Consider the following 72,089-nt stretch of genomic DNA (forward strand, 5'->3'; position numbering starts at 1 on the left):
CTGAGTTATGTTTCTTCAAAACTTTGCAGGGGCCAAATTTCTTCATTTTCAGCTTGTTGTAAGTACCAACTGGAAATCTTTCTTTTCGTAAGTGCACCATGACTAGATCCCCTACTTGGAATTCCTTATGTCTTCTCCTTTGATCAGCCCTAGCTTTATACTCTTGATTCATCTTGATAATGTGTGCTTGAACCTCCTCATGTAGATGCTTGATGTTTTCAGCAAATTCCTCAGCTTCAACACTTGTCCTCTCCCCTTGTTCTATCTTCCTCAATTCTGGTGCAGTCCTTAGGCTATTCCCATATATAATTTGAAATGGTGATTTTCTAGTACTCCTATTTATAGAGTTATTATAAGCAAACTCTGCCTGTGGTAGAATCAAATCCCATCCCTTGGGCTTATCTCCAACTAAACATCTCAAAAAATTGCCCAGACTTCTATTTACCACTTCTGTTTGGCCATCAGTCTGTGGGTGATGCGTGGAACTGAATTTCAAGTCTGTTCTCAACTTCTTCCACAATGTCCTCTAGAAATACCCCACAAATTTAGTATCTCTATCAGAAACTATACTCCTTGGAAGACCATGTAGTCTTACCACCTCTTTGAAAAACAAGTTTCCAATATGGACAGCATCATGAGTTTTGTGGCATGGAATGAAATGTGCCATTTTGGAGAACCTATCAACCACCACGAATACTGAGTCATTACCCCTTGATGTCCTTGGCAATCCAAGAACAAAATCCATACTTATGTCCTCCCATGGCCTTGATGGAACAGGCAATGGCTGATATAGGCCAGTATTTTGACTAAACCCCTTGGCAACTTGACAAACCTGGCAACTCTGTACAAACTTCTTCACATCCTATGTAATTTGAGGCCAAAAATAATGTTCTCTAAGAATGGCAATGGTCTTATCCTGACCAAAATGTCCTTCCATCCCTCCACTATGTTTCTCCTTAATCAGATTTTCCCTCATGGAACTCCTTGGAATGCACAATTGACTACCTTTGAACAACATGCCATCCTGAATCAAATAGTCTAACCACTTGGTTCTATCTACAACAACAGGTTCTTTACAAGCTTTCCATGCTTCAGCAAAATTAGGATCCTCGGGGTACAAATTCTTGAGTTCATCAAACCTAACTACTTCAACCTACATTGTTGTAAGCAACAACTGTCTCCTACTTAGTGCATCTGCAACCCTGTTAGATTTTCCACTTCTATGCTTCAACACAAATGTATAACTCTGCAAGAATTCTACCCACTTAATATGCCTCTGATTCAATTTACCTTGGCTATTTAGGTACTGTAATGCCTGATGATCAGTATACAAAACAAATTTCTTTGGCAATAAATAATGCCTCCATTTCTTTAAGATCTGAACTATTGCATAGAACTCTTGATCATAAACAGAATACTTCTTCTTTGCATCATTCAATTTTTCACTAAAATATGCAATAGGCTTACCTTCTTGGCTTAATACAGCCCCAATAGCGCTACCACTAGCATCACAATCCACCTGGAATACTTTTCTAAAATCTGGAAGTGCCAACACAGGTTGTTCAGTCACCTTCTTCTTCAGCAATTCAAAACTTCTCACAGCTGCTGCAGTCCATTTGAACTCTTTTCTATCCCCTCTTATTGTATTAGTTAGGGGTGCACATATGCCACTAAAATTCTTAATAAACTTCCTGTAAAAACTAACCAGACCATGAAATGATCTTACCTCAGTAGCAGACCTTGGAGTAGGCCATTCCAAGATGGCTTTTACCTTCTCTGGATCCATTTTGAGACCTTCAGGTGATATAACAAATCCCAAATAGACTAACTCCCTTTTTGAAAAGACACACTTCTTTAGATTAATTAACAGTTTCTCTTCCCTTAGCCTTTCAAGGACACTACGAATATGCAGTAAATGTTCTTCCAAAGTCTTGCTAAAAATTAAAATATCATCCAAATAGACAATAACAAATTTTCCCAAGAACTTCTTAAGTACCTCATTCATGAGCTGCATGAAGGTGCTTGGGGCATTCGTCAATCCAAAGGGCATGACTAACCACTCATAAAGACCCTCCTTGGTCTTGAAGGTTGTTTTCCACTCATCTCCTTCTCGAATCCGTATCTGATGATAGCCACTCTTCAGATCTATCTTTGTGAAGTACTGAGCTCCACTCAAGCAGTCCATAAGATCATCCATCCTTGGTAAAGGAAATCGGTACTTGATGGATATCCTATTTATAGCTCAAGAATCTGTACACATCCTCCACTCTCCATCCTTCTTTGGTGCAAGTACTGCAGGTACTGCACATGGACTCAGGCTCTCTCAAATCAAGCCCTTCCTCAATAGCTCCTGAACCTGTCTATTTAGCTCCTCTGTTTCAGTAGGAGTCATCCTGTGAGCAGCCTTGTTAGGCAAACTAGCTCCTGGAATCAGATCTATCTGATGATTGATTTGCCTTACTGGTGGCAATCCATGTGGAACATTATCAGAGATAATATATCCAAATTCTCCTAGTAAATCTGAAACTTCAAATGGTATTTCACTACTACCTTCTTTATCTCTCCTAGGAATCAAAGCATAGCACATATGCTGATGTTTCATGCCATCTAAAAACTTCCTTCCATCAACAAGACAAATCCTAGCACTGCTACATACCTTTTCACCTTCCTTTTTTATGGGCTTCAATTTGTGGCGAACTCCATCCTTTGTTAGAGAGTATGTGTTTGCATGTCCATCATGTATTGCATGTCTATCAAACTGCCATGGTCTACCCAACAATAGATGGCAAACATCCATCGAAATAACATCATAGAGAACTTCATCATGGTAACTCCCAATTTTGAATTTTACTAAACATTGTTCACTTACCAGGACCTTATGATCATCTTTTACCCAAGAAATCCGATAGGGCTGGGGATGTTTCTCTCTCTTGAGCTTCAGCTTAGAGACCATTTCTTCTGATACCAAGTTATCAGTGCTACCACCATCAATGATCACGTCACAACATTTATCCTCATACTTGCATCTAGTATGAAACAAACTCCTCCGTTGTCCTGGTTCATTCTCACCACTTAGTAGGACTCTTTCATTTACCAAGGTCTCTCCTCTTTCTGCATCCTTTGAATGTGATGATTGTGCATCCTCATCCACATGAGCAACCCTAGCTTGGCCCTCAGCTCTCCTATCTGTCCTTCCTTGTCGTTGAGGGCATTCAAAGGCACGATGACCTTCTTCATTGCAATGGAAACAGGTACCACGGAAGCCTCCTCTTCCTTTTCCACGTCCTCTACCTCTTCCTCTTTGATTTCCAAAGTCTTGATCGTGGGAGCGGTTGAAACCCTCATTCCTTTGGTTTCTGCTAGTACCCACATCTTCATTTTTCTTTTGGGTTTCATTGCGGCCTCCAGATGATCTACCGCTTCCCCTTCCTCCTTGACCGCGCCCTCTTTGTCTTCCTTCAAACCTTTTATTCAGCTTCTCTTCAACTCATAGGGCAAATTGGTATGCCTCTTCAACACTGATCATTCTTACCAGACTTAATTCCTCCTGGATGCTAGGTCGCAACCCACTGATATAACGAGTAACCTTCTCCTTATTTGCTTCTGCATGCCCCACTCTAATCAAGAGTCGGTAAAACTCCTCTGTATATTATTGGACTGATCTTGTTGCTTGCTTTAACCCATGCATCTTCTTAAACAAATCAAGCTCGTAGTCCACAGGAATGAACTGCTTCTTCAATTTGTCCACCATGCGATCCCATCTTGTGATCTTCTCCTTTCCTCTTCTAAGTCTTTCTAGTTGAACCTCTTGCCACTAGATTTTGGCATGGCCTTTCAGTTTGGCCTTTGCAAACTTAACCCTATCTGGGTCCCTTATATCCTCATACTCAAAGTATTCTTCCAGTTCATTGATCTAATCGATCAACTCATCTGGTTTCAGATTTCCTAAAAATATACCCACTTCAATTGTAGGTCTTTTACCAAACTTATTAATGGCCCTAAAAAGCCTTTCCTCTACAAGATTCAGAACCTCCCCGTCAACTTCCTCTTCTGGTCCCATTACTTCCTCTTCATTGTCATCCTCACTATTGTCACCTGCGGCAACATTTGCTCCTCTACGAAGCTCCTCTTACAATGCTTGTACCTGCCTCTGGAGGGCTCTAACCTCCTCAGGATCAATAGCTTTGGCCCTTTCACCATGCTCTCTTCGTGGAGGCATCTTCTAACTTGAACCCACAACCACACAGTCCTGGTGCAAACTGCCTCACAGTCGGCGCTCTGTCTACACACTCAGGAAAACCCGCTTTGATACCACTTGATGGGGGCACAACCCAAGAACAGAATGGACACAACAGAAAAGGAAAATTATATTAACTGAGAAAATAAGCTAGTACAAATAGTATAGAGAAAATAAACTTCAGAACATGCACTAAGGGCTTACAATAGCATAAATCTAGAGAATATTTCTCCTTTTAGCACCTCCTCTCAAACTCCACTCCGAACTACCTTTTACAATGCCAGAAATCTCCTTAAATAGACCCCGAAGGGTTAAGGACTAGGAGTACATTCTAGAAAGTGCTAGTAGGCATCCACCGATGAAATAGAAGGTTCCGGAAGCTACGTTAGAAGTCGATGCAAATCTAGAAGAATCCAGAAACGGTAACCGAACTTTCGGGAGGCATAACTTTTGAACCGTAGCTCCGATTGACGAACCGTTTACATTTTCGGAAAGCTCTCGAAGTTCTCTATAGCCCTATGGACCAGATTTTCTAGTCCCCCATTTTTTTGACCCTTTTCAAGGTCATTTAATGCCCCAAACCTGACTTTGAAGCATTCTTAAGAGGTCTCCAAAACTCGAAAAACTGCAATAACTTTCAAACCGTGGGGCCTATTGACCTGATTCTTTTTCTAGAATGCTCTAAATCATGATTACATTCATCTGGCCAATTCACACCTTCTAGTTTACCGAAATGATGGCCCAAATACATGCTCCTATTTTTTCAAGATTTTCAAACGCACTGATAGTTGAACTATGAGAGTTGGAACCTTTATTTGAGCCAAATGGGTATCCAAAAATGTAAAGACATGAAACAAAAACTAAGTCTAAGTACATTTTTTTGGGTGACACAGGATTGCCCTTATACCTCTGGATGCTCCTGCATCAACTTGTCAACTTTTTCATCATCATACTTTCTTCTAATCCTCTTCATCAATCAAATGATATGACAGTCCACTAAATTAGCATAATGTATAACCAATTAACGCTTGACTTCAATGACAACATAATAACTTATATGACTCTTTTACATACAATAATAGCATTCTCAAATATATTATTAGTTGGGGCTACAAATACCCCCCTTTGGCAATGATGGCAACACATATGATTTTACATTACAAACATTACCCATAAGATAATCAAATGTATGAATTGACAACAATATGACTTTTTAGCTCTCTGACATCATTTAGGTTCTGTGCAATAGATTTAGCATTGAAATCACTCAGTATGTATCTTCAGCATCTTTATCTTCTCATTCAACTTCTCAATTTCTCCCCCTTAGGGTATACTCATCCTTTAGTCATTCACTCCCCCTTTGACATTAATTTCAAAGGTAAATATAAGTTCAAATATGAAACTTATAAAACCTTGTAGTTATACCATGTGCCTTGGATGTATTGTTCACATCAATTTCATTACATACATTTTCACAACTTTAGAATTGCTTCTAAAGTGTGAAATCTTGCATCAACTCCAAAAAGATATATCTGATCATCCATGAATTGATGCAACATGCATCTTCACTTAGTGAATTTTGAATAGGGGAAGTACCCCTATATTATCTCTTAGATACTCAAAAGCATTCTTAGGCAATGGTTTGGTAAATATATCTGCAATTTATTCTTTGGATTTCACATATTCAAGCCTTACATGCTTCTCTTGTACTTGCTCTCTCAAGTAGAAATATTTGATAGATATATGCTTGGTTTTTGCATGCATCACTAGATTCTTTGAGATATTTATTGCACTAGTGTTGTCACAATAAATAGTGACAAGCTTGCTAACTTCTTACATCCCTCTAATAGTTGCTTAATCCACACAATATTGAAAAATTAATTGTAGCAACAACATACTTAGTTTCAACAGTAGATTGTGAATGTAGCTCTATTTCTTGCTCAACCATGTTATCAATCTTTCTCCTAAGAATAAAGCTCCACCACGTGTACTCTTTCTGTCATCCACATTACCACCCAATCAACATTAGTGTAAACTTTCAGTTCAAAATCACCATCTTGTTTATACCACAATCCAAAATCTTCATTCCCTTTAAGATATATAAATATCCTATTAATTGTAGTCATGTGTGTTTCCTTAGGATTAGAAGAAAACCTTGCAACAATTCCAACTGCATGTGAAAAATCAGGTCTATTATGCATAACATAATGTAGCTTTCCAATCATTGATATAATTATGTCTCATTTACCTTAGTTGTTAGAATCTTGTTTTGATAATTTGCATCCAGTCACCATAGGTGTACCAAGTGGCCTTGACTCGTCTATGCCAAAAAAATTCAAGATCTCCTTTATGTACTTAGACTAAGTCACAAATATGTCATTCTTTGTTTGATGAAATTGTAAGCCAATGAAAAATTTGATCTCACCAAACATAGACATTTCAAATTCTTTACTCATTTGATCAAAAAATGATTTACATGGCAAATCATTACCACCAAATATAATATCACCAACAAAAATTTCAACAATCAATACCATGTTCTCAGCTTCACTCTTCAAGTACAAATTATTGTTTCACTATTTCTTACAAATCCAATTTTAATCAAGTATAAATGTAAGCTTTCATACTATGCTATCAGTGCTTTATTCAATCCATACAAAGCTTTGTTCAACTTGCAAACCATGCGTCTTTGATCAAGTTCAACAAATCTTTCTGATTGATCTATGTAGACTTCTTCTTCAAGTATTCCATTCAAGAATGAAGATTTATCATCCATTTGATACAGTCTGGATCTCTTGTAAGTACCATAAGACAACAAAGTTATGACTCCTTCCAATCTTGTTGTAGGGGCAAAAGTCTCACCATAATCAATTTCCTCTTCTTGATCATAACCTTTGCATACTAATCTTGCCTTGTTTTTCACAACTTTCTCATTTTCATTTAGTTTGCTTCTGAAAATCCACTTTGTTCCAATCACATTCTTATCAATTGGTCTTGGTACTAGCGTCCATGTATTTTTTTTCTCAATATTATTGATCTCTTTGTTCATAGCATTTATCTAGTCTTCATTGTCAAGTGCAACTTTCATAGTTCTTGGTTCAAATTCATCAATTATACATGTAGGGTTCTTCAACTTACTTCTTGTCACAACTTCAATGCTTCTATCTCCAATGATTTTTTTCAAGTGAATGGTTTTGTTAAAGTTAATGAAAGTTCAACCCCACAACTCCCAAGAATCACTACATGCAAACACCTATCACAGAAAGAGAAGAGCAAAGATATGGAGGCCCAAATTAAAAGATGCATAGAAGATGAGACATTCTTATTGTGAGAGTTATTTGCATGCAGTGATTCTTGGGAGATGTGGAGTTGAATTTTCATCAACTTTAGCATGGTATCATATAAGCTTCAAACTTTCAAGCCCCTATTATCTTCATGAGAGGTTTGGCTTTAGTTTTTAGATCTGTTATTTTTGGGGGGGTTTTGTATTGGATCTAGGGGGTGGGGTTGGGGGTACAAGCACTATTTTTGGTGCAGTTTGAACCCAAATGAACCTCACCGTTGGATTTGTAACGCCCAAGAACCCCTATTTCCATTTAAATTTGTCCAATTTGGACAGAGTTACAATATGAGGCAAAACAATTTGCCCCCAAATTTGGCATGCTTCCCTAGGTATCAATTTTTTTAATAAAAAAATATATAAATCAAAATTTTAAAAAAATCTCTTAGGAAAAAAGAGGCATTGCTTTAAATTTTTTGAAAAAGGTGTTTTTTTTTAAATCATGTGATGCTTACATCATCAAAGTACACCTATGTCAGCTAGGTATTGACATATGTCAATGTAGGTACTTTGCATGTGTAGGACATAGTGTCATCATCCTTTGGCCAAAATGTGACAGCTTTCAAACCATCATCTTTTTGAGTTTTTTTTTCATAATAAGAAATTGATGGTATTTTGGTCATATCTTCACCACACAAAGGTATTTTTTGACAAATATTATATCGTCAGAAATCTCTTTCTAAGCATGTTGTGATGGTGTAGGGCATTTAGACTTTTGATACTATTTAGTTTTTTGTTTATGGAGTCAAAGCCAAGCATTCTATTTTGTACTCCAAGAAACATATCTTGAGCATTTGATCTTCAACTTGAGAATTCTTTATATCATTGGAAAGGTCCTTCAATACTATTTCTAATGATGTTGGTTGTTTTTCCAGATTATTCTCCAGGTACATTCTATTCAGGTTTTTTGCATTTTTGTATTGTGGTGGATATCTTGGTTGTTTCAGGTCTGGGGATCAATTTTGTTGCTTTAGATGATTCATCATGGGTTGTACTATTTGTTTTATTAGCCTTATGTCTATCTTGATTCTTATTGACATCCTTTTGTAGCTTTTTTTGCAAATGCACTCAAATAAAGTGTCACTTTATTGCATTTTGGGATCTTGCACATCTTTGTGTCTTGTTGTACTACACTACATTATAAAGTGCCTTGGGAGGTTTCATGTTGGCCATATTTGCCATGTTCCTTTGTCAAGTGAGTGTTCCTACCACTAAATTAGCCTCATGATGTGTCAATGACATATGCCATTGCAGGTGTTTATACTTATTCTGCAGTCTCAATGTTTTTGGTTCTTCTTTCTGCAAGAGATTATCCATTCAATTTCAATGTTCCTATTGACACAAAATTTTGCACCCTTGCTTGAGGTATGACCCTCAAGCAACCTTGTGTAATATGGAAACAACCTCCAAGTGTGGGACTTTCACTTTGAGATTGAATCTCTAGAAAAGGTCAGCTTCCTTACAATCAAGATGCATCTAAACTACTACTTTGAGGGAAAAAGGAGAAGGAACACATAAATTTAAAATGTTGATGCACCAGATTGAGTTATGGGTACAATCTCTACCTATAGTACACATGACATAATAAAAATCCCAAATACACAGATCTGAACTATATTTATCATCCTAAGACTTGCATATAGGTCAGGACTAATGAGATGATACAAGAAAAAATGACTTTAAAAATGTAGCATTCATGAGACAATTTGACACAACATATAAACTAGGAAGACAAAAAGAATTCAACATTTGGCAAGAAATATGCACATATATTTGAATGTGAGAAAAGGTAAAACTCAATTTTCTTTTCATGTAAGGAAAATTGAAGTTACAATAACATAGCATAATTTTGTTGTAATGAACTAGAGAAGAACTCAGAAAAGTATTTACAAACTTGGCTTTATAGATCAGTCATAACTCAAGTATTTTCATGAAGTTAAAACCCCAACCACAATGGAGTTAAAGTTACAAAGAAGCAAGAAGGAAAAACCATAAAGAAATCTTATCATAAATTCAACTTCCCATTTGAAGTGATAGAAAAAACCAAAAAGAATGCACACAACCAATAAAAGATCAAATCTAAAAAATTAGATCCTTACAAGAAATAAAGAGGCATGCGAACATTAGCACCATAGAACAAGGCCCCAAAATGTCGCTCATTATTAAATAACTGGCCTTGAAGACGTGTTGGATTTAAGAGATCAAATCACACCATTATCAAAAAATGTGAGAAGGGATAACACACAGTGTTAACCCACCTATGTACACTTATAGAGTTGACCCACATGGAAAAGATCTGATTTTCCCCAAAATGTGATGGACCATTGATATAGATCTTTCCATTTGAAATGGATGACCTAGATGCTACAAAATATTCCCAATGAATGATTAAAACATAATTTTTGATGAAGAAACTTTATAATCTAATGGTCGGCATAATTCCCAATGAATAGTGGAAGAAATAGAAAAAGCTTTTGCTATTTCGTAGGTTGCTCAAAGTGGCCTCCTGTGAAATAGTGATATGCATTAACATGAAACTCAGTTAACTACAGTAGGAACACTTCACTAAGAATACCAAAGTAGAATTGGACCACTTAGTGAAAGAACACATTGAGCTAGAAAATCACCAAATGATAACCACAAATCTGGCATGTTAACCCACTACAAGGAATCCAACCTATTGAATGTTTCTTAGATTAGTTATCTATGATGGGTTGAATGGGAGAAAAAATAGCCAATAGTTCATCACTTACCTCTCACCATTATAGGGGTTTATGTTGGTTCTATTGATTACTTGGTTTGATAGAGTGATCTATGTACTCACTGTTTGTTCCTATCACTATGTACTAGATGATTGCAATGGCTGGATAGCTATGCATTTCAGTGAGATAGATCATTTACCATATGGACACTTTTCTCTTTGTTCCTACTTTAAAGGCCATGAAGATATCTTCCATATTTGATTGATTAGCTCTTCAAACTTAGTCTTCACTACCTAGTCATGTTCTATACAGTGGAGATTCTTCAGTTCAGTAGTTTGACATTGTTTACAACTTCATGCTTCAGTGGTGTTCTTCATGATCATCCTTTTGTTCCTATCCTCTAGGAAATTCTTTCCATCTCTTCTTGGAGTAGGTATTTTCCCATGTGGTTTACTCTATTTCTCCTCTTTACAGAGAGTTGATTGTGATTGGGTACCTCATCAAGCCTTGTTGCCTGGACCCAAGTCTTATTTCAGCAGTAGCTTCTAGGTCTTTAGTTACTCCCTAATTTTATGTTAAGGGGGTTGATAGAGTAATAAAGTATTTCCTTATTAATTAAATCATTTTGATTTAATTATTAAGTCACTTATTATCTCTAATTTACTTGAGCTAAACTTTGGGCATACAACAATTAATTCTTTTATTAATTATCATCATGCAACCTAGGTTAGTTACCTTTTAGGATTTTGATCTCCTTCATAAGGATTGATCTCTCTTTGTAATTCATTCATTTAATAAATTTGTAATTATTTTTTACATATCAAGATTTTCTCATCTTCTGTGGATCTCTCAATTTGAGCCTCCATAGCTTTTCTCCTCTCTTTGTGTGATAGGTGTTTGCATGTATTAATTCTTGGGAGTTGCGGGGTTGAACTTTTGTCAACTTCAAAAGGTTCTATCTCACATATTTTTCTAGGATAGGTTTATTTCTCTAATCTCCAACATTATCTCCACTTGGTTGGGGTTCTTCATTCTGCTTGGGTCGTACTATTTGTGGCTTGGGTAGAATAGATTGATGCTTGATAGCATTCTGCTAATGCTCGGTAACACTATACTATAGTTTGGGTATTACATGTTGTTACCCAGGTACTACATCAAGTGTATCATCATAGACATAGATAAACTTACTGTAATCATCAGGTTCCTTTTTGTTATCCTCATTATTATTTTCTACAAACCCATCAATTCTCACATTCACACTTTCAATCATTGTGTTAGTAGTTTTTTTCAAACATTTATAAGCATTTCTCTCAAAGGAATAACCAATGAAAATAACTTCATAACCTTTAGAATCAAATTTATCATTTCTTATATATTTGTGAATATAGCATCTACTTCCAAATACTTTGAAATTACTTACATTAGGTGTATGACCATACCAGATTTCATAAGGTGTCTTGTTTGTTCCTTTCTTCAGTTGAACTTGGTTGACAGTATAGATTGTAGCACTAACTGCTTCTCTCAAAAATATTTCATCAATCCCCTTTTAATCATTAGCATCCTTGCATAATCAACAATAAACCCATTTCTTCTTTTTGCAATTCCATTCTGTTGTGGTGTCCTTGGGGCAGATAATTGTCTCTTAATTCCATTCTTATCACATAAGTAGTAAAATCAACAAACATAAACTCACCACCTCTATTAGATCTTAAACATTTTAATTGTTTACCAATTTCCTTATCAACTCTTGCTTAATACCATTGGAACATACCAAAATCATGTGACTTAACTTTCATGAACATGAGAGTCATCATCCTTGAGTAATCATCAACAAATAATATGAAATATTTGTCACCATAATAACTTCCCACACTCACTGGTCCATACAAATCAGTATGCACAAGTTCCAAGATATCATTACAAGTATGTTTTTTTCTTGAAAAACTTTACTTATTCATCTTACCAAGTTGACATTGTTTTCACATTGCATTCTCAAGTTTATGCAAATTTGGTAAGCCTCTAAATCTTTGCTTTCTACTTACCTTAACTACGCTCTCAAAGTTTACACGACAAAACCTTTTGTGTCACAACCATACATCTTCAACCTTTGAAAACAAGGAAGTATCAACTATAGGATCGAGGTAGAATAGATTATCTTTAGTTTGTTTTCTAGTGTCAATCAGATTTCCATTATCATCAAAGATTTTCACTTTCTTATTCTGAAATTCAAGCTTATGACATGTATTGTTCAATGGAGCAACTATCAAAAAATTATTTCTTAGTCCTTGCACCCAATATGTATCATCACATTATATTTTATAATTAATCATCAATGATCCTCTACCTTTCACTGGACATGGAATATCACTTCCTAGCTTAATAGTTCAACCATCACATTCCTTAAATTTGTCAAACTTTACTAAGATCTCTAGTCATATGATATGAGAAACCACTATCAATGATCCAAGTATCATTCTTACTAACATGTGAAATAAAGTTTTTTTAATTCTTCATACACTTCCTCATTAGGATCTTCTTTAATATCAATATACACCACCTCAATTCCATCTTTGTCATCTTTAGTATCTGAATTCATTTTCTCTTCCTTACCAATATAACATGACTTATTCTCTTTGTCTTTGAAATCCTTGTAATCTTTGTTCTTTTTGAATTCTCTCTCTCTCTCTCTCTCTCTCTCTCTCTCTCTCTCTCTCTCTCTCTCTCTCTCTCTCTCTCTCTCTCTCTCTCTCTCTCTCTCTCTCTCTCTCTTCATGTTTTTTTATTCCTATGCTTGTTATGACATTTAGCAACAAAGTGACCAACTTCATTACATTTGAAACATATCAGAAGTAATTTACCTTTGTATTTACATGTACCTCTTGGTAATCTCCTTGCAAGAAATGCTTTAATCTTAGTTATATCATCTTCTGATTCTAACTCACTTTCATCTTCACTACTCTTATCTTTCTTTGAACTACCAATCGTTATTGAAGACTTGAAAGTGTTCCTCGATGTAGGCATACTATTATCATAATTGCTTAATTTAAATGCAGTTAACTAACCAACTACACCATCAAGTGTAAGAGCATTACTAGGCATAGTTATAATTTCTTGAATTATAGAAACTTTTATGGCATAGATAGGTAAGAGAGTTTTAAAAACTATACTTACAACTTTCGTATCACTAATAACTCCAATAGCTTTGATTGCACTCAAAATTTCTTTGATTTAGTTCACATACTAAGAGACATTTTTTCCTTCTTTCATTCTAATGTCATCATATTTGCCTCTCAGACTTAGCTCTTGATACATTCTCATCTCCACCATGTACAAGTTTCAACTTGTCCCACATCTCTTTAGCATTGGTGTAGTTCTTGATATCATAAAATTCCATATCATTAGCAGATGCAATTTCAATCATTACACTATTGTGTTTTCTATTCTGATTCATTGCATCCACAGTTATAAAACATTAGGAGCAACATAGGCATTATCTAGCCAATCTAGAGCATGATCTCTAACTCCAGAAAAGTGCAACCTTGTTTAGTTTTTCTATGAGGAGAAGTTCTACTTGTTCAACTTAGATGCCTCTCCCTTTTAAGAAATCTTTGGCTATTTATCTCAAGTCCCTTCGAATTTATTTCCTTCAAGCACTCAACTTTGATTACTAATTGTTAGATAACCAGGGGTTGAATCAATTATATCCAGTTATCCCACAAGCCTTAAAACAATTCAACTTTATATACTTTCTAATCACAAGCTCAATAACCACATTTAACATTTCATCATTCACTTATAAATTTTTTACTTCAAAATGTTATCTTATTATTTAAGACTATATTGAGTATTTGAGTAACTATTTAACTTATACTGAGTTGTAGTGTTAAACATAAAACATGAAATAAACTTTGCAACACATAAGCATTTACATAATTGAACATATAATTTTAACATGGAAACCCTATAAAGGGAAAAACCACATGGGACCAAAAACCCAAATAATTCACTCTTATGAAGTGAGCTCTATTAGGAGCCAACCTCGTAAAAGGTTTACATGCACATTTTTAGTAGGACCTAGTTAGAGGATTTTAACCAAAGATCATCTAGATCTTATTCACTTCTTGAAATTTCTAACGAGTGGCTTGATTTAAAGTACTTACAAACATCACTAATCAATGTTACCATATAGGATTTCATAGACTAGTTAGGTCCACTCAGTTAAGATATTTTCTCTGCTACAATGGAAACAAAGTAATAGTCAAATGATTTGTTTAGGTTTAGTACTACCTTTTCTCATTTAGATCTTTGTTTTCCCTTTTGATCTCTATCTAGATGATTCACACTATTTCTTTTTTACCTTTCACTTCTTCTACTTGATCTTTCTTCCTCGGTTATGCTCGATTCACCTTGTTCTTCTTTCTCCTTCAATAGTTCACACTTTATCATCAATAATTAGCAACCATTAGCAACCAAAAATGGTCTCAGTCATCTCCTTAAATAGTTAATTTTTTCCTTCTATATTTATCTGCTTAATTACACTCATGGATCTCATACTTACTGCATCTAGTCATCCAGTCAGTACTAGTTTACCTCAAAGTTTGTAAATATTTTGAAAATAGAAAATCTTCTCCACATGATCATATTAAAATTAGTTCATTCGTAGATATTATAAAAAAATCAATCCTTATCATTTATGCTTCTCAAACATTCTTAATTCTCATCATTTGTTGGCCTCAAATATCATCTTTCTATTTTCTCTCCACTCAGTGAACATTACCACTTCAGTCAAGCAACATTGTACTCAGTTAATAATAAGATTACTTAGTTAACATTGAACTCCATCTTTACTTTTCCAAGTGCTTGGATATTACTTTATTAGCTCGAGTAATATTGTACTCCTTCTTTCACCAATTCACCAGTCATGAAATTAATCACAACATAAAATGACTACAAAACAATCAAACCAACATTATACTATTAGAATCTAGCTCATTCAAGTCTCCATTATATATCAATACTTGTCAACTTTTTCATCATCACACTTTCTTCATATCCTCTTCATCAATCAAATGATATGGCACTCTATTGAATTAGCATAATGTCTAACCAACTAAGGCTTGACATGAATGACAACGAGATAACTAATATGACTCTTTTACATGTACAATAACAACATTCTTAGTTATATTATCAGTTGGAGATAATAGACATATCCAATACCTAACCAATTAAAAAACTAGTTGGTATTATTTGGAACAGTTGTATAGAGGCTATCTAAGTCCTTTGAAGCCATCCTACACTGGTTCAAGAAGATTTCGATTGGTGAAAGCAATACAATATCTTTGATTTTCCTATTTTCATACTATTGTACAACATTATTGTATGGATTATCGATTGGATTGATGTTGCAAGTGACATGTTTGAATGGTATCATATGTTATACCACCTTTCCTTTAGGTTTAACTTCATTTTATGAATTTTTAAGAAAGTGAGAAACAAATCTTGTTCATTGGTATGATAAACTAGTCTTACCTAGGGTTTTTTAATAAAAATGTCTCTAGATTAGATTCCAACCACTGAAAAATTGTAGCCTTGAGTGGAATTAAATATATAAGAGCTTATTATAATATGCAAGTGGTTTTGGATAGGGAAGTTGAGACATTTGCAAGAAAAAACATGCCCTAGCCGAGTATCTTTGTGTGCTCGAGTTACAACAAAGTGAAATTTTGATTGAAAAATAAAGGGTGAAGTGGTTGTAATCAATTTTTTGTTGGATTTGATGTTTTTATGTGCCCCCAAGGTTTTTGACTAGTTGTCTAAGTTTTGGAGTTAGAAATCACAGTACTTGCTTTATAATTTTGGCATGATTAAGCTTATCTCTCAAATTAGCCCTATGTGCATTTGGTGGTCTTTTTTGGGAGTCAAGGATTAATCTTTTGGGGACTAGTAAAAGTCCCAAAATGGTGTCATAAAAGGTGATTTTTTGTGGGGTCTTGTGGAGCGATTTGGAGTTAAGGCCAAAAAATTGGGTAGGCAAACCTACTAGACAGGCCTCCCAATTTGGTCTCTCTTAACCAGTTTTGAATTTGAGGAACTCTAAGAGGTGTGACTTGTTCATTTTGATTGGTTTAGCAATAAAAAGGGTATAAAGGGACAATTCCACTCATGTTAAGTGTTTGGAGCCCATGATGAGGGTTTTCTATGGATGTCAAGGCTTGAAACTTGAAGAAAATGTGTTGTCTTAAAGTTGATCAATAGGTGGGTAGAGCTTGTGATTCAATGGGGTATTGAAAAATTGAAATTGGAGTCTACATATAGACCTTTCCAAAGCCTTGTGTCATCTATATTGTGGGAAGAAGGTAGTTGAGTATATGTTGACTCGTTTCTACCCCTATGTTGTGGTGTTTGTTAACTTTCCAAGTCTCTCCCATCACCTATACCATCTATGGGTCACTTTTTGGTGACCTATACTTGAGAGGGAGAGAAATAGATGTCTTAAGAATATGACATAAATTGCACCTTCGTATTTGTACTTTTGGATTTGAAACTCCATGAATTTGCACCTAAACACAAGAGAAGGGGAGATTTGTCAAGGGAAGGGGAATACCTTTATTGTGCCTCTATTTAGGAATTAAACTTGAAATGATATTAAAACATATGTAGTGCTATATTGTTGTTGATAGTTAATAACAATGAAAATATCATCCCATGAATATTATGTCTTGCTTAGTATGTGATCAAGTATGTTGATGCAATATTTTTGACTCAACACAAAAACCAAGAGGAAATCATGTAAGATAAAACCTTACATTGTAGATTATTATAAAGAGCCTTGTTGGTGGATAGAACAAGGCATCTTGAATGGATGAAGATCTCTTCCCTTGATGAATAAACTCCTTTGTCTCCTATGACGAAAAAACATAGATATATGGAATGAAACACATATTTGATGATAATGGATGGATGCCTTCAATGAATGTTTTCTTGGACTCCTTTAATTATTTCACTTGATGTCTTGAGAAATTAGAATGATTTCTCACAACTCATGAAGTGTGGATGTGAAATGAAGAGATGAAGCTTCCTTTTATAGTAATTTCAGGGTCAATTTCTTCAAGAATTAACCACACTAGGTGGGAAAGGAAAACTAAATAGTGCATCATACTCGCAACCTCTGAAAAGAAAATCCCAAAGTATAGGTCACCCTAGGAAACCAATATTATGAAGGCACTAATTTCAAGGTAATGGTAGAGGATGTAATAAAGTGTCAAGTGATCTAGGTAAATTCATAAAGATGCATGATAAATCAATTTAGAAAGGCACTCAGATCTAAGATTAACCAAGATAGGGCCTAGGGGAAAATTTAATTTTGTTATTGGAAGGAAAAATAGAGGAGGATGCATTGAGATTAGATTCAGCCACGATTTTTGCACAAGTTTGAGAGGGAAAAGTAAAGGAGGATATATTAACATTAAATGATACCTTAAATTTTACAACAACAAGAGAAATTAAATAAATTATGTAAATGGATAAATAAATGAGAAATTATGCATACAAAGTAGAGCCAACATATAGATTTGAGGAGATTCCAAAAGGGTCGATTATCTGGAATGGTATCTTGAAGGCTGGGGACTTGGCAAGGGCCAAGGTTTATTGGAAACTAGGTAATGGAGAGGTTATTTAGTTCTGGTTTGATAGTTGGCTATTTCAAGGTCCTCTTATTAACAATCCTGCCTATGAAGTTTGGGTGAATGAATGTATGCGACAATTTGAGTTTAAAGTTAGCAATAATAGGATTGGCCAGGGATGGAGAGATCTTTCCCTCCTTGCTGAAGATTTGAATCCGATTATGATTATATTAAACTCTATGGTTCTCAGTAATAAGAGAGATGAAATGATTTGGGGGGATAATCCTAATGGTAGTTATTCTGTTGCTTAAGGCTATAATTCTCTTTGGTGTATGAGGGAGAAACCCCCTTGGGCGAATGCCTGGCTTCCTGGTCTCATTCCCAAGATCAACATCTTTTATTGGTTGGCCCTTTAGAATAAAATCCTCACTCAAGATAATCTTTAAAAGAGAGGACATGTTATGCCTAATAGATGTCCTCTTTGTAAAAACCAGTTGGAGTCGGGAAACCATCTTTTCATTCATTGTGTTTACTCTAGGGAGGTTTGGGAGTTCCTAACCTAGGATTTTGAGATTAGCTAGTGCATGCTGGATAATCTTCTAGATTTCTTTAGTCAATGGAAAAGTATATTTAAATCTTCTGTTTTGCAAGAATTAAGCACCTGGATTTTGCCTCACTTTTGCTGGAGCATCTGGAAGGAAAGGAACAACATAATTTTTAGGGATAAAGAGGAGCCAACTCTTGTTCTCGGGAGGAAGATTAATAAAAACATTAAGGAAAACTATCAAGTCAAGAAGGGGGGAAATTTTGAAGTTGGTGGCAGTAAGATAGATGAGGAAAAAGACAAGAAGCTAAAAAGATAGGAAGCCAAATGGCTTCTTCCCCTGGAGGGATGGCACAAAGCCAATTTTGACAGTGCCTCAAAAGGAAATCCAGGTCCCTTGGGAAGTGGTGGAATAATAAGAAATAATTTTGGTGAGGGAGTCATGGCTTTTTCTCTTCCATTGGGAATCCAAACTAATCATTTTGCGGAAGCCAGAGCAGTGTGCCATTTGGTTAATCTGGCTTTTGAAGTTGGAATAACTAAGCTTTGGTTAGAAGGGGATTCCAATAACATAATTAATTTTATTAATGGAAAATCTCATCCTTCTTGGTTGATTGCCAATCTAATTGAAGAGACACGTGACACTCTTGCTAAATTTGAGACTATCCACATCACACATGCATTCAAAGAAGAAAATCTAGTTGCGGATTGGTTTTCCAATAAAGGTGTGGGATTTGACAAGTTGATTACATGGTAATCAGGAATAGATATTCCAATGGAAGCCAAGACCCTTATGGACTTGGAAAAAATCTAGGGGTGTATGGTGGAGATCTAATGGTAATAATGAATATTAAAGGAATATGGGATATGAGTATGAGTTATAAAGGCCTTTTTGGTTTATGCAAGCAATTGAGGCTATCATTGTCTTTTTGACACATTTTTGTGGTTCAAAATTGTCATTTACTGCTTGTGTTTTAGTAAGGTGAATTATCTTGGCGCGTATCAAAGAAACAGTGCCAAAATTTTGTCTGTGAAGGAGCTGTAGAGCCCGAATTTAATGAGAATTGTTGGAGCTAATACTGAAGAGATGGTGGGAGAATGCTACAGAAAGGAGTCGGTGGGGGATCTGGAGAAATGGAGGAAAAGGGGAAAAGTTGAAAAAGGGAGGGGTTGCTAGTTACATTGCCAAACTTCATGGTTTTGATCCTAAGGTCACCAACAGTATGGTGAATTCATGGAAAGACAACAAGGTGAAAGTAAATGGTGTCTCTTTCTTGATCACTGACGAAGTTGTCACTACAGTCACTGAGATTCCTATGGAGGGTTTCAAGTTTTACAGGGATTAAAAACTCTCTACCAATGTTGTGAAGGATTTTGTGAAGAGCACCGAAGAAATGAATGAACTAATTAAAAGTGAGACATTCTATGTGACAAAATCCATCAAGAAGCTCTAGAGGTATGTGTTGCATGCTATCATTGAATATATTACTCTGGACCCTAGGTTTGATCGAGTAAGAACCCATCATTTCATTCTTCTCAATCATTTCTGCCATGATAGGAAAATTTCTTTCCCTTACTACTTACTTAACTCGATGAATAAGGCTATCACTAGCTTTAAGAAGAAACCCATTGTCAACCTGGCTCTGCATGAGGGATTGTTGATGCTAATCCATGAGTACTTCAAAGCTCAGACGATTAGCAACAATCCCTTCGCTAGATGCAGACGAGGACAATGGTAGCTCTAGCTACTCTTCTGACTCTGATGAAATTCAAAGCATAAGCTCAGAGGAGGAGGGGAATGTTTCTTCTAGTGAGAAAATTAAGGGTCATGTTAAGAAGCAGTCCTTTGTTTTAACCCCTAGGAGAAAGAGCCCAAGGGACCACGGCCAAACCTTTGGCAAAGAGGATATGGATTATAATGAGGATGAGGAGGACATGGATTTTGAGGATGAAGACAAGGAGATGGAAGAGGAGATTAAAGAGGACCATGTTAGGAAAAAATGGAAGAGGGATAATGTAGATAAAGAGAGGGTTTCAAATCATGAACCAGATGTTTCAATTCTCCCCCTTTCCCCTGTTCATCCCCATCCACAATCTCACTCCAAGGAGAAGGAAAAGGATAATGCTGGTGCTAAAGAGGGGGAAGTGCTTGTCAATAATAGGGGAAAAGCTTGGAGGAATTTCAATGTTAAGACTACGACATTGGGAATTTATAGAGAAGCTATGAATCCTCAGATTTTGGTGGAAAATCAAGAAGAGCCCCAGCTTGAAGAGCTCATAGACCCAACTATTGTGGGCATCTCTAGTAATGCAAGGGAGATGAGAATGAACCTTTTGAACAATGCTCGTAACAACATGATTGATAATTTTAGATCAATCAAGTGGCTATACCATGAGCTGGAAGAGGTCAGAGAGAAGGTGTGTTAGTTGGAGGGCAACAAAAGGAGGACTGAAAATGAGAACCAAGAGGATCAGACTGATAGAACCAGTCTAGTTAAGAGGAGAATTAAGAACCTTGAAAACTAAAATCACAATTTAGCTAGTCAGATGATCTCTCTCCTTAATTTGATCAATGAAAATATGCTCTCTTTAACCGGTGTGATCAAAGACAGAGGCCTGCTGGTAGGTTAGGATGAAAAGGATAGAGAAAGAGCTAGGTTTGATGATGATATGGCTACTAACATCACCTTTACTAGTTTGGACTAGGAAATGGAGAAAGTCCAAGAGCAGAAGGCCGAGGAGCACCAAAAGATTTATGAGGCTGCCCAGACCATGCAGGATTTCGAGAAGAAGAATGAAGAGTAGCCCTCCAGTTCTATCTTTTTTATGTTTATGTTGTTTCTCTTTTGGCTTTTCGTTTTGGCTTTTTCTTAGTTACGTTAATGATAGTTTGATCTAGTCTTTTTGTTGGCCTTTTTTGTTGGTTGGGCCTCGTGCTTATTATCAACCTTTAGACTCATTTTTTCTAGATGGGCTTAATTGCTTATTATTAGCCTTGGTTTGTTGCTACTTTTGGGTTTCAGGGTCCCTTTAAAACCTATTTATCTTATAAAAAACATATAGATTTGAGCAAGATTGATTGAGAAGAAGGGATCATTATTTACATAATGTACGTGTTGTTTAGTGTGGAGCCTGATCGGTCCCCAAGTGTGAGATTGTTGATATGTGGTGACTAGTGAGGAAAGTATTGTAAACTTTTCATAATTCTTTGGGGTTCAGGGCATCTCACCAATTTTCTTTTTTGGTTGACTCATCAAGGATTTTTGAGTTGACTTATCAACCATTTCCCAAGGTTGAACTCATCAAGTGTTGTTTAGGTTAACTTGTTAAGACAAAATAATCTAGCCCTAATTTTGTAAGCGATAAAATCTTGTATAAAATTGCTTAGGGTTAGGGGTTTCATAATGTATGATGATATAGTAGCTTCTTGCGGAAATATTGAGTTGTAAGGGATTACAAATTCTATTCAAGTTGTAATCACTAGATAATAAGAATATTGGACTCGTTGTTGGTGGATGTAGCCCAAGGATTGGGTGAATCACGCTAAATATTTGTGTCTTGTATTCTCTTCTATGTGCTTTATTATTTTATGATATTAATTATATTTTCATGTAATTATTATTCATGTCTCTCTAATCCTACAAGTCATATCAGAGCGAGGTTGTTTTAGTTATCCTCTGTAGGAAGGTCTCACGGTTGAGTGGAAGCAATGGAAGATGAGGGTAAGATGAAGGTTGAGAATTTTAATAGCCATAAGTTTTAGTTATAGAAAATGCAAATAGATGACTATCTTTATCAGAAGGATTTATGGCAGCCATTGCAAGGAAAGGCCAAGAAAGAGGCAAGTATGATAGATGAGGACTGGGATATTTTAGATATAAAGACACTTGGAACTATTTGATTATGTCTAGCACAATCGGTGGCATTTAATATTACAAAATCAAAGACAACTGAAGAGTTGATGCAACCCTAGCAAAGTTCTTTTCTTGAAATATTAATACGATTACCAGCCAATTATCACTCAATATGGTTACCAATCAATTATCTTCTATAAATGTTAATTTTGACTAATAAATTAGGGCTCTCTTGATTTTTTGTTCTTTTCTTGAAAGATGTTTCTAGTTCTAATAACCTAAAATTTAATGATGTTATTGGTGTTATTCTGAGTGAGCAAACTCGTAGGAAAATCTTAAGTGGATCTAAATTAGGAAGTGTCTTAAACGCACAAAGCAAAGGCATAATGAATGAGAGAGAAAATAATTTTGGAAAATGTGGGATATCAAGAGGAAAAATCAAAGGGATTTAGAGGTCTCAATCTAGAGGACCAAGAGATTGTTGGTACTATGGGAAACCAAGGCATAACAAGAAAGATTGTTGGACTCAAAAGAACAATGAAAGAGACAAATAAGAAGGGAACAAGGAAGTAAATGTAAGTAACAAATTTGAAGAGAATGTTTTGTTTCTTTCCTTAGAAAATGTTGATGATTCATGGGTTTTAGATTTAGGGGCTTCATTTCATGCTACTCCCCATAGGGGTTATTTTCTTGATTATTCTAAGGGGATTTTGGGCTAGTTTATTTTGGAGATAATGAACCCTGTCAAATTGTAGGAAAGGGAAAATTAAGATTAAGTTGCAAAATGTGAATCATCGGCTACTATAAGATGTAAGACATGTTCCAAGGCTGAGTAGGAATTTAATTTTAGTGGGGCAACAGGGTGATGAGTTTTGCACAGATACTTTAATGCTAAAATTTGGAAGATTTCAAAAGGTTCCTTAGTAGTAGAATAAGGTGTGAAAGTAGGTACCTTATATCTTTGTACAAGTCATATTGTTCCTTCTTCTTCAATTATTCTAGAGAAAAATAAATGTTCAAGAACAGTTGTTGCAGTTGGACAGGGAGAACAAACAGTTGTTGTAGAGTATGAAACAACACTATGGCACAATAGTTTTGGGCACATGAGTGAGAAAGGTATCATGGAATTGCTTCATTCAAAGAAATTTTTACCAAGTTTGAGATGTGTCAATATGGATTTAGTTGTGTATATAAAGCAAAAGAGAGTGAGTTTTGTGAAGCGTGTGAAGGAAAAGAAAATTGAGAAATTAGAGCTTGTGCATATAGATGTATGGGGACTAGTTTAGGTACATCTTCCCTTGGTGGCTCTCATTATTATGTTATATCAATTGATGATGCAACTAGAAAAGTATGGGTTTGTTTCCTTAAATACAAATCTGATGTATTTGTAATTTTTAGGAAATGGAAATGTTTGGTTGAGAATAAGACTGGCAAAAGATTAAAATGTCTTAGATATGATAATGGTGGTGAGTATTATATCAAATATTGTGAAGATTATTGTTTCACTAATGGTATTTGTAGGCATAAAACTATTCCAATGACTCCAATAGAAAATGGAGTGGTTGAACACATGAATAGAATAATAATGGAGTGTGCAAGGAGTATGAGCTTACATGATGGGTTAGCCTTAAACATGTGGACATAGGCTATCAATACTACTGCATATTTGATCAATAGAGGTCCCTCTACTCCTTTTGGTTGTGGTATTCTAGAGGAAGCATGGACTAGTAAGAAGATGAGCTACTCTTTTCTTAGAACCTTGGGTTGTGAAGCATTTGTACATATAGATTATGAAAAATAGAACCAAGTTGGAAGAAAAGTCAAAGAAAGGTGTATTTGTTGGATATGGAATTGATGAATTTGGTTATAGGATTTGGAATTTTGAAAATCATAAAATTGTAAGAAGCAAGAATGTCATATGCAATGAGAAAGTGTTGTACAAAGATATATTGTAGTAGCATTGCAATAACAACAACAACAAATACCATAAACCCTAGTGAATGTTAGACAATCAACGAGGCTATGCTATGATGACATTGTGCATGTGGATACAAAGATTCAGTGGGAGTTTTCTATGACAGAAGAAATGGACTCTTTGCTAAAAAATTAAACTTGGGATTTATGCAAGTTGCCTGCGGGTAAAAGAGCTTTACAAAATAAATGGGTTTATAGGTTGAAAGAAGATGGTGGAGGTAAGAAAAGATTTAAAGACATGTCAGGTGTAAAAGAATTTGCACATAAAAAGGGCATTGATTTTGATGAGATATTTTCTCTTGTTGTTAAAATGACTTATGTTCATACTATTTGAAGTATTGTGGTTATTGAAAATTTGTATTTGGAGAAACCTAATGTTAAAACAAACTTTCTTCATGGTGATTTGGATAAAGAAATATACATGGAACCACTACAAGAATTTGAGGTCAAAGGTAATGAGAACTTAGGGTGTAGATTGAAGAAAAATCTATATGGCTTGAAGCAAGCACCTCAGGAATGGTATCTTAAGTTTGACAATTTTACGCATAATAATGGAGACATTAGGTGTCATTCATACCATTGTATTTATTTGAAGAGATTGGATTATGATAGTTACATTATTTTATGTTTATATATTGATGATATGTTTATAGCTAGGTCTAGTATGGATCACATCAAGGGATTGAAGAAACAATTAGCACCGTCATTTGCTATGAAGGATTTGGGGGAAGCAAAACAAATCCTTGGTATGAAAATTTGCAGAGATAGGACAGACAAGAAATTGATTCTATGTCAAGTTGATTATATTAAGAAAGTGTTACAACATTTCTCTATGGAGAATGCAAAAGCTATCTGCACACCGTTACTTGGTCATTTGAAATTGACCAAGGAGATGTGTCCCAAGTCACATGAAAAGGAGGATAAAATGTCTAAAATACCTTATGCTTCAGATATGGGAAGTTTAATGTATCTTATGGTATGTACTAGGTCAGATATTGCACATGTAGGGGGAGTTGTGAGCACGTATATGAGTCATCCTAGGATTGAGCATTGAAATGCAGTCAAATGGATTCTTAGATATTTGAGAGGAATATCCAATAAATGTTTACATTTTTGGGGCTTTGCTACTTATTTACATGACTATGTTGGCTCATATTTGGCAGGGGATCACGATAGTAGGCAAAGTACTATAGGATATGTATTTACTATTGGTGGGACATCAGTGAGTTGAGTTTCTCAGTTGTAGAAGGTGAATGCTTTATCCACTACAAAGGCATAGTATGTTGTTGCTATAGAGGAAACTAAGGAGAGGACATGGCTTCATTTCTTCATGGAAGAATTGGGACACCCATAGATGGATAATTATTTGTTTACACATAGCCAGAGTGTCATTCATCTTACGAAGAATTATGCTCTACATTAAAAAGACAAGACACATACAATTGCAATATCATTTCATTCAACAAGTCTTGGATGGTGGAAAATTAAAGTCGTACAAAATAAATATAGATGAAAATCTAGTAGATATGTTTATAAAGGTAGTGACATGGGAGAAGTTGAACTCATCTTTAGCTTCGGTTAGTCTTCTAGGATTAACAAAATAAAGGAACAACTAAGTCTAGGGTGGCTCGATCTAGTGGGAGCCTTATTTGGTAGTGGTATTGCTACATTATCAATCTACAAGTGGGAGATTGTTGTTTAGTGTGGAGCCTAATTAGTCCCCTAGTGGGATATTGTTGATATGTGGTGACTGATGAGGAAAGTATTGTACACTTTTCATAATTATTTAGGGTTGGAGGCTTTGCCTCGATTTTTTTTTTTTTTGGTTGACTCGTCAATGTTTTTTGAGTTGAATCATCATCCATTTCCTAAGGTTTTCTCATCAAATATTTTTTTAGGTTAACTTGTTAAGACAAAATAATTCATCCTTAATTTTGTAAGTGACAAAAACTTGTATAAATGGCTTAGGGTTAGGGGTCTCATAGAGCATGATGGTATAGTAGCTTCTTGCAATGATATTGATTTGTAAGGGATAATAGATTGTAATCAGGTTGTCATCACTAGATAATAAGAATATTTGACTCGTTGTTGGTGGACGTAGCCCAAGGATTGGGTGAACTGAGTTAAATCTTTGTCTCTTGTGTTCTCTTCTATGTGCTTTATTATTTTATGATATTTGTTATATTTGCACACAATTGTTATTTATATCTCTCTAATCCTAACAATATATAATTGAATGCAATGCAAGATCTCAATGAGAAGGGCCACACTAAGGAGGGATAAAAGAGTCTCGACAAGGACATAAAGCAAGTGCTTACTTTTTAAGACAACACAATATATAAAAATAGATAATTATATTGGAAGAATGTTAATAATATAATATAATATTTATTTATAATATGTGGAAATGATGATGCTAGAGATAGAAGGAAGTGAAAGTTTAGAACAAAAAATATAGACATGAACACACATTTTATATTATCATGTAATTTATTTTGGAATGCATGCTACAAAGTTAATGATTTTTGGTCTTACACTTAAACTACTTAGATGTGTATCACAAGTATTCTCATACCATGCATAAATAACTATGGTGATGTTATGAGGTAAATGCTTATACACACTACAATATTGTAATGCTTTTGGATTGATTCAACATTATTTTTTGTAAGTAAGTCAATAATAAAGTGCTTATTCTCTTTGTGTATCCTGCATTAATAAATTATTTGTATTTGTTTTTAGTTGAAGTAGAGTGGAAGGACTTATAGCACTTTATGTGAGACTAGGAGAGATGTTGATGCAAATGGGTTTATAAGTGTTCAACCATAAGGTACTGTATATAATCTGTAATGCCCCGCTAGGGAACCCAAGAGAAATTAACCTAAAGTTTCACTAAGTTTGCTAAACATTTTTAAAAAAAAGATAATAACCAACAAGAGATAACATATCAAAAGAAATAACTTACATACATACAACCATCCATAAAAAGATTACATCTCTTTAAGGTTCCATGACGTTCAATCACGTATATAAGTTTTATTAATACTAAATCTAATACATAACAAATCCACATCATAGATAAACCACAAGTATGAATCCAATAATATATAATTACATAAGATGCCACTTGGAATAACCAGAATGCATTATCATCCATTGTACAAGTCATAGGGTATGAAAAGCTCAAATAATATACATCAAGAACAAATACATCATCTCAAAAGATCTTTGATAAATCAAGTACAAAACAACAGAAAATAACCATCCAACAAAAACAAAAGATCAGAATGAAAAGAATCAACTGTACAAGTACATCCAATAATGACATCTAGGTGTTGGATTTTGATGGTATAAGAAACACTACCTCCTGACCTCATAGAACTTAAATGACCCCTCACATTGTGATGAGGAGATAATCTCAAGTCCTAAATAGAAATCAATCCCAAAAGCCAAAATCGACATCTAGGTCAAGAAAACACCTAATAAAAATCTATCTCAAAGGTACCAAGCCACAAGTAACAACTAATCTTAGAGGCAAAAAATACATGTAGGAAATATACTATGCAAGTATGGGGTAAGTATCCATAGAAACTGCATAAAATTATCCATCAACTATCATCACGAAATAATTGAAATCACTTTATAAACATACATGTATCATTCAAAGAATAATCATGAATACATGAAATAACTAAGTATCAAGTAGCTCATCAAATATATAAACTAAGTATGAAATAACATCCAATCAAATTCAGTAACCAAGTATCACTAATCATAAAAATTAACCATAAAACTGGCCTAAAAGAATTCAGAAATCCAACATGAAAAGTAAATTAGGGGTAGGCACTACATCCACCCCCTAGACTTAGGCTTACTCCTGGAAGAGTATAAGAAAGATAAAACTCAAGCACTCATTGTGTGGGTCCCATTGGACCCTTTCCCCTTGTAGGAGGATAAGACTCCACTGAAAACACCCTCTACAATCTACCTATATCTCCAATTGTGGGCCCTGAAGCTATAGGTCTGTGATCTAAGAACTATGGTTTCTATTGAGGACAATGAGACAACTTATGCCTTCATTGTCCGCATGAGAACCATTCTCCATCAAAATTCCCATGCACTCTAAGGTGTTGGACTACTGAAAACTACCCCCACTAGCAAAAGAATGAGCACTCTAAGTTAGCTAGTCATATTGATTGTGCCTATTACGCTAAGAGTGTTGAGAATCCTTAGAGTGTGAACCACGACTACCAATCCTTGTTGGAGGATAAGAGCCTCCCTATTTTCCTTTTAAACAAGACTCTCTCAATGAATAAGAGGAGGATTAACATGTCCACCTCTCCCACAACCTCTACCTCGGCTTGCACTATGAACCCTAACATCTGATCTAGTTTCAGACACTATCCTCCCACAACACCCAAGAAAGAACAATAAATATGCTTACAAAGTCAATCAAAGGCATACCACCTTAAAGCGCAATCTTAAGAAATATGTCTGAAAACCAACTTAGGAGTTATTCAAGTTTTTCCTTTTTCTATGTTCAAGTATTCGAGTCTGAAGTTCAAAGTGTCCAAGTAGTAATAGCTACATATAGTTGTTTAAGTTTCATTTCAGTTTAACTAGTTGTCATCTAGTGGCGTTCCAATGTACCCATAGCTCCCAATGTAGAAAATTGGTCTCAAATACCAGATGTAACGCCTCGTTAGGGAACCCAAAAGAAATTAACCTAAAGTTTCACTAAGTTCTCCAAACATTTTTTTTATAAAGATAATAACCAAAAAGAGATAACATAACAAAAAAAATAACTCACATACATACAACCATCCATAAACAGATTACATCTCTTAAGAGTTCCATGATGTTGAATCACATATATAAGTTTTATTAATAGTAAATCTGATACATAACAGATCCACATCATAGATAAACCACAATTACAAATCCAATAATATACAATTACATAAGATGCCACTTGGCATAACCAAAATGCATAATCATCCGTTGTACAAGTTAGAGGGTATGAAAAGCTCAAAGAATATACATCAAGAATAAATACATCATCTCAAAAGATCTCTAATAAATCAAGTACAAAATAATAGAAAATAATCATCCAATAGAAACTCAAGATCAGAATGAAACAAATCAACTGCACAAGTACATCCAACAATGACATCCAGTTGTCGGATCTCAATGGTATAAGAAACACTATCACTCGACCTCATGGAACCTAAATGGCCCACTCCCACCATGATGAGGAGATAATCTCAACTCCCAAATGGAAATCAATCCCAAAAGTCATAACCAACATCTAAGTCAAGGAAACACCTGATAGCAATCTATCTCAACGGTACCAAGACACAAGTAACAACTAATCCTAGAGGCGACAAAGACACATAGGAAATCTACTATGCAAGTATGGGGTAAGTATACATAGAAACTGCATAAAATTATCCATCAACTATCATCATGGAATAACTGAAATCACTATATAAACATACATGTCTCATAAAAAGAATATTCATGAACACATGAAATAACTGAATATCAAGTAGCTCATCAAATATATAAATTGAGTATGAAATAACATCCGGTAACTAAGTACTGCTAATCATAAAAAATAACCATAAAACTGACCTAAAAGAATTCGACAATCCAACATGAAAAGTATACTAGGGGTGGGCATTACACAATCATTGAAATTATAAGACTAGTATGCCCCACCCTTATGCTAAAATTTGATTGAATCTAATCTTGTGATCTAATAATTTTGAAAATAATTTTAAGAAATACATCATTGGTGTTCAATTCAATTTTTTTGTGCACAAGCTAGTGGGAAAAATTCATAATTCAAAATAATTAAACTTAAGATGGCAAAAAGTTAAGTTTGAATTAACTCGACATAATCATTGATGTATTCTATTAATGAGACTTGATAATATTTCTAATCAACCCAAGGTGAGAAAATGAGTGAGTCAAGTTCTGTTTGAACCATAAAGGTTAATACGGTCAACACTTATAAATTTTCTATGTTTAATTAATGTATACAAAAGAGCATGACAAATTGAACACCAAAATAACACATTTAAATGTAAACCCCCCAAAAAGCATCCGCCATAAACTATACATTAAATATCTCAAAATGATATTGTAACATGGTGAAAATAAAATACAAATGGTATTTCCTATTCAATTTTGTACATTCCTTAGTGAAATGTCTTTATGTAATAATGTACCAACAACAACATACTATCTTGCTTGGTTTGGCTCACAACTTGATCCCCATCTTCTAGTTGAACCCTAACATGTACATGATAATAAGTATGCACAACATTTTTTATTAAAATTTGAAGCCCCTTCCCCACCACCCCCCACCCCCCCCCTCCCCCGCCCCCACCTTCTACCAACTTGTACCGTCTTAAATTGGAAGCACTCCAATTTAATGTGAGATCATCAATCTCCTTGCACCTCTCCTTCTATCTTCCCTTTTCTATCCTTTCTCCTAGGTGGAATTGTGGTAAAATCTAATAGATCCTCTTTAAAGCTCCAATTTTCATGATGTTAAGCTCGAGGTACGATCTATCCTCCTATGTCCTTCCTTCCCTTCATATAACTACTCAAATTCTACTCTCCACACCAAAATGACTATATCTCAAACTGCGTGCTTGATTTTGGGTTTTGTAACCTATTTTGAGATCTCAAAAAGATTCCAAAGGTTCAAGGCCCTCATTGTTAGGGACACAGTATGGCCTTGAGTAATCAGGGACACAATGCATCCCTAATTGGGCTCCATTTTTGGTCCTCAGTTTGATTCTCATGTCTGAATAACCTTGGGTGTTAATCTTTAGGTAGGTCATTCTATGTGAGTTTGTTGATTTCAAACCCTTTATAAACTCTTCCATTTGCTCCATTTCTCATATTCATGATCATCAAGTGTTCAAGCACATACTTTAGCTCTCAAGTTCTCTAGCATTCAAGGTTAATTCTTAAACTGGAGTTTGACCAAGGAAAACCCCCCATCAACAACAAAAACCCTTATTTATTATAGGTTGCAAGTATCAAATTGATGAAAAAGGTTATAGATATAAGTACCCTTTTTGGCTTTCTTTAGAATTGCAAAATCAGAATAAACATCATACTCCTTCCATAAGGGTTGACTGGGTGACCCCTAATGCTTCAACGATGGTCAGGTCACCTTGATCATCAAGATCAACCTCGACAGATTGCTAAAAGCTTTCTGGGTTTTCTTCGCATCATAGTTTCTGACCCAAATCTGATGATTCTCATCTATTTTGATCAATACATCAAGCATAAATCATGCTTTAAGTGGTTTTACCTTCTTTTTTCTATTAACATGCTTATATTGAGCTCTAGATTACTCTCTCATCTACGATTTTCAAGAATTTGGTTATCTTTTCCCTTATTTTTCCTAGACCTAGTTCACATTAGTGCTCCTTTCTTATTTGGGTTAGCACTAATCTTCCTAGGTCTAGTTCTTTAGAATTGGGTTTGAAAGGACTTATTTCCTCGATTTCCCCTCTCTATTATGCATGTGTGTGGTTGTGTGATGAACTTAGGCTTTATATCTTTGATTCACAATTTTACCCTCACACAACCATTATTAGTCAACTTAATGCATGTTTATATGAGGTGTTTCCTTGTCATATTACAAGGACATTGAATGTGCAAATGTCTCATATGCGACACCAATGGTTAAATCATTAAACTAAATTTAGAAAGGAATAAATAACCACATATGCACATAGGCTATCCATATGTCTATGGATAATGTCCTTAATAAGATTCAACATTATTCTTCTAGCTTGCTAAAGAGATTTCACCTAGGAGAACCCATTCACTTATTAAGTCCATAAGCACCAAATTAGTGTCTTTAAACACTACCTTACATATTCAATTATAAAAAAAGAGAGGCCAAACAACCTTTTAAGCACATGATCTAGTAGACTGTTCCTATGTGACATAGATCAATCCCATGTGTTATATCAAGTCCATGTTACTTAGATCAACCTCGTGACACTAAATATTGAACCCCATAAATTTTTAAGACTAAACAAAACTTGAGGAAAATAATAGACCAAGGACATCAAATTTTAGATTGAGACTAACTAATTGTACACATCATGTTGCTACCACCAAATTCACACTTAAGTACCTCTCACCTCCCTAATTTCATTTTTATACGTTTATTATAATATTATATATTAATTAAAACTAACAAAGTGCTTAGTGATCACATTCATTTAACTTAATAGTATTTCATTTAATTCAAAATTTAGTCCATTTCAAATATTAAAATATAAAGAATGAAAATACTCACTTTATACTTACACGAACTCAACTTGCACTTTCTTAAATCGAAAGACTTGCTCTTCTGATTAAGAAGTCTGACTTGTTCGATTGCAAACATGATCGATACCAAATTCGAATATTTAGTATAAAATAATTACATTCATTTAACTACCTTAAAACTAATTTAACTAATTCAATTTTACTTTATTACAAATATTACCACATCACAAAAGAAAGCACACACTTTATATGAATAACAACTGAACTTGCATTGTCTCTCATGATTAATAAGAACAATTTACTCAAAGAGTAAACACAATGAAAAAATCAAATTTAATTATATTCTATAAAATAAGCACATTCATTTAACTATCTCAAAACTAATTTATGTAATTCAATTTTATTCCATAACAAATATGAACACATTGAAAATGAAAATACTCACACAAGCTTTAACTTCCACTTTCTTACATCTAAAGACTCACTAAATTATACTTAAAAAGCGCCATTTATTAGACTATAAATTCAATCAACACCAAATTCAAAAAATATATACTAAAAGAAATACTATTAAAAAAACACATTATAGAAAAAACAATCCAATCTTAAATTTACTTACAATCCCAATGATTAAGGTTAGACATTCCAAATGAATTATTAACAATGATGCCTTGATAATAATAATAAAATCACCACCCAATTCATGCTCATCTCCCTTTTAATTTAATTAATAAAAAAAGCCCAACTAACCACCTAGTGAATTCAATGTTTATATCATTGATCCATAATGATTAGAGCTTTTAGCCTTTTTAATATTGTGAAGGGAAAAGGGTAGGCAAATTGTAAAATACCTAAAAGCAAGGGAAAATGATAAAAATTCAACCGACGAAATCCGCTTTAGACGTATACACATCCAATGTACGTGCACTACACGACAAGGTAAAGAAATATTAAATTTCTGGTTCTGTTAGGCATCAGAATCCAAAGCTTAGAGGCGGCTCTTCATTAAATTTTTATCTTAAACGGTAATAAAATTTCTTCTTACCAAATCGAATTTGGGTTTTTTTATCTCAAAATGTTTGTTTGGCAGATAGTATATTTATCGCGATGACATGCGAGGACATGCAGAGCTGACGGGAATAGAAAACTGTGAGCTAAGCATTATAACCCCTCAAAAACCACAATAAACACGCAGATCCATGGTTTTCAGATCGCAGCCCTCCCATTTCCGATGTAAATTTTGGCAATGCGGACCCTCTTGATTGCGAGGAACATATCCGATATGAAATTCGTGGAGTTTTAGCTTCAGATGGACCGGGATTTTGTTGAAAACTGTCTAGGATTCGTGGATTTCAGAGGCATTTTGGTGATTTTTAGGGGGGAGTGATTTGATCGGGATTTCCTATCAGTTCGGGGTTGTTGGTGCTGTTTTTTGTCGTTTTTTCGGTGATGGACGTGGCGGTTGATGGTGGCTCTGCCGGGACAATGGAGGATTTAGGGTCTTCTGAAAGTGTGGAGAAGGTTGAGGATTCCGAGAAGGAATACGAGAATTTGAGATCGGATGTGCGAGAGAATGGCGGTGCTGTGCATCAGAATGGCGAGATTCGGAATAATGCGGAGGAGGATTTTCAGGGTGGGGAGACAAATAGCGAGGGCAATGAACGGCAAAATGGATATGATAACGAGAGGCAAATGAAGGAGCTGGCAGACATTCTTTCAAAATTGAATCCTATGGCGGAGGAATTCGTTCCGCATTCGCTCGCCAATGGTGGCTCTGGGCCCAAGAAAAATGGGGGGAGCAACGGCAATGTACGGGTACGTGACGTTGCTTTTGTTGTTCGCGAAAAATTGGGATAAATTTCAGAGATAAAAGTGGCAATTTACGTTGAAATTTTCTGCTGTTGATGTATATGGAAGATCAATCAAAGTGCCATTTATAAATGTGGAGAATGTTTTTATCAATGTATTTTAATTTAATTGAACTATTTATATCATTGACGGAGCTGTGCATGTTAGAGCTTGTGATTTATTGATTATGTACGTGCAAGATCTGGATTTTGTGTTCTTCCAAGAATCTTGGGAAAATTTATAGAGAATTGTGCCATTTACGGCTCAAACTGGTTGCTATGAAAGATCATTTAAGCAAATCCTTGTAATTTGATGCAATTTTATATGTAGAAGATAAATTGACATAACTTTCTATTTTCTGGTGATGGACAGGTGAAACCCGCTGTTTTGAGGATAAATCTAGACAAAAAATGCCATTTTTGCGTTCTTTTTATTTTTTTCGGTTTGATAAGTCAATGTATGTTTAGAATCAATTATAAAAGGCTTTGGGACTTTTGAGGATTGCAGCATTGCATAATTTTAGTGATCTCTTACATTGCTTTCCAATTCTACTCTAGCTTCTGGGTTAAATCGTGATAATTATTGCATTTGGGTGGAATGTTAGGATATAGATTCCCGGGATTATCATCGATGTTTTTGATCTGAATCTTGGTATCTTCGGATAATGAGAACATGTCCTATTTTGGGACATTTTGGAGAAGTTCTTAGAAGACGGTCCTTAGCATCTCGATTGTTGAGAATCTTTGAGTAACTTTCTAAGAGGTTGCACTTTTGTGTATTGGATGATACGAAGCATTTTACACTGTTAGATTGAATAGGGACATTGCATGTGAAATTGACAACATGAATATTAAATGAATCTGAAACTTATGTTACCAGCGATGAAGCTTGCAAGGGCCGCCATGTTGCAAAACCCACACCACTCTTCAGCTATTTCCAATCTGTGAATAGCTGACCAAATCAAAGAAAATTAAAATGACCAGTACAGTCTTTCTCTTTATCATTTGAAATATCCGCCCCTTAATACTTCTCTTCATTGATCTGCCATTCCATATAATTAGTGTTCTGTTTTGGGTGTTTTACATATTTTCTGCTTTATATCATATTTTGATGCTCCAAACAACATGTTACCGACCAAACTGAATTTATGTATAATGTGCCAATTAGTGGGCTGTCCCATGTAAACATTATCTTTGTTTTCTTGACTCTCAACAAGAAATCTGTTTAAATATATTTTACAGTTGGAGGAGAATGAATGAGACAGTTTCTTTTAAAATACGGTAATAGTAAGAGCTGAATAATTCTTGCACAACTATTAAAAAAGTGATAAATGTTTTTTTAAATCCTTAAAATCACTGGCTTAATTTTTCACTTTACATTATCTACTATTACTGTATTTCTAATGCAGTAATAACTAGAACAGATTGACACAATCTGATATTTTCAGTTCTTCTGGGATGCTTTTCTCTGTAATTACTAATACAGTAGTAGATGTTTTTTTATCAATAAATAAAATTCTGTATTCCGCTCTTTTGATCTAGCGATATGTAAACAAAGTTGCTATAATACTTTATTAGTCCATAGGCTTACTATAACGAGGATATGCGCAACCAGTTGCTCGCAGTTCAAAATTTCTTAGCAACAACTACCAAGAATAAATATTTCAATGAAGAATCAACATCACTTTCTATGCAAATGGGCCAATGACAAGCCATCTAACTCAAAGGATTTTCTCATCTAATGTATTATTTGAAATTTGAATATAGGCTTCTTGTTTTTCTTGTCTTACTTTTCAGTTTATCTGCACATTTTACAGAGAAGGAATGGCTACAATCAGGCTAGAAGGCGAACAAACTCCAGAATAAGCAGAGCACAGCGGGAAGAGAGTATTAGGAAAACAGTCTATGTCTCAGATATTGATCAGCTGGTTAGTATATTCATTCATTGCCGAATAATTCTATTAACATATCAAGAGCTCAAGCTTTGCAATAATTCCATAGTTCTTTCAATTATGTTTTTGGGGAGGAGTGGTTGGGAAAGTAGATTTGACTCTGTACTGAATGTATTGAGTTTAAAAAAAATAATATGTACATAAATTTTAACATGGATTTTGTAGAACTAAAGAAATTACATGCTCAATATAACAGTATTTCATTGAGATAAACCACCTCACATTAATTTTTGTATACTTGTGATGGCCTGAGAAAGGTAACTGAAGAGCAACTTGCAGCCCTTTTCACAAACTGCGGACAGGTGATTATCTTTATCTAACCTAAGCATCTCTTTGTTTTTTGATTATCTATTTCAGTTATAATCCAGTGAAAATAATTCTAAAATTGCATTGTTTTTACCTAGTTGCAGGTTGTTGATTGTCGTGTCTGTGGTGATCCAAATTCAGTTCTTCGTTTTGCTTTTGTAGAATTCATTGATGAGGGTATGTAAAGATAGTTGTGCCTATTATTCCTTTAGCACCAATCATATGAAACTGACTTCTTTTTTTCTTTATATATTGATGGTTACGAAACATTTGAATGTACAGATAGTGCTAGAAGAGCTCTTAGCCTTTCTGGGACAGTGCTTGGATTTTATCCACTTAGGGTGCTTCCTTCAAAAACTGCAATTCTTCCAGTAAATCCAACATTTCTTCCTGTTGTAAGTGCTGTGGCATGCCATTACCTTCATAGTGGGTTGAGGATGAGTTCTGGAGTTGTCTGTATTGCAAATTTGTTTAATGGTTCATCATAAGTGAAGACCTGATTTTTAACATAATCAGTACCTTCTTTCATGTTGGCTGCTAATTATTTCGCATTTCTATTTTGCAGTCTGAAGATGAACGCGAGTTATGTGCTCGGACCATCTACTGTACAAATATAGACAAGAAGGTGAAAATTGATATATTTTGATAACTGTGTTGGTTACAAATTGTATTCTTTACAAGTAGCCATGCAGTGCTCAGGTAGCATTCACCCAATTTCAATTTTAATTTGAGCTTTGGTATTGTTTTAACAATCTTTTTTGCAGGTTTCTCAAGCAGATGTCAAGCTGTTCTTTGAGACACTATGTGGACCGGTAGGACACTTAGCTATCTTTTTAGAAATTGAATAGTTTTGTTTGGTTCCTTATGATTTCTTTTATGAGAGCTTTGCGCCTATATGACAGAATTGTTTATATCCTCTCTCAGGTTTCTCGTTTACGATTGCTGGGAGATTATCAGCATCTAACTCGTATTTCCTTTGTTGAGTTTGTTTATGTAAGTGCTCCAGTCCTTAGCAATTGTAAAATATAGTTCTTCATCTTAGACTTCTGGTTATATGGTTTCTTATATTAACCTTCTTTCTTGTTTTAGTTTGAAATATCAATCATCAAAGGAATTTTATTTTTTGTTAATTCACAAAGTTGCAAGCAACATGTTTTTTCGTCACATTTGTTTTTCCCAAAAGAGTTTAGCATTTTGAAGTTGGCCAAGGTATAAACTCTGCCTTTGAAAATTCCTAAATATCAGCTCTATGTGCTCGCACAATTTTTTGCCCTTCTCAAAACTCTGGATTCTTTTAACCACATTTTATTGACAAAAATGAATTTAGAAGAATGTCTCAAGTTGAGCCTTTAAAGGGCGAGTGTTGCAATACCATGGAGTTATGGACTATAGGCATATGAACATAACTTTCTTAAATTGAGTTCTTTGTGAGGGATAATTCATTGGCCCCATATATTTAAGAGTTACATGTAAGTTACAATGTGAATTGGAAACTGCAGAGGCTACTGCAAGTGAGATGTACATTTGATATAATTAAAAAAAGTGTATCTATCAGGACAGACGTCTAAGATGATAGTAGATGCATAATAAGCCTCCAGCTGGGCAGTAGTGAAAATTAGTCCCACAGATTTAAAGTATTCGACTTGTTTTCATTCAGACTATCATCCTCTGTTGATGTGTACTGGATCCTTTTGAAGTCACTCCAGCAATTATAGTCCAGAACTGGTTTGATCTATATGATGTAAACACAGGTATAAAAAAACATTTAAAACACCTTTGTCAGTTGGGACTACATATTATAAGAAGCTGTGAACATTCTTTACTACTAATTCTCATGAGGTTAGATTAGCGATTTTTTTGCAGCATCTTTGTGCAAGCTCAGACTTCAGCGGATATGAATGTAGAAAATTTACTTTTTCCTGCCACAACTTGTTTCAGATTTTCAATTTTCGATAAGATATCCTGTAGAATATTCACATGGTGCTGAAAAGTGGTCTGGATGGGTCTCCAAAATAAATTAGTTAATTAATGGACCTTTTTACATTCACATGAGGGCATTGTGCCAAATATATAGGAAAGCCTTGGCCAAGAATCAGACCACCTACCAGTTGCAATGGAGCAACTTATTTGTTTGCTAGATTTGTCACTCCCTCTAGTTTAAAATTAATACACTTCTCCACCTCTTCAAGAGTAATAGTACTTAATTATTTAATTTTGATAATTGACAAATCTATCATAATTAATTGCTGTTTTATGAATTTAAATTATCCTTAATATTGTTCACTATTTAACTGACTTCAAAGAAAGATTGGATCTAGGAATGGCTGGCGAAGTAGGTGGTAGGCATGATTCCTAGCTTAGTTCATATCATAGAAAATGCTATCAAAGCTAGGAACCTTTGGTAATCAAAGCATTTGTGGATTGGGGCTATTGATGTTGGAGTAATTGTTATGCTCCTAGCTGTCACATCTCATATGTATAGACGACAGTGTAACACAGGTCTTGGGGGACCAGTATGATTTTTCAGGACAAGGGGAAAAAGGGCTTCAATTTTCGGGGCACTGGGGAGATGATGGGAGTGGGTGGGTGGTAGTGGTGTTGTATATATTATATATTATACATTTAGTACTTGAAATGCTTGTTATGAAGAGATGTATAATAGTATACGAAGTAAAATAGAAAAATTGCAAATACCAAATATAGTATTTGAAATACTAAATATATAATATAGTATGCTTGAACCTTGGAGTTTTAGACATTGAATATAGAATTACTGATTACTATTAGAAATTGAAATACTAAATAAAATTGTCAAATCAGCAAATGGAAGAGTTTTATTTTATCAAAAATATGACAGTAGCACCACATGAACTGCAAGCATAGAAACACCAACATAGAAACCCCAGTTTTGATTTTTATTCAGGGTAGTTAGCATAATTAGCAATAACTTATGCAATTGCAGCTACAAACCCTCATGAAATGCCCATATTATGTTTGCAAATGGTCTGAAAACATTCTTCAATCAGGCAAAGAAATAATTATATATGTCTGTCCTCACATTCTGGTGTGGGTTGAGCGGCAGCTGAGAAGTGATGGGGAGATGCCAAGTCCCTGTCTCCAAAGCTATGGGAAGTCTCCATACTGGAAATTGGAGGGGGGGGGGGGGGGTGTTGGTGTTTCACTGGTGGATGGATTATGGAGGAGCCTACACAACCCAAATTGAGGACCTACATAGTCCAGCATTAGCCTTAGTCCTAATTATGTCCAAATTTCTAGACTCTAGTAGTTAGTCTTATAATTTGTGTCAATTTGTATTTAGTATATGTATTTGGGAGTTTTTTCTTCAACCTGCATTGCTTCCATATTCTATTTTAAAGTGATTTTGGACAATGAGAAGTGATGGAGAGATGCCAAGTCCCTATCTCCAAAGCTGTGGGAAGTCTCCATACTGGAAATTTGAGGGTTTTGTTGAGGGGAGGGGGGGGGGGTGTTGGGGTGGTGTTTCACCGGTGGATGGGTTATGGAGGAGCCTACACAATCCAAATGGAGGACCTACATAGTCCATGCATTAGCCTTAGTCCTAATTATGTCCAAATTTCTAGACTCTAGTAGTTAGTCTTATAATTTGTGTCAATTTGTATTTGGTATATGCATTTGGGAGTTTTCTCTTCAAGGTGCATTGCTTCCATATCCTATTTTAAAGTGATTTTGGACAATGGTCCTACAGTTCTACACCTCTGCTCCATTTCATCTTTCTAAGCTGAATAATGTTGATTTATTTCAGTGAACAGCTTGCAATTGTTATACAACTTTCTTGACATTAATCTGCTCTTCGGAAAAAGCTTAAACTTGTGAAGGGCTAGTGGCTTAGTATTAGAGCAGCTGACAGGGACATGAACTCCTAGATTCATGTTTTCTATCTGGTCCATATATTACAGCTGATGAATAATACTGGAAGCAAGTATCATTAAGCTGTGGTTCCTAACCACATTTGTGCCAGTTCATTTTAAAGCTTCAAATGCTTTGAGACCCCATGAAGCTTGTAGGTCAAGATTTATAGCAAGGTGTTTGATTCTCTCAACAGTTTCAACTTCTCTCATTCTGTAACTATTTAATATTTATAGATGTGTGTAAAGCATTTTAAAATGCATTGAACTAAGCTTTTGTCGCTCTTGTTGGAAGTTTGCTACTATGGCCCACAAGGGTTTATCAGTTTATCCCCTTCACTGATGGCTTCTGACCTCCTGTTTACTAGTTTTTTAGTATTGCACACATTTTTTCCTCAAAGTTTATGTTTTCTGGAGGATTTTCTGTAAGAAGTTAAAATTAATACCATATTATATGCAATTCTAAGGTTAAGCTCTGATAAACACTAAAGACAATTTTAGAATTCGCCTGGTATTCTGCTGTGTCTAAATGCTAGATTGCCTCTGGTTAATGAAGTCTCTAAACTTGGAGAAAGGCAAATGGAAATCCTTCAAACAGTATCCAACTTTTCTATCTGCTACATGTGAACTTAAGTAGTAGTAGCTGATGAGACAATGGAATTGTTTAAATCTGTTTATCATGTAAGCCCTGGTTTACAAGAAGTCAATAGTTATCTCTTCTTGATCGTCCAATTTTGATCCGAGTGTCCATGTTAAAGGCCTTTATGAATGTAGCCAATGACTCTAAACCCTTTGTTTGTTCACAAGTTGCCGAATGGGGCTGGGCTTTGAGTGGACAAGTGACAATGAGTCTCTGAGGAAAATGTTCTGTGGTCCACCATATCATAATGATATGCACTTGAAGCTGGTCTGACTCAATGCCTGATGCGGTTGTGGGACTAAACAGACCAGTTAAACATGATGCTGGCATAGATATGACTTACTTAGTGTTTGAAATGGCATATCACAATATAAATTGGTCTGAACAAAGTTGTCTTGCCATTGGTTGTATTTAAAGTTAATTAAACTAATTAAACCATATATTACTGTTGCCAAATTACCAGATTGATTGGTATGGGGTCTGATTCACAGCTCCGTTTGGGCCATTTTCACACTTGGTTATAACAACAAATTGATAGAAACACTAATGGAAGTTCTCCTCCAAAATCTTCATCCATTAGTGACTTTCATTCTTTTGTTTGCCTTGGAGTCCAATCGGACTTCTTGTACAGTGCTACAACTAAGGAACATTGTCCTTGGAGATGGCAGCTTACTTTAGAAGCACATTTATTCATTCATCATTTTTAGGATTGCACTTCTATTTGTTATAACTTATATACACTTGACTGTATATGTGCAGTGGTTGTTAAGGCAGTTACTCTGGATAAATATATTATAAATAGAGAATTATGATTGCATATTATTAAAATATCTTTAGGTGCGATGCTTTGATTTTCCCTTTCATATAGTACCCCTCCATAGGCAAAACAATTGCATTGTGCCAACGGTTGTGATATGAAGATTTATTCCAATGCTCTGCTAATGTAGACGTCTTTATTCTACTCTGGTACATTTCCGAGCAGTGCTCCTGGAACGTTAGTTATAATGATCTGCCAATCACTAATATAGGGGCAGCTACATGTACCAATCGTGTCAATCATGTGCAGCCAAAAAAGGACTTTAAGGTCTTCATCTGTTGCCTGAAAGTAAAAAGAAACTTTGGGACATCTTTTTTGTAACGAGTTCCATTGAAATTAGGGAATGAACCAGCTACGTGTTAATATACATGAGATCGGGTGCTGCTTTTATATGCTGGCAGGCATGGCTGGAGATATAAAAATAAAGAAAGAAAGAGAGAAACAAACTTCATTTATGTCCACAAGTAACTAAAGTAGATCAATGCAACTTGAAAAATGCATTTAGTTTGTTTAAGTTTTAGGACAAAGAGACTTTGGGTATGAAAACTAATTGAAACAAAATATGGGTTAAACTTTGATTGTTTGAATTGTATAAGACTAGGCACATGGAGCTCTTTGAGGCAAGTTCCCTTTAATAAAATGTAAAACCCAGAACTGATATAGATTAAAGCAGGAGACCATGACATAAGAGTAAGATTGACACTAACACATGATTGTAGTGTTTCTCAGCTCCAACAAACCAACAATTTCACTATCTATAGTTGTGAAAGGGTCAATGCAAGTACAGCTTCAGATCGTAAGAGAATGTTGTATCCTGTCTGCTAACAGATTATACATGGAATAAGCATTGAAGAGCAGCCAATGCTAATTACTGTTCTTCCATTAGCAACAAGATCTTTGGCAATAAAAACGAACTATAGAACCATAGGCCTTTTATTTCAGCGAAGCACAGTATGATAAGATCAATAATGATAGAAAATCAATTTGTTAACCTAATTTTTGTCTTGTGCTTGACAAGCAAGAAGAGTACTTAAAAGGTCAAAAACTACTGGGTTATGGATCCTAAAATCCCTGACTGCCCTTGATCTTCAGGATGATCAACATCCTCTTCATGTTCCTCACTGACATGTAACTGTCATCTGCTTTTAGTTGGAGCTATTGTTGGCTTTCCCTGTGACTAATCCATACACTAAATTGTTTTTCTGGCTCACCTATCTTGATGCAGCATTAATAGTATTTATCTGCTGCATGTGCAACCCTAGTTTGAAAAAAATAATGCTTGGCAATTTCATGCACGCACGGTTTCCATATTTCATCGTTACGCTACTTTACACATCTACAGTCTATAGAGTACCATGTCTACCCGATTTTACTTGAGGTGCAGATCAAGAATTTCAGGTAGTTTGTGCCTTTTTTTAAAGATACCATAGTTTGTGTCAACTCAAGAAATACTCCTTATGCCAAGGGGTTAACTACAATGGCAGCAAGGGGGTAGTCTGTGATGGATTGTATTAGCAAAAACTTGTTAACATATATGATGGCCATTTACACGTGATAATAAAAGAGCAATTATTTATTGTATCATTTCCATTATACTAGTGGTTTGTGTCAGCTTGAGAAGTACTCCTTATGCCAAGGGGTTAACTGCAATGGCAGCAAGGTTGCAACCGACCAGCCCCTATCCCGCTATAACCTCCCCCCCACTAAGTAGGAAAAGGGGTCGCACACCCCCCCATACTGAGTAGGCCCCCCCATCCAAGGTGAATAAGGTGGTGAGGTTGGTGTGGGTTGGGGGAGATAGAAGGGACCAGGTGGGAGGGAATAGATGGGCCCAATGCAGTGGTGGTGTGGGGGGTTAACTGCAATGGCAGCAAGGGGGTAGACTGTGATGGAGTGTATCAACAAAAAATCATTAACATACATGATGGACATTTACACATTGAGCAATTATCTATTGTATCTTTTACATTGTACTCTCACTCTACACACCATATAAGTTTAAAGATGTAATTTAAATATTTAAACACCCTATACACACATACAATCTGGAAATGATAGCTATTCTAATCATAACATCTTACACACATACACGTATACACTTAAAATCATATAAATTTCATTAAATATATTAATATCTCTTATTGCCTTTTAGATAGATGTAGTTAAGATATCTATATTAGTTGTAACTCGTAAGAACAACAAGAGCAAGTTTCTTACATCTATTTTATTTATATTGAATAAACTCTTCGAAGAGGAAGTAAGATTAATTGTTAGATAAACAATCAAATGTGGTGGCTGGTATTTCATGTTAAAAGGACCAAAAGTCATGCCAGCTTGGATGAGGCTAGACTATCAAAAGGCCAAAGTGGTAGGTATTTTAATAATTATTGTTCCTCCCCTATAATGTTCCGTTCCCATTTGTAGGGGAAGGTTCCAGATTCGACAATTCCCTCAGATGACGTATAGTGATATGTCTCAGTCGTATGGTGGAGGTAATATTCCGTACAATGGTTTGTGGGAGCTGTACAGTGATGTTGGAGCAGTTCATATGGGACGGAGGGCTTCAACGGAGAAGGTGGATCCGTATAGTGTAAATCCAATCCTCGGGAGGTCATACGATTGTGTGTATGAGTGAAGGGTGATGGGATGTAGGAGGTCGTACGGTTGTGTGTATGAGCGAAGGGTGATGGGATGTAATAACTTTGATTGCAGGTGATTGCACATAGAAAAATTACAATAGCACTTCAGATTTGCTAGATATAGAGGATAGATAAAATGCCAGTATAGATAATTACACACGAAATGTATATTTGTAGACGAAAATGGCGCTCCAAATCTGCCAGACCTGAAGCAAAGTAAAACACAACGGCGAGGGTTGAATCCCACCGAAACCGAAATAGCCAAATAGGGAAGATCTTTCACTTCTGAAATGGCAAACAATCGAGAACTCCAACAGGAATTCACAATACAAAGAAGTAATCCAAATCACATACCTACTACTACCTACATGCTGGGCTTAAATACCCTTCGGAGAAACTTTCTGACAGTTTACAAAAATAGCCGACGACCATACCTATGGAAACAATCAAATAAAAATGGGTCCGAGATATACTAAATCAATTGGCCCATTAACAAAGGTTTGATTAAATATTTATTTTATGATGGGAACATTACATCCCCCTTACAAACAAATGCTTAGTGTGCTTCTGTCCCACCAGTCCTGATGCCTTATGATTTCTACCAACATACACGAGGGAAAAGTCATTTAAGTTATGACTATTCTCTGAAATAGTCGTGGTGGTGATGACTTGATTATGAATTTCTCCACATTGTGAGAATCTCACAAAAATACAATAGCTAAACAATACCACTCTACAAAATGTCTAGTGACAACTACCAAATTATTGGATTGTGATAATCCCATATTGATAATAATTGTGAGACAATGAAGTCTTATAATATATTGCCCATGCCTTAAACTTCTCAATTGGGAAATAGGCCAGAGAGTGAAAGGCCTAAATGTTGGCTTTTATAGGAATGATTGCTCCATCCTACTAACAAATGCTTAGACTGCTGGTGTTTCTTTTTGGTCCTTGTGCCTTGTGATTATTAAGAACATACTATGGAGAAAGGCCATTGAAGTCATGCTCATGAAACAATAATCGTGGTGGTGATGTGAGAATGAAAATATTAAACATATTATGTTATTTGCATAAAAGAAGGCACAATCTATTATGCAAGGACCAATTGTGGTGTCCAACATGCATATAATGAAGTTCTTAAAAAATAAGGTCAAGTATGAACATGAGGGACATACTATCATAGTTCCTTAATTTCTCTATTGAAAGCAAGTAGTGTATTCTCACAAATTTGTGATGAACTAGATTTTATCACATATATGTAGGAAGGGAGAATCTTCATTAAATTGTGGTTTTGTGCATTACAATACCCATTCATTTTTCCAATCTAAGCTGTTATTTGAGAATGCCATAGACCCTTGCTGGTCTACTTTCTGTCACATCTAATTTAATATTGGGAATAACCTTTTGCAATAAACATTATACTTAACATTTAGTTGAGGTGCTCATGGACCATCGATTGATGCTTATTCAAGGTAACTCATGGCACATTAACAAGTGAGGTAATTTATGTTCTAAAGGCTGAATATGGGTCAGTTGAGATAACACATTACCTTCTAAATGACAAGGCTTAATAGAAGAATCTAATAGGCCATTGTTGGGCCGAGTTTCAATAGAAAGGCCTTTTGAGAAAAAACGAATCCTTAGTCAAGGTAACCTTTGGCATTGTTGAGCAATGAAATTTTATGGTAACCTTAAAGAATTAAAAGTGAAAAAGATGATTGTACTATGTAATTTTGACAAGCTGGCAATTTCGGGTGCTGTCCCAAATTTATGGTTCCTCAAGCCAATGAATCAAGCAATATATTTCTTTGGATGTGGTTGACAATGATCTTTACATCGCCTTTAGTCTGAACCCATAGTGTTTTGAATGCCAAAAATGGGTGGTTTACATATGAACGGTATTGTTCATGTGAGTTTTGTGACTTTTCCAACATGCAAAACAAATACTAAGTATTCTATCCTCTCTTGAACAAGGAAACTTCAAATGGTAAACAATATGACACTTGTGTGGTCAAGTGAAGCAACACCAAGGTTCACAATGTGTAAATGCGACTAAATGTTGGACACAACTCAACTTAATGATGTGATATGCTGGTAATCAAGTGGGCATTTCTTTCAAAATATTAAATGCCATCCGATGAGAAATTTACATTTCTTTGAAATACATATCCTTTCAAGGATGAACTGATGAGAAAATTCATTTTGGTAATATCTTAAATGCATTCCATCAGAGGAGAGCAGAGTTCCTTCCGAGGTGCGTAGCTACCCAACCAAGAATAGACCTTACCCAGATAGAGGACAACTCCTAGCACCTACCCATACATATAGAGCACGATGGAGGGGTGTAGCTATCTTAGCAGCCAAAGCTGGTCACCTATATGCCGATGGCCTTTCTCATTCCAGCAGTGCCCTTTATATAGTAGGGGGCCTTGCGGAGGCACATGATAACATATCTATCCATGCATGCCATGGCCTGTGCACCCAAATTCATCTATATATCATGGCCACGAGTTTCGTTTCGATCTTGTTTTTAAGTGCCCTACCCCTATAATAATCTGAAAGAATTAAAGCTTTTAAGACCCTTTTTAAAGTTTATTCATGAAGACAGGCCCTTACTATCGCCCTACCATTCTAAAGGATCTGCAACTTATTATAGAGCGCCACCCCCCCACTTAATTGGGCCTATAAAAAGAATGGGACCTCGTGGATGAAATTGAAGTTGTTGATTTAGAATAATTTGAATCGTTGAAGATGAATGGATACCACCTCAGCATGTACATCGTTATTCTTGATTCACCAAGAAGAGATATCCTTTTCTAAAACTATCCTTTTCTTGTGAATGTGATGATTCATATTCCCAAATTGCTTCATCTTCGTTCTTCATCCTCTTCATTTTGGATATCCCCTTCTTGAATTATTTAAAGTTATCGCTGTCTTGATATCTTGCCTTGAACCTTCTTAATGTCTTGAACTTATTTGACCTTCTTGTTGGTATTGGGTTCCTTTTTGTTGATCTTGGATTCCAAAAGGAACTTAGGGTCCGTTTGGTTCGTGGAATTGTAGAAATTGAGATTTCTACTATTCTCGATTTAACCAAATCAAGGTTTTGCAAATCTTCATTCCTATTTTTGGGATTTTACTTGAACCATTTGTTTTACTTGAAAGATGAGTGTGAAGACACATTTTTATGCGTAAGCTTGGAGTTGTAGGCAGACTCCAAAAAGTAGTCCAATCTATTGTTTTTACACTTCTCAAAAAACATAACCAGGTTTTGATTTTCAATTCCTACTTGCTAGTAGGAAGTCAAAAAACCTGGTTATTCTAATTCCATTTTGCCAATTTTGAACAAATGCAAAAGTTTTCAAATCCAAATCTTGAAAAAGCCAATTCCTGTCATCTTCCATGAACCAAACGGACCCAATGATAATCTTCTTCTCGTAAAGCAATTCACTTTCCTTGAATAAATTGTGAATCTTGTCATTGAGCTCTGACTTGATGTTGTCTTCCTTCACCCTTCTTTGTCTTGGAACTCGTTGTAGCTTTTGATGTTGTAATGTTTCTTCCTTCAAGCTTGATCCTTGAATTCTCCTTCATTTGCGCATTTGCTTGACATCACCTTCTTTGATCATCTACAATTCCGCTCCATGTATGAGTCCTTGCAAAACAAGAGAAAATATTTGTGAACAAAGTTGAATTCAAACAATTTCGAAGGACATGGAAATAATTTATTAGAAAACACCCTTTTTAAATAACATTATTTAGCTTTCAATTTGCACAAAATGAACTTCAATTTCTGAATTTTCCTTGATGATGCTTTAATGCACACTTAGAGAATGCATATTTTGACCTAATTCTCACTGAATCAGCTAGTATTCTACCCCTTTGATGCAGTTGAATCTACTTCTTATTTTCCATGGTCTATCAAATATTCTGATTTTTACCAAAAAATTGCTCAAACCCTGCTAAGATTTTGTATTCCCAAGGCAGATTCTGTATTTGTGTCCGATTTTTGCATCCTCTGGTGTGGATTCGCCTTCGAGGCTTGAATTTCTGATTTTTCCTTGACAAATTCACCTTCTTGATGAGTTAAATCAATCTATACCTTAGGCGATTTGATTTTTGCTGTTGTTTATGTTTAGATTCAATCGCTTAGGCTCTAAATGTTTTCTTCTCAACCTCACACCTTTTCTTGTCTGCTCTGCTGGTAATGGATCTATGTTTTGAATTGTATTTGAAACACTTCCATTTGATCTTCCTATATATTGGATTAGTTCCTCAAAGAGGCTGACCTGACTTGCATTGATGTTCCAAATTGCCACACCAAGGTGGTTCAACCTGACTTGGGGAATTTGAATTTACCCTTAATTGCATTGATCTTCATGGTTTTTTGATTGTTATTTGCTTTTCTCTACGGAGTGAAAATTCAAAGGGAACTATGAAGCTTTGATTTAATGAAGAGTAGAAGCTCATGTTGGATGGTGGACCATGAAATTCCACTCTTTTCTTAACCTTAACCTTAAAAATTTTGCTGAGTGGAAAATTGACCATGACCATGAAGTTTTTACAAAGGGTGGAATTTTGTGGTTGACAATGAAATTCCACTCTTCCCTTGAAGTTGAAACAAACGTACATTATTTAACTTATTGAACATGACAACAATTTGACATCCTTTTGTAGTTCTCACAACTTCACCCTTAAATTTTCAACTTTTGCAATCACAAGATTTCAACTTCATGCTTCTTTCATAAATTGATCAAAATTCCGCACAGACTTTTCAAGACTTCTCAATTGCCTAGGAGACCAAGGGACCAAAATATTGCACAGCTAAGAAAAACTGACCCCTATGACAAAATAAGCTAAACACTAAGCATCTAAGCATAAAGATGGGGTCTCCATTTGCAATGGGGTGTGTGTGTTTACAACGGAACAGATATCATTGTCAAGAGTTTTTCTCCTGTATTTTGCCATTGTGCAGGCATCTTGAATGCTTTTTCAATTGTTTAATTCTTGTAGGTTAGTCTGCTATATAAGCTATTGGGAATTTAATTCTGGCCGACTTGTTGTCTTTTTACTGGTTGCTAAGGTTATGGTCTCATGGAGGGCGGCTTTGAAAAATATCTCAATGGGTGTCGCATGGATTTTGTAATAATAGACAAGCCTAAAATTTCAGGGAGTCGGGGATCTTGTGATTATATTTTAGCAAAAAGGAACGTTAAATTACATTTGTACAGCTAAAATAAAAAAATTATTGGCAGTAATTAAACAAATTATAGTTGAATGACATGTCACAGAAAAATTTCATGTAGCAGGCCGGGGAAAGATTTGGCCCCACCACAGACACTCCATTGAATCTAAAATCTAAAAATTAAGGTTTTTTTAATTTCTTGTGAAAAAATTGAAGTTATCAATTTGGATGCCTATGTTTCTTTTCATTTTGAGTAGTTTTTGGGACAATAAAACTAGTCTAGAAAATGTTTTGTGATGATTTATCTTAACTAAGCTTTATGGATAGCCTTTTTGCTGTTTTTACTACCTTTTTTATTACAGAAAGCTTGATAGATCTCTCTAATAGGATAGACATGGTGGGGCAACAAACAGTTCTTTATAAGAAAGAAAGACAAATATAAAACATTGTTAGATGATTATGGCTAGATTTCTGTAGTCTGGATTCTGTAACCTCCAAGAAAGGAGCTAATGTGACCATCTCCACATGCATCACAGATAAGTTTCACTTGACATTAATGATCAAGTTTTGTCATTTGATAATCTAATCGATTGATTCATGCTATTGTCTTGCTCAATCTCAATAGGAGGCGACACATACAATTAAGTTGGAGGGTAAATGAGTACTCTATCTTTATACTCTCAAATCTTTTACTCTTAAGTGCCTCTTCACAAAAAACCACATATACTCTCTCAATAATTTAGTAACTAGACTCCTGAAAATGTAGGTAGTATCTTAAGAATACAATAACTAGGATCCCTTGCAGGCGGCTTGGTACATCCCTAGAGGATTAGTCTCACCCCATCTTGCCCCCTGACCCCAACTTGGCAGTATGAAAGCCCAAGGTAAGGCGGGTTGAACTCTTGGCTGGGTCACAGGGATACCTCTCTCTATAAACAAAAAAAATAGCTAGGATCCCAACAATGTTAAATAGTTTTGCCAGCATATATATTTAGGTTCATGTGAATACACACGGTCCCTAGTAGAGTAGTGCGCCAAGATTATCTATCGCGGTCTGAATGCAAAAAGGCCTCTTACTGTATGTATGCCTTTCCCTTTTGCTACTCTTACCCTTCCTGTCCATTTGATCTTCAGATCTTATTTTCTTTGGACATACTGATTCAAGTTGGGGCTTTTTTTTATGTACAATGTCTATATTATTTTGGGCCTATCTTTCATGTATCTCATTATATAAGAGTGGTAGGCCCTATTTAGGAATTGTCATCTAAATCCTCTAAGCCAAAATTTTGTTTCAAAATACCAGTAGGCAGACAAACTAAACATAGAATGAGAAAAATGAAATACTATTTTTTTGCCTCAACAATTTGCAACAACATTTGACAATCATCCAGCATTCTGAAAAGAATATTATTCATTCTTTACCATGGATCATTTGATAATACATGTGCTTAATAAATTTGGAGTCTAGAGAAGTCTATTCAATTCAATTATCCTAATGCATAACTACATCTTTGACACTGCCACCCACCATTAATGATTAATGGAAATGATAGTTGGTTGCAAATTCTTGGTGTCGTGTTGGAATTATTTCCAAGGGTATTTCTTTACTTTGGCTTTTATACTTCTTGGCAGACATTTGCAACTTTATGGTTTGTATTACTGGCTATATACTTTAATCTGGAGTCTTATCCAAGTATCTTATTGCTCATCTTTTGGTCCTTATTTGTTGAGTCCCTTGAAGATAAGTTATGTTGCCGGTTTCATTATTTGTGTTCATACTTTGTGCAAGTGTATGCATCAGATAGTTTCGTATTGTTCTTTCCAAACAACATTAATATCTTTAGTTAATGTAGTATATGATGTTGCTTTTATTTTGTGTTCCTGATAATACATCTGTATGATCTCTAGTCCATCAAAATTCATTTTTTTTTTATGTATTCATTCTCAAGCAGCTGTATATCTCTTGAACATTAGCTATTTTACTAATTTTTGATATCCTATGATAACACTTAAATCATATTGCCATGGACCAGAGTTACCAATTTTTTAGATCCAGTTACATGCTAGAGGAGAATTCAACCTTTTGGATCTAAAGTACAGTTCAAACACACCCATGTATATATATCTTAAAGTAGTTGGATGGCACATGGCTTTGGGAGAAATACAATTTGCAAGTTGTAACTAATAAAAAAGAAGAAAAAAATATTGAAAATAAAGAAGACGCACACTGGTTTCTGATATTCTGAGAGAAAGTTATGGCCGTTTTACTAAGACAGTCTTTTTACCATTTTCACTGCGATTTTTCATTTTTTATTTTTTCTGTGACGAAAATTCTGACGGGATTAAATTTGACGGCCATCATGGGCTGAAACCAAAAAACTCTTTCATTTCCTCTGAACATGGCCAAACTAGGGCATATTATATATCAAAATTTATGGAAATGTTGACCCGGATCCAATGGTGAGGTCTGTTTTTATCCAAGAGGTCATTTTTGCAAACTCCCCCCAAAACCCTCATTTTAAATGAAACATCCGAAAAAAAAATCTAAGAACGATCTTTCCACTTCAAAATTTTAGTAGTTACTAGCAATGAACAAAGACTACACAATCAAGTTCTAACAAAAGGGACACAAGATACGCTCATCTCGCAATTTAACATGGAAGCCCTTGTGGGAGGAAACCATGACAAAATATTATTTTTAATAGGAAACTTCTTACAAATTCAGACCCCAATCCACAGGAAATGAAACTCTAAAAACCTGAATGATTGTATTAACCAAATACTCAAATATGTATAGTTTACAAAAGCTTTCAAAAGAAAAGCAAAAAGCCAAAAAAAAGTTGTCTAAATATAGATGACAAAAAATAAGTCAAAACTAGAATCTAAATGACCATAACTATCCACAGGAAATGAAACTCTAAAAACCTGAATGATTGTATTAACAAATACTCAAATATGTAGAGTTTACAAATAGAGTTTACAAAAGCTTTCAAAAGAAAAGCAAAAAGCAAAAAAGAAAAGTTGTCTAAATATAGATGACAAAAAATAAACTAATTAAGACGACTGAAAACTAGAATCTAAATGACCATAACTAAGTTTCTAAACTAATGAGCTACGAAGAGCAAGAACCTAGGATACTTAAAAGTTGTTTAATACCCTCCCTTAATGTTCATTCTATCTACTACTTAACCAACGTAACAAAATCTTCTTATCAAAAAGCGTACTAGGTTGACTCCTCTTCAAAACTCTCTGTGTAGGAGCCTGCCTGCTTAGACTCTCCCTGGTTGATCAGATCAGCCAACCACTTTCTGCAGAATTTCTGGATATAACCAAGCCTCCCACAATACTGACATGTAATTTTCTTCTTGGAACCTTTCTTAAATGTGTCTTGTCATTTCTGTTGGGTGGACACATCTTTTCCTTTATCTATGGCAGTAAATGTTTGTTTTATACTCTCAATGCCACTGCTACTACTGAATTTCTCTCTCCACCTAGCTTGCTACACCAATTTATTGCAAAAATCATCAAATTCTTAAATCAATGTAAGTGGTTGTAATGTTGAGTGTCTCAATAAAGTGTTCGTAGAACCTTTAGTGTAATCACCACCATGTCCTCGTCTATCTTGCGACCCGTGACCTCTAGTTGATCACCTATATCCTTGATATTCATAAGATGCTCCTGTAGAGTCATCTCTCATCCATCATAAGGGAAAGCAAAATGTTCTTCGAAAGAAAACTCGGCTCTTGTTTGATGTCTCATGAAGACCCTTCAAGTGATCTCAAATCTCTTTGGCTGTCTTGCCTGATGGCACTTCTGGAAGCATCTCATTGGTGACTGATCATTTAAGTAGCACAATCACCTCTCAGATACGCTCATCAAACTTGTCTTGGTTGTTGCCCATTGTTGTAGGACTAGTAGTGGTATCTAGAATGATCACATCTAAACACTGGGTTCTCAAAATTGAAAACATCCTTTGCTTCTAGGTATTATAGTTCTTGCTGTTGAATCATTGATTACCTTCCAACATGATGCTGGCCAATGACGCCATCTCTTCTGTTTTTCAATGTGGTCAACTTTTCACAAAACTGAAAGATCTTATTTTTCTATCAAAAACCAGCCAAATTCAACAAATAACTGGCACAAACTTTGAGGCACTTCTCAGAAAACAAAAAACCATTGCAGAAGACAAATTTATTCTTTTCCAAAATTATTCAAAAATCAGAAACCACAAACTTTGCTGAAAACCTAGGAATTTTTCCTCAAACCCTAGGTTGCAGGAAAACTATCAACAAAACCCAGAAAACAGCAAATCTTCCATGCAACAAAAAAATTGACTTCACATGGGTAGAAATGCAGGTTTTGTTAAAACCCTAGGTAATGCAAAAAAATCAAGCAGGTAGAAAATTGTCCAGAAAATTGCTCCACAGAACTTTCACAGAACTCCACACAAAATTCTCCAATGCAGATTTTTTCTTTAAAAACTTTCTTAAACAAATTCTAGAAATTATATCTAGGTAGAAGTGCACAAAAAATTCAATGCCTTGTCACCGACTCTGAGCAAAGTTGTCAAAATAGTAAATATAGACAGACTAAAAACTAATTAAGACAACTGAGAACCTAAATGACCATTTGAGTAAGATTCTAAAATAATGAGCTAAAAATAGCAAGAGTCTATGATACTGAAAGTAGTCTAATAGGAAATACAAATCCCCTCCACTGAGCTCTAACTCAACAAGAATCTCCAATCTCTTTGAATGAGAGGCACCATCGTAGAATAGAAGGATCCAACTTTTGAAATGCAAGGTAATAATAGTGTTTTGGATCTGATCTAGACGATATTCAAAATCTGCTCACCATATCAAAAAAATGTCCTTCAAAACTTTGCTCTTAAATCTGCATTACACTTCCACTCAGATCTGCTTGCTCTCAAATTTGAAATAAATGTACGGAGTATTCTGCTTTGGGTCTGCTCCAAAAAGTCTGATTTTATTTCATAAATCTGCTCTCAAGTATGTCTGATTTTTCTCATTAATCTGTTCTTATTTTGCTGCTGGTCTTATCATAAAGTACGAATCACATTCAATGAAGTTCAAGTGACCTCTATTTATATCCCTTCATATTCAACTTTTCCCCAAAGGTTATGGCTCAACTAGGCTGGCCAATGATTTTCTTTATTTTAAATTCCCTTTTCTAACTCAACTGGCCAAAAAAATACTCGCAAAAAAGGTTGGCCAAAATGCAACTGAAGTAAAATTAGTCCACCCAAAAAGCAACTCACGGAAAAATAGGTTGTCCATACAGCAACTTACAAAAAAAAAGGCTGGCCGAAAAGCAATTTGCGAAAAAACAGGTTGGCCAAAAATGGAAGATATTGCCCATTGTAAAATATTATTTCTGCGTTGAATAATTCAACCTGAATGCCACTGGTTGGTCCTTTGATATCAATGACAACAATCTTGCCACCTTTGACATCAGTGACAAAATTCCAACAAAAGAGGTGCCAGGATAGATTCAGAATTTTAGACTGATTTGGCATGGCTAAAAAATGCAGGACTGCCATGGACTACTGTGATTTTGCTCAATTTCTGTCTCTTTCAAACATTGTGCGAGTTAGATGTAAAACCTGAAAATAAATGGAGCTATGATCTTGTATACCACTAGGGTAAGGTGTCAAATTAGTATTACCTCATTATATCTTTGAAAATTAGGAGAATTGGTCTAGTCTGGTGTATTTTCACATAAAGCTACGCCTTTCTATGATTATGATTGAAGACTGCAGTTGGTAAATGTTTCATACTGCAAATATTTCCCAGTTATATTTGCCACTGCCTAATAATTTCATTACTGATGGTCCTGTTGACTTATTGGATAGACATCTACTCTCTCTCTAAGCCTGGATAGATTCAGAATTTTAGACTGATTTGGCATGGCTAAAAATTGCAGGACTGCCATGGATTACTGTGATTTTGCTCAATTTCTGTCTCTTTCAAACATTGTACGAGTTAGATGTAAAACCTGAAAATAAATGGAGCTATGATCTTGTATACCACTAGGGTAAGGTGTCAAATTAGTACCACCTCATTATATCTTTGAAGATTAGGAGAATTGGTCTAATTTGGTGTATTTTTGCATAAACCTTTCTATGATTATGATTGAAGACAGCAGTTGGTAAATGTTTCATAGTTCAAATATTTCCCAGTTATAAATGCCACTGCCTAATAGTTTCATTACTGATGGCCTTGTTAACTTATTGGATACACATCTACTCTCTCTAACATTACTATCTCGGCGATTCTAGTTTTTTGCAATGAAACAATAAATCGAGTCTTTGCCACATGTATCTGGGGAAGAATAAATGCTTACTTCTTGTGACAACAATAAATCACATTTTTCTACATGTGTTCAGGGAAGAGCTAGTGTTATCTTGTTATAGATGCTTTGTTCGCATATTTTACTGTTTTGTATGCAATATGATTGGATATATGCTGTAACTATTTGTGTTGAGTAAACCTGCTTTGCTAGCTGTGTTCATTGAAGACCAACATTTTTTTGTTATAAAGGCTTTGTTTGTGGCAGTTCACATTATGTTTGCAATAGATAGTATGCTTGCTGTTGCTATTTGTGTTGAGCAATCTGCTTGGCTTCAGAATACTTGTTTCATATTATACTTCAATTTCTATGATGCCTGACTCTGTCTCTCTTATTTGGAAACTTCAGATTTCTAATTAAAATGTTCTTTTTTATGACAGGCGGAGAGTGCTATGGCTGCATTAAACTGCAGTGGTGCAATTTTGGGGTCTCTGCCCATAAGGTAAATTTTGGAGCAAATTATAAAATAAAAAGCTTACTCATTCTATTTGGTAAATTTGGATCAAAGTAGAAAAAAGCTGATTATTCTATTTTGATTTCAAACTTATGGATATTATTGTTTCTGTATTTTAGGGTGAGCCCATCGAAGACCCCAGTGAGGCCACGCAACCCTCGTCCATTGATCCATTGAGCAAAAGATCTTTGCACTGATTCCGGATTTTTTCTGAGCCAGGTCGTCAAATACGACCAATGCTCGGTTGTAATGTTCTAGAGAACTAATTTATTGAGCTACATGCAAGCCAATTGTGGTCCTATCACGATGGATATATTGAAGGGACTATTCATGCAAAGTCTTCTCCATACATTTTGCTCATTGTGAGCAGAATATTCATCTGTCAATAGTTTCTTTGGAACTTTGATTATATGAGTTTGTTGTCTAGGTAGAGATTAGATGCCGTTCCCTTTTATCTATCTCATGTAAAAAGTATGGCCACATGTTTGCACAAGTATATTTGCACGCAAAATTTGGTAAATATGAATTACATCAAGGTGAAATATCGTACTTTAGGAGGACATTTGCCAGGTAACATGGATCTACAAAATGCATTCATAAACCCTGCAGATACAGTAGTTATTGACAGAATATCATCTGAGTTTATTTACTAAATTACCTTTGTTGATGGTAAAAATTGCAAATAGCTGGTACTATTTTTTATATATTTGTCTGCATGCACTACAGTTTTATTTCTTCAGACTGCTGGTATAGACATTTTTAATTTAGTTCTTCTCAAATTGTTCTTAAGCAATATGTTTTCAATCATATGGTTGCTGGAAAGATTATAGATTTGTAATTTGAGGCCAGTTGCATCTATAGTAGGGAACTTCTGAATTGACAGAATGTTGGGATGCAGTTTCTTAGGCAAAGAATATTGAATATACAACTGTATGAAAATTTCGAATGGAATAATTTGGAGCTTATTCGAGATATTAGGCAAGTTATTTAAAAAAAATATTGTATGCTGGTGTTTATAATGATCATCCTGTATTGAGGATGCAGTTAATTATGACTTTATTCTGTTCTAATCCTTTTATTTATAACTTTTACCATCCCAAATCATGTTGGAAATTTGCAGGATGATTTTACTTGCATTCCTGAGTCTTATTTATTATTTGGCAATTTATCTGATTCATTATGTAATTTTAGATCAATATTTAAATTAAATTTATCATATTAGACATTGCACTAAAAAACTAAAAATGATATTTCAAATTATTAATTTGAAGTTTGATTTAGCTAGAGATGTGTGGTTATCTGTTTTGACAAGAACGTCTCATTCCCTGCTCTCTATACAGAGTTTTCTTTATTTAAAACTTATTGACTTTTTGACTTCTTTTATTGTTTGGTCTTTCAACTCCTTCCTTTCTTCGCCACCTCATTGTTGGAATGTTCTTTTAATCTCGCTGGGACTGATGAAGGAAGATTAATTTTTTTGATACGAGGCTTATATATCATCATGCAAATTAACGTCTAAATTTCTCTGGTATATTTCTGATACTCTTCGGGCATACTAACATCACATTATAGTAAAAATCTGATATTTTTGGGGCACATTAACATCCCAACAAACTTTCCGTTATTGAGTATTCTGCTAATCAGGGATAATTTAATGGATATTTTGGTCATATTAGACTTCTGATTCTGTCACTGATTTTTGCAGAAGCTAGTGTCCCGGTTCCGTATTTTTCTGGGTATTGTTTGCAATTTTAATCAACTTTTTTCCATTGGCCCAATTTTTTGCGATTTCAAGTTAATATTTATACGGGGTGGGGAGTCTTACCTTGTTTTTATTTCTTCAATTATAAGGAAATGGTTTGCAACTCGAATGCACTTTCTTCCATTGTTATTATCCTTAAGAGTAAGAAGTTTTTTCATGCTTAAATAGACAAAATTTACAGACCTTGAATACAAGGATGTTCAACAATTAAGCAAATAGAGATGTGCTCCATAAAAAGTTAGGTTTATTTTTATCCAGTATTTTGATATGATTACCTCTTTATGAGAAAACTCTATTACAAATCAGCAAACACTGCCTTCCAAATGATACGGTTTAATCGGCAAGGAACTGTAGATTGTTGAAAAGCCGGGAAGACAGGAGTGAGGATCATTTGAGGACAGGAGTGATGGGAAAAAGTGTGCAAATGCTACTGAAAAGAGCTAAAAACAAAATAGAATCTTTGGGTCGCTTTGTACTTCTGAAAGCTTTAATTGAGCACCAATCTCAAAAGCAATGCAATAATGAAGCGAGTATAGTAGACCTAACTGCAGTTAAAATCATGGACAATAGGGAGTATAATGGACCTCAGTACATTTAAAATCATAGACATTCTTTGAGCCGAGCTAAATCTCTCATGGCATTTAGGGGGGTCTGAATAATGCTGGTTTCATACCCTTAACTCCATAGAGGGATTACCAAGAATTATAGTGGTTTGCTTTCAATCCAACAATATCCTATTGCGAATTGGCATGGCTCCACTTCAAAGGAAAATTATTTTTATTGTAGGCAAATATAAGGATGTTTAAAATGATACGAGATCTTGAAGCTATCATGCATTTGTGTCAAATTGGACAAACTTTTCATAGATAGAATTAATCTTAATTTGAATGACTTGTAATGTTTATAAACTATAGACTATGAAAATCCCAATTCATGGTAGTTCTTTTGTGTTGCATAGTATGGCTAAAAGAAGAATATGTCGAAAACTTTGATGATCAAGATGAGGATTTTTGTAATTAATCTAGCAGGATCTCATTATAGGACATTTCAAATGTATGGATTCCATATACGCATTGTATCAACAATAAATAATTCACATAGAGAAAACAAATGCTGAGGATAATATATACATACGAATATCAGTAGGGAAGACAGTACCATACATACAAATATCAGTAGGGAAAACATTGAAGCCACGTGCTTTAGTAAGACCACATGATCATTGCTCTGAAGTAGGAAGACTAGGAAATCTTAGCATTGTAAATTGATTCTTTGGTTGAAACTAAACATTAAAGATTTTTTCCCAATACATACGAGGATAGACTCTCCTTAGAGCCCCAAGCAAAGCCAGGCAAAAGGACAGTCTTTTGTCATTGAGAAATAGGGTTGTGATTGTTAGCAAGATTTGAGGGATACAGGCCAAAATTTAGTATCTAAAGGATTTTTGCTATTATAGTCTATTACCTTGAAGTGCCCTATTAAGGTAGCAAGTACAAGTATTTCAGATCCTGTCTTATTTATTAATCACAATAAAATAACACTCATACAATAGACTGACAACCATACTTATTTGTATTCATATATCATCATCTATTACATGTACATCTCTTATTTCATATGTCCTTTGTTTCCCTTCTATTTATCGTTTGTTCTAGTGAATACATATTTTTATATACTTATATCTATAAAAAAATGGACATGGCCCTTACATGACACCACTACATTATGACTTCTTTTCTATTATGAGAAAAAGACACAAAAATACGTTTTCCTTAAATCCAACTCGTATATCAATATTTGAACTATTCTTTACTACAACAAATAGTCATTATGGCATTTTCTTATATAGGTGATTTCCTAATGAAATCAATGGCAATTAATAGAGGATTGTATAGCACTATCTTCTTTTATGTGATGTTTGTGAACAAGGAATAGTAGGCTTGGTATGGTGCTCAATGTTTTTGAGTGTGGAAGACCCGAAATACTTGTTGTAGAATTATTGCTAGTGATTTGTAAAGTGAATTGGATCCACTATAGAAAAACTATTCTTATTGTATTAATTTCTTACTCCCATGTCTATGACTACAACTGTTGATGTCTAGCAAGATGTCCAAGGTGATTTCTAGTTAGGATCTAAGATACTTACATTAGATTATAATCCCTTATGCATGGTCAAAATGAAAGATTGTGTGGTTGACCTCCTTCATTTGACTATTTTATCTATGAGTGAAAAGTCATTAATTGATCTAATTATGTATCTAAACTCTCATACAAGGCTTATTTAAGTTGGCTTAATTTTTTTAATCGCAAATAAAGGTAATGGATGTCAGTAGATGAACACAACTACAATTAAAGAAAATATGCACAAGGACACTTTCCTTACATGTAACAATTTAGTACAAAAATATTCAAATAATTGTCTACTACGACAAATGTAGATTAATTTTGGTAATTTTATCATAGGCAGTTTACCCCTTACTTCCATGCCAATAATTTCTATAGCTTTTGTGTTATTGTTAGAGGTTTGTAGAGCCAGACTATTAGAGGGTTGTATGATATGTAATGCAATAGTGAATAGAAGAATTGATATGGTGCTTTATATCTACATGCATGGGATGCCAATAAATATGCTTTAGTATTATTGTTGGTGTTTTGGTAATAGTGAAGTTTGTTGCTATAGTGCACCTCCAAGATAAGTATTTTATGAGGGGCATCACCTAGATTATAGAGACACCCATCCTTAATTTGCTTGACTTTAATGAGAAGGAAAAAAATCCAAAAGAAAACCATTTTGAAAGAAACACCAGTTCTTATTGAATTTTTACTCCCAAAATTGCAAAAACATGATCATTGTTGCTATCACTATCTTAGGAAAATAAATAAATCAAAATATTGTTACCACAATGGCTACATTGAAATGAATTCTAATTCAAACAAAGATAGTTCCTTAACTAGAATGTAGTTGAGTCAAGAGATGATATCTTTAATGTTGGTGTATTATTATTTTTCATAAGCATAGTGTTTGTACTATCTTAAAATGGGAGCAGCTCATTTTGAGACCTTTTAGTCCTCCTTAGTGTGGTTTTTGTCTCTCTTTTTCCTCCCCAATATGGATCACATTTCTAGATCATCTCTTGCCGTCCACTATTGTTCTTTAGGTGTTGCATTATCACTTTTTTGTCCATAACTTTTGGCTGATCCATTATTTCTCAATTCTTTCTACACCTCCTCCAAGGCCTTCAAGACCTTCTTTTGTGACCTTCCTCGGGGATAGATCAACTTGGTCAACCTATTTTGAAATAGGTTGACCTATTCCCAAGAAGAGGTTGACTAGGTTAACCTCTTCCTTGATGATTTGGGGTCACAAAGCCTAAAGTACCGTAGGGTTTCCAATTAATTTCTTTCTCTCCCAAGTCGGCTTGCTTTGTTGTCCCACATGAAAACTAATATAAAAGGAGGCTTATGATCTTCATTCTCACGTGCATCGATCCATTAGCAATCAAGCACACAAGCAAGCATACACATGTTCATGAGACAATATTCACTCATTCAAGTACCAAAATTTTCTTCTTGCATCAAGCTTCTTATTCAAGGTGGTAGTGGACTTTGGCTTCTAAGGAGGAGATATATCATTCCAAATAATCAAAGTTCTTTCATCTTTCATTATGTCATGTCATACATTCCTATTCATAAGGTTTTGACTTCTTTGATTTCCTTTTGATTCCTTTAAATCAATCCTATTACCTTTATATACTTGATTACATATCAAATTCAATTACATCTACAAAGGTAACTGCATCTTTCATTTGATATATTCGGTCCTACTATATGTTATAATTTTCCTTATCACTATATTTCAACTTCAAGGTTGATTCCTCAATCTTGGATTTGACCAAGGAAAGCCCTCATCAAACCCAAAAAAAGAAAAAAAAAGATATATTGTGCGAAGGAACATGTTAGCAAAATTATGGTTGTAGATCTAGAAATAACACTGAGAGACCTTTTAGAAAAAATTAGGTCAACTTGGTTACAAGGTCCACAGAACATGGGAACTTCGTGGAATGGTGTCTGAACAATATTCCTCTAGGTTGACCTATTCCTCGAGTCTTGACACAAAAAAAAAACCATTTTTGGGTTTTCTATTTTATTCAAGGATTCACAGATGAAATTTCAAAAGTATGCCCAAACTTGCACTTTTTAGAGAAAAAAGACATCTTCCACTACACATTTCAATTGAGCACTTTATCATTCATTTTAGTTTTCAATTTAGATTTACTTTCATATCTTAATTGGTCTGATTGTATTCATTTAGCTCTTAGATCTACATTACATATCTTACTCACTCAATTAGTTCAATCTTGCATTCACATTTATACTGCATTACACATGGGAAAAGAGTATATATTTGCACAACCTTCCTTTTCCTGATTCAAATTCAGTGTTGGCATCCCTTGCTCTACTTGGGTCTTGCTAATATAATTCAAATTGAAAAGGGGTTGTGTTTGGAAATTCTACTTCTCCCCACACACATTTCAATCCTTTAGCATGAAAAATGGAGACCTAGGACCCATTTTACCCCTTCCATTTTTCACCTAAACATTTTAGTGAACTCGACTAGGCCCCCCTTCTTGTAGATTTTGTAGTTAGATGCTTTGATCTCCATTATTTCCTTCTTTGCATCAGGTGTTTTCCTTCTTTTTGGTGATCTTGACATTGTGTCCCTTTCTTAACATGACACACTTTAAAGGAACAATTAGAAGACATCAAGAATAAAAATAAAGATCAAACCTCATTTGTTCCCCTAATAAATCGTGCTAACAACACTAAGGAGCCAAGATCTTAGACCCCTCTTGAATTAGAGGATGTATATAACATATTGGGCCTTATAGAAGACATAAATGAATTTAAAATTAATGAGTGACTAGCTTTCCCCCCTAGTCAACCCCGTATTTTCATTAATTATAGGTAAGTTAGAAAAAGACAATAAAGAGGAAGATGAAGAAAATGCTCAATCTATGACTAAAACCAATAATAAAAATAAGTTAGGAATTTCTCAAAAAAAAAACAAAAAAAAAACACGTATTTGTGGTAAATCCCTTAAGAAAAGAGGAAGAAAATCCTCATCAAAATTCGGAAAGAGGCATGGTGGTGTAGACAATCTGGTCAAAATTTCTAAAATGCTTAATGTAGGGAAGGGTAATTCCCTTCCCATGCATCCATGAAACTCATTTCTTGAAATGTTATGGGTCTAAAAGCCCCTAACACATGCATCCATGAAGCTCATTTCTTGGAATGTTATGGGTCTAAACGCCCCTAACAAATAAGGTTTGCTAAAACATTGTCTAAATAATTTGAAGTATGATATTCTCTTAATATAAGAAACTAAACTTGATAACGATAAACCAAACAAGTTAAGTAGGAGTCTAGGCATAAGATACTTGGAAGGTGTACACACTAATATTTCCTCTAGTGGTCTAGCCATTATTTGGGGCCATATACAAATTAAATTAGAAGTTAATATTAGAAATCAAAATTGAATGGGTGGATGTGTTGACAGTATTCAAAGTAAACTATCATTTTATCTCATAAATATTTATGGCCCCATACTACATCATGTAAGGAAGAACTATGGGTTGAGATAAACAACTTAGTCTCCCATAATACCAATGATTACTATGTAATTAGGGGAGAATTTAATGCTATTAGAAACCTCAGTGAAAAGAAAGGCAAGATCCAATATGTATTCCAATCCATGTCTGATTTTAACCAATGGATCTCAATCAATAACCTCATTGATATACCCATTAATAATGGAACATACACCTAGAATAATAAAAGGGAAGGATTTGATAATATAACTGAAAGACTTGAAAAGTTTCTTTTCTATGGAAATTTTTCCTCTTTTGATTATCAAATGAGTTCTTTTTTGGATCATATCTCGAGAATAGATCATTTCCCTATTTCTCTTGAAATCCTTGAAGTGTTTAGACCCAATAGGAGTTCCTTCAAATTTGAAAATATATGGTGTCTAGATAGCAATTTTTTGTCATTAAAAGAAAGCTCCTGGTTAGAAAAGTTTGTGGAAGGCTCCAAAATGTATTACTTTGTTTCTAAACTCAAAAATCTCAAAACCAAAATTCTTGATTGGAACAAATATCATTTTCATAATTTTTTGGAAGAAAAAGAAAAAGTTGAAGTTGAGATTCATATTCTTAACGAAGAAGTTTTTAAGGGAGGGATGAACAATGATAGGTGCCTAAAATAAAATCAGTTGCTAAGAAGACAAGAAATGGCACTGCTAAAAGAGGAAATATATTGGGAACAAAAATCTAGGGAGGATTGGTTATATGAAGGAGATGAAAACACAATTTTTGTTTTCACAATTATGCCAAAATGAGAAGAAATATAAATAGAATTACTAAAGTTAAAAACCAACAATGCATATATCTTGATGACCTAAAGGAAATTTCAAGGAAGCTGTATTTTTTTTCCTAAATGCATTAAATAATTGGGAGTATTTAGATCTCGAATCTCAAAACTAATTATCTATTTTATCCAAAACATTGTCACTTTTGAGGATAAGAAGATGTTAAATCAAGCTTTTTCCAAGGAATAAATCAAGGCAACACTATTCCAAATGAAGTCGGATAAGACACCATGCCCAGATGGATTCCCCCAGCTTTTAAATAAATGTTGGTATTTCCTAGGATTGGACCTATGGGAAGCCAAAAAAACTAGAAAGTCTGGGAACATTCTAAAGAAATTAATAATGCCTTTATAACCCCAATTCCCCCAAAAATAGATACAAATAATTTCAACAAATTTAGACCTATTATGCTTTGTAATAGTATATATAAAATCATGTCTAAAGAAATGGCTAACAAACTTATAATTATTTTACCTAACATTATCTCAAAAGAACATACCGGATTTGTCCTTGACGGATCTATCTTTGATGCAATATAGTATCACTCAAGAACACATTCACTCAACACAACAAAACAAGAAACCCACAATGCTCATTGAATTAGATATCTAGAAAGCTTGTCATAAGGTTGATTAAAATTTCCATTGCAAATGCCTCAATGCATTCAATTTCTCAAAAAGATGGATAAACCTAATCTTTAATTTTATATCTACACCTAAAACTCTATTCTTGTTAATGGTTCATCAAAATGTTTCTTTGATGTATCAATAAGACTTAGACAAGGAGGTAAATATCCCCATTCATCTTCATTATTATGCCAGAAGTCTATTGTAGAATTATAAAGAATTATCATTCTTTGAATAAAATAGACGAGTTTAAAGTAATAGAGGGTGTCCCAAATGTCACACATCAACAATTTGTAGACAATAGAATTTTACCAACTAAATCCACTAGGAATGAGACTATAAATCATAAAAAAATCCTTCAGCAATGTATAAAAGCCTTGAGCCAACATGTCAATAGAGAGAAACTAGAGATTTCCTTCTTGAATATAGACGTATCAACAAAACTTGATATCTATAATACTCTAGGATATAAAACATGAGCCTTTCCTTGTAAATATTTAGGTATTTCCATTGAAAAGGATAATAGACCCTCAAAAGTCTAAGATCCCATCCTTAATAAATTTGATAAAAAAATGGATTAATGGAAAGGAAAATGACTCTCAAATGTTGGTTGGCCAACTATGGTCAAAATAGTCCTCCCAGGTCTACCCTCATACCAAATGTCATTCATATTGTTATTTGTAAAGGCTAATATTGATATTGAAAGAAAAAGAAAAAAATTCTTTTGGCAAGGTCACTCCAATAATAATAAAATGACATTAACCAGCTAGGAGAATATTTGCAAATCCATTGAAAATGCTGGTCTGAGAATTAAGAGGCTGAAATGGAAAAAAATATACTTTGGATGCTAAGCTAGTGTGGAGGATGTATCAAAATACAAATAGTAAATAGGCTAAGTTCTTTTATAAAAAATATATGGATCCCAATGATAACACTAATATTTTTAGAACCCTTAATCTACCAAAGGGTTATAGAGTGTGGAAATTTATGATAGAATGTAAACATATTATAATGAAAGAATTCTCTTGAGACATAGTCTGAAAATAAGGATATTTTCTAGGAGGATTCTTGAGGTGCTTATACCCCTTTTTGAAGTCACACTCCCTAATATCATAACCACTCTAACCAATTTTTAGGGGAAACCTTAAGTAACTACATAGAATTCTATGAAGGTGACCTTGGTCTTGAGTGGAAATGGAAATCATTAGACAATACCCCTCTTACAAATCAGGGAAAGTTAGAGTTATCCTTCCTTTTGTCCTCTAAAACTATTAATCTCAAAAATTTGGAGGACTCTGTAGTTTGGTTTGGATCTAAAATTGGAACTTACAACGTAAAAGGAAATCTATCCTTGGTGAAAAAATAAAATTGGAATAAGTTTGAGTTACCACTCTAGTTATTCTGTGATAAGTTGTGTCTACCTAAAGCATGTATGTTCACATGGGCTGCTCTCCAAAAATGTATTTTAATAGTTGAATGGTTTAAGAAAAAAGGCTTTGAAGGTCCCTTCAGATGTGTACATAAAGAAAGAATTGATCATATGATGTTAAATTGCCCATATGCTCAAACATGTTGTTTATGGTTACCTGAAAAACTACAATTCTTCTTTCCCCATCCAAATGATCTTTTCGATCTCTCCAAAAGTTGGCCTTGCCCCTTCAAAAATAGAACCCTTTATCCCTTAACTACGATTGCCCCATTTATCTTGATATGGGTTTGGAAGGAACACAACTGTAGGACTTTCTAAAACAAGAAACTTAAGAATCTACAAAATAAGATAGAAGCACACATTATAGAATTTCAAACAATAGACTCAGACCAATTAATTGCTTGAATATTATTTTTACACATTGGGATAAGGAGATCTAGAAAAATGGTATAATCTCAACATTCCTCCTTAATATGGTAAAGGTGGTAAGAACTCATCATTGGCTAGGAAAAAATGAACATGGGTCCCTCCTCAAGAAAATTGACACAAAAAAAACTTTGACAAGGATTCCTATGGTAATCCTAGGTTGGTTGTCATTGGTTGCATCATTTTCAATTGGAATAAGGACACTTGAAGAAGAATAGCTAGGGCTATAGGGAAGGCCATGAATAGCATTTATGAACTTGAAGCCTTGATAGAAGAAATTATCATATGTAGAACTCTTAGAATTAAAAATGTTAAAATTGAAGGGGACTCTCAGATTGTAATTAACAACATCATAACATGTTCAACCCCAAATAAATGTTCAAATTACACAATAAATAGAGTCTATGCCTATTAAAATAGTTTAACAATATAAGTTACAAACACATTTATAGAGAACTAAATACTGAAGTTGATAAACTTGCAAATTTAGGAATTGAAGTAAATTTATTTGAATTTAATGAGATAACTTCAAACATATAATAGTATTAATCTGAAAATAACCATGATTAATTTTAGACCCTTCACCTTTTAACTATTGTACACTAACCTAATTAAGAGTACACAATAGTAGGACCACCACTTAATTTACCCTCCTCATATAACAATCAATTCTAGGATAATCTTCTACCTGGATACAAATAGAGTTAATACCCAAATAACAAATTATCAGGATGTAATAACCTTGCTATTGCATTTGAATCATTTAAAATCAATTAAGAGTTCTCAAATTATTAAAATTGTTATGTATTAACTCTCTTAGGTATAGGAAAATTTAAATTTAATTTCTCCTATGTTATGTATTAACTCTTTTGTGGACATGCTTAAAATTGTAATTACATTAATTTTATTAGTAAATCTTCTGCTAAGCCTTTATATCACCCTATTTCTAATGGATATTATTTAGTAGAAAATTATAAATCAAGCTTCAAACACATCAACACATAAACCATTATGAAATGGATAACATGACTAAGGGTTTAAGGTTGTAAGAAACCATGAATATTTTATTCCCCAGAAAAAAAAAGAGTATCTCTATGATTTACAGAACAAACATTTCATAATAAGGAGAATTAAGTTTATATTCTCTTCAAATTAGGTTTATATTTTTTTGATTTCATATACTCTTTAGATCTAATAGTTTTACCTAGTTGTATATTGAGTAAGTTGTGCAGATATTTGTCTTGTAGTCAATGTAAAGGAAGATATTTACTAACCTAACTCCATACTAGACTAGATGACCTAGAAGATGTTAAACTTGTATCTAAATTCATGTAAAGGGGAATGCCCCATTTCTTATGTAATTCAGTGTAAAAGGAAGTTCCCTATATAAAATGAAGCATGCCTCATTAATTTGTAACTTATTTGATACGATGTAAGTCTCAGGAAATATCATAGGTTTTTATCACCTCCATTCTTTTCCTCCAGTGCCCACATTGAATGGAGGAAGCTATAAAAATTATTATAATTTATTAATAAAAGGATTAATCTTATTTAGAAAAAACAATGATCGATCCAAAAATTAAAAGTGATTTCCAAAAATGGAAAAAGTTACTCAATTGGGAAAATTGAGTTTCCAAGTCTTATTTGTAAATTTTTTTGCCTTATTTCTGACTTTTTCCCAATAAAATAAAGTTTATAGTCAACATTTATGAAAATGGCCACCTGAATGCAATGACAAGGTCAAATCTTTCTCCTAGCGATCCTAATAACTATTGCACCTCCAGATCTAAATCATGGCCTGTCAAAATATAAGACAAATAATGCTCTCTAATTGACAATGAATGAAAATCCTAAGGCTTTAATACCATGTAAGAATTTTCCTAAGGAAAAGAATGAAAATTCCAAGATCTAGAAGGTTAATTGATAGCACAACAAGAGATACAAAATTATGATCAAATGAATGATTCAATATTGATAAGATGATAATAGATAATGGATGTACAATATAGACGTTCCTCAATATTTAGGGAATGCATGATAACTGGGAGTGATGCAAGTGATAACCTACCAACTAGATACAATGTAATCACATGTCCACTAAAAGTGGATTATCCTCCATTACGTAACAAAGTATGTGAAATTTTGTAAGCGGAAATGAGAGAACGATAATATGATAAGAACACAAGTTGGAGCTCACAAACAATTAGGTGTGAGATAAAAAATAAGTGCTAGTGGATTCTTCTACACCATGTGCCAAAATAAAGTGAAAATTCCTAGGTGTCTACATGACAACTAATATGCAAATGCATTATCCTAAGTAAACTTAGGTAAAGTGTAATTAGTAATAATTTTTACACCAACAGTCTTGGAGTTGTTATCTTCATTTAGACACTCCTCTTGAAGGTATAAGTATTGTCAATAAGATCTCTTCCTTTCAAGGGTCTCTTTCCATGAATGACATATACTTTCATTTTTCTTATCTTACAAGAGCCAACACTCTTCTCTAAGTTTATATCATACATTAACGCTTAAAAGGATCTCCTTATCTCTAGAAGTAGTTATCCTTGATTCTTTGCCTTCTGATAGCTATAGCTATGTACTCAACATAAGGAGGGGGCATGCATACACCCTCCTTTTACTATAGTATATATTTTATGGACTTTTACATTTACATTGTAACATGCCACTATTGACCATGTCATTGGCAAAATATGTTTAAAGAATATTAAAAGATGGTAAAATAAACATGTTTTGTTTGATGGCAAGAAAAGGTGGTAAGCCGTAGTATATCACATGGTATATATTTTATTACATGGCATATATATATAGAATTTGTGAATGTTGCACATATTCAATAAAGGCAATATTTCAATGGCAGTATCATAAACACAACATAGAATGTGGCACTTGCACAGTAATTAAGGTTACTGGCTATCACAGAGTTTTTGCCAAATGTCAGTTTTGTATGGCGGACTTCAAAGTTTTCTAGTTTTTGGTTATGGTTTTGGGCACTTTGAAAGGCATAATACTTTGTGGTTTCCATTGCGATTTTTTTTTGTTTATCTCTGCAAATTCTAAATACTCGCTATCTTTTTGGAGCTTGGCATGAATACTGGATACACTCTTCCTAACTGTGAATACAAATATTTTGTGACAGTTATTGAAAGGTTTGTTGTAAAATTTTGTTTTGCAACTTCAAGGTTTCCAGCGACATAATTCATACTGTGAAATATTTGCTGATATAGTCTCATTTCTTTACTTGTGCATGCACAAAATGAGATGAATATTGGGTTCATCTTCAAAGAAGAAGAGGCGTTCTTAAGGTAAAATAGGTATCTTCAAATGCTTAAGGGTTTTGGTATAATGAACGTAATAAAACTCAAATAGCTTCAGGTATGTCATTACAAAGGTATGCTATTGTAATACAATTTTAGTTTATTCATTCTGATAAAAGAGATTAAATGATTGAAATATCTTTTATTCCTAGTTTCAGTTTTAAGAAAAGGTTGAGATTTTCTTGAAAAAAAAAAAAACACAGTCATTTTTTTTCAAAAAGGGGCATTTCAATCTCAGTCGGTTTTCAAAGATTTTTTTTAATGAAATGTATCTGAAGTTTTTATAAAACTGGGTCATTCTGTTATAAAGAAATTCTTTCAGTTTTGGCAAGATGTTTTCGAAATAAAAAGGGAAGGTATAGTCAGGCATTTTTGAAATGAAGAGAACAAGGGTTGCAAAGAATTTTTTTAATTCATTTTTTCTTAGAAGAACTCCTTCAGATTTCTTTTGTGGAGGCAATGACAATTTTTTTAAAAGACAAAGACATCTGTCTCAACTTTAAAGTGAAAAACCTAGAATGATTAATACTGATTCTTCAAAGGCAAGAATATTTTTTTCGACAACAATTTTCAGTTCTCTACAATGGGATCATCTTCTAAAATGGTATTCCTTAAATATTTTGTTTTTTTTGAAATCTCTTGAGGGCTTCAAATCCGAAACAGTATTTGTACAGTTTGGAAATAGTTATAGCTGACAGTTAATAAGGCAAGATCAATTTCGAAACTTAATTGATTCAAGTTGGTTTTAAAACAACATTTCAAAAGGGGTTTTTTAACAACACTAACTAGTTCAGTTGATTCTATGTAACTAATTTATTTTGAAAATTCATCTCTATTTATAGAGATCATTTGTAAATCTGGAGGAGAGATGTGTGAAAAAGGCACTGAAAGAAACATATATACATTTCTAAAAGTTCATAAAAGAAGTTGTATTCAAAAACTATATTATAAGCTTGTATACGTGTATAGATGCAACATGTACATTTGTATGTGTATGTGTATATGAGATTGTAAGAACAGTAAGATAGAGAAAGGGTTGAAAACCCTGAGCAGTTCTTTCTGCTGATTGTAAAGGAATTAAAGCAATAAATATTATAACTTCACAGACAAATCCCTTTTGAGGAATTTTGAGGGTTTCCCAAACGAAAAAATCTGTGTCTTTATACTTTGTGAGTTGGCATTTTCTTTCTGTTCATGGTGAATGTCTTAATTTCTAGTAATGTTTTATTCTACTATAAATGGTTAAAGGATTGAATTCAATATTTTTAAGTTAAATCTACATAGTTCTGATTCACACCCCCTCTCAGAACTCTTACACTTCCAACAAGTGGTATCAGAGCGTAGGATTCCTTTTAGGAATTGTTCCAGGGATATTAATTGGAAGTCATGGCACAATCTAAAG

The 72,089-nt window shown here is 34.5% G+C and overlaps 1 protein-coding gene across 2 annotated transcripts; it reads left to right on the forward strand.

Moving 5' to 3' along the window:
- Positions 1-33,560: 33,560 nt before the first annotated feature.
- Positions 33,561-57,358, forward strand: LOC149552676 (polyadenylate-binding protein-interacting protein 11-like). 2 transcript variants are annotated; one of them, XM_089788240.1, is made up of 10 exons: positions 33,561-34,398; positions 36,248-36,358; positions 36,640-36,684; positions 36,793-36,865; positions 36,971-37,083; positions 37,254-37,313; positions 37,453-37,500; positions 37,613-37,681; positions 56,609-56,670; positions 56,802-57,358. In XM_089788240.1, the coding sequence occupies exons 1-10, from the start codon at positions 34,033-34,035 to the stop codon at positions 56,857-56,859; spliced, it is 1,005 nt and encodes a 334-aa protein (XP_089644366.1). In that variant the 5' UTR covers positions 33,561-34,032; the 3' UTR covers positions 56,860-57,358. The 2 variants fall into 2 exon arrangements, with proteins under 2 accessions (XP_089644366.1, XP_089644364.1); XM_089788238.1 differs by having other exon boundaries at positions 33,599-34,398; positions 36,787-36,865.
- The last annotated feature ends 14,731 nt before the right edge of the window (positions 57,359-72,089 follow it).

Source organism: Cupressus sempervirens, chromosome 6 (genome assembly GCF_028749045.1).
Source record: "Cupressus sempervirens isolate cs-2001-9-10 chromosome 6, ASM2874904v1, whole genome shotgun sequence".
Classification (NCBI taxonomy): domain Eukaryota; kingdom Viridiplantae; phylum Streptophyta; class Pinopsida; order Cupressales; family Cupressaceae; genus Cupressus; species Cupressus sempervirens.

Coding starts and splice junctions, on each gene's coding strand:
- LOC149552676 (XM_089788238.1), top strand. CDS start 34,033: ATGGACGTGGCGGTTGATGGTGGCTCTGCCGGGACAATGGAGGATTTA. Junction 36,866..36,970: donor TGTAGAATTCATTGATGAGG/GTATGTAAAGAT, acceptor TTGAATGTACAG/ATAGTGCTAGAAGAGCTCTT. Junction 37,084..37,253: donor ATCCAACATTTCTTCCTGTT/GTAAGTGCTGTG, acceptor TCTATTTTGCAG/TCTGAAGATGAACGCGAGTT.